A 70,520-nucleotide genomic window follows, 5' to 3' on the forward strand; every position below is an offset into this window, starting at 1 on the left:
TGCTCCCGGAGAACTCTCTGCTGAAAGCCAAGCCGAGACGGGTCTCCAAAGGTGAGCTCGGTTTCGCTTCGGCCCGCAGGGCACCCTACGGAAGTCCTGGAGCGGAGCAGTGGAAAGTTCCAGTCCCACCCTGGAGCCCTGGGGGGAGCCACTCACACCTCCCCACCCCCCACCCCCCCAAAGCCAGGTGGCGGGGCTGGAGCCCAAAGGTGGCCAAAGGCAAATAGGCCCCCTCCCGAGACTTGGTGACAAGTTCCAGCCAACACAGTGACCACACCCCTCCCCTCCCCCACTCCTGTTAGTGATGTGTAAGACAGTTCATTCCCCGCCCTGGGGGGCTTCTTCATTAATTTGTAGTTATTTCTCCATTAGCTGACTGGCCTGAGAGGGAAATGACAAACAGTTCCTCTAACCGCTTAGAAGAGCCACATTATAGTGAGCTGACCAACCTGAGGTGTGCATTGAATTAACAGGGCTCCATCCCAGAAAGCAGCGCCGCTTGCTGCACCTTAGAGAACGGCAGAAGCAGCAGGTGTCGGCAGCAGAGAGCAAACCTGGCCGGCAGGGCAGGAAGGAAGTGACCCAGGCGGTCCAGCCTGCGGTCACCCCCCAGGGCAATAGCATCTCCGAAGAGAAACCTGGCAGGAAAAGGGCAGAGGCCCAAAGCAACAGAAGCTGGTTGGAGGAGTCCCTTAAATGCAGTGACAATGAACAAGGTACGCACGGGGCGGGGGGCGATCCTGGAGGGTGGATCACCCGCCCTCTGTGGGAAACGGCCCTGGAGGGGACCTGAGGGCCATCCAAGTTGACAAGAGTAGCGTGTGGCGAGCGGGGAGTTTTCTTCCTGAGGTCCTTTCAGCCTGCACACTTCTTATGGAATGGACAGTGAGGTGGGAGCTCGACTTCCTGGGCTGCTCCTCATCACCCAGCCCGCGGCTGGGCAGGAAGGGAAGTCTTGGGTGACCCCGGGCGCTTGTCAGTGCCCTCATTCCAGCCTCAGGCTGTCTGTCCCCAGTCGCCCTGTCCCGAGCACCCAGGCCCCCCATGGGTGGGGACGGGAGCGCAAAAAGGGCTGGCTTCTGCCCTCTCTTGCGGCCCTTTGAAGCGACTTGCCATTTGGCGTTTCGTGGGTTAGCCCATTTGCCGGTTGAATGTGGGATAATTAAAATATTAGTGCTGGGCTTCCCTGGTGGCGCAGTGGTTGAGAGTCCGCCTGCCGATGCAGGGGACACGGGTTCGTGCCCCGGTCTGGGAAGATCCCACATGCCGCAGAGCGGCTAGGCCCGTGAGCCATGGCTGCTGAGCCTGTGCGTCCGGAGCCTGTGTTCTGCAAGGGGAGAGGCCACAACAGTGAGAGGCCCGCCTACCGCAAAAAAAAAAAAAAAAAAAAAAAAAAAAATATTAGTGCTTTGAAAACATAATTGGTATATCTTTAAAAACTGAAGCTGCTCCAACGATCAGTGCTAACAATGGGCTTTTCTTTCCTCACCGGCTACAACTGTGTAACGCCCGCTGCTTCTCCCCCTGACAGATGTGCTGTGCATGGACGAAGAAATGGATCGGCAGCCTTCGCCCCTGCCGCAGAAATACACCGACAACAGCGAGAAACCATCCGCGAAGCGACCGTGCAAAACCAAGCATTTGATCCCTCAGGAGCCCAGGCGGGGCTTGCCGCTGCCAGGGGACTCCTACGTGGACAATGCGGATGGCAAGGTACCTCTTGCCCCTGGCTCTCCCCCGCCCCCCGGGCCTCTGCAGGCACATCCCGCCTGCCTACTTCTCTGCTTCTGGGGACAAAGCTTTCCTTTTCCTGAACCCCTCCCCCCAAAACGTCCCTGCCCCTTCCTAGGGGACGTGTCTCCTGGGTGGCGGTGAAGTTCCCAGCGAGTAAAAATGCAGCCCCTTCCTCGCGCCCCGCCTCCCTCAGACAGAGAGGAGGAAAAGTGCTTTCCTCCACTCAGGAGCGGCCTGAGCCCAGTTCCGACTATGATCTTTCGCCGGCCAAGCAGGACCAGAAGCCCTTGGACCGTTTGCAGCAATTGTTACCATCTTCCCAGGCCTCACAGCTGACATGCTCAAGCTCCCCTCCAGAGACCACCCAGTCCCGCCCGATGCCACCAGAAGCGCGGAGACTTATTGTCAATAAGAACGCAGGCGACACCCTCCTACAGCAGGCCTCCCGGCTTGGCTACGAGGTGAGCATCCTTGTGGGTGCCCCGGATCAGGATCCACCGGCTGCTGCTCCTTGGGTGGGGGACACACTGGCTGGGGATGGGGGGCGTGTCTCAGAGCCCAGCCCCCTCCACGTGGCGGGCTGGGCTGGGTGTTCCAGCAGGGTGTTTGCGTTGGCTCCCGCTCACACTGCGGGCTCTTTGGTGGCTTGTTCAGTCGTGGTGTGAAAAGAAAGGCAGGCCTCTCTGATGTTCCGTTCCCGTTCAGGCAGGTAGGCTGCTTCGGCCAGTCCGGCTCACTTATCTCTGATATAAAATCTGACCTAACCCAGGGCTTGGCGACCAGGGGAATTTTAATGAGCCCTTTTGGATTCTGAATAGCAAGAAGGAGAGTAGTTATTAGCTCTACTAAGTTGTGCTGTTTGGGGCAGAGTGATGCCCCTGTGGGGTAGCGGGTGGGAAGTGTCTGTGCAGAGTAGGGGTGGGAGTGGGGCAGACCTGAGCAGTCTCTTTCTGAGAGGGCACGGGAGCCGAGGGCTGATGGGCGGGGAGCAGGGGTTGAGCCTTGCACAAAACTCCCTGTCCACACTGCTGTATCCCAACCCAGCACGGCTGATGACAGTGATGGCCTCTATTGCTAGAGCAACATAGAAAGATAACTGATATCTGCCTAAGCCCGTGTGATCTGTAGTAACTCCTTTCACCCTTTTAACATCTTCACTTGGGAGTAACGAGTACTAGCCCACTCTCGGATGAGGAAACTGAGCCTCAGAGGGGTTAGCTGATACCCGTACAGGTAGCAATCCAGCAGTGCTCCACAGCCCACCACGCTCCTCAGCAAGACTGGCTCACACTGGAATTGCCCTTTTGACAGTTCAAAACCTCTGTGAGACAGATGACTCTCCATGCCCTGTGCAGTTCCCCCACCATACTTGTCAGTAGCAATTGTGATGTAATAGCCCACAGGGCAAAGGCATTTTTCTGTGCTGGCATCAGCCCTCTGGGAGTTGAATGGTGACAGTAAAACGCGGTGCAGCAGGCTGAGCGTGGAGGTGTGGCTGAGCACTGGGGTGGCAGGACCCAGGCTGGCCCGGAGCCCTGGCGCCCACACCCTCAGCCAGCTCTGTGCCCCTGTCCCCCGTCTCCCGTCGTGTCCCCCCACCCCGGTCCATAGTGCCGTGAGCCCTTGGAAGTGTGCCTGCCTTGGCCCTAAGGCATGACTGTGGGTGGGAAGTTGGAAGCACTAGGGCTATGCTTAGTTTGGGATGTTTTTTTGTTGTTGTTGTGGGTTGAATGTGCTGTTGTTTATATCTACACGTCTCTTGGAGACCTCTCCATTAGCTAGAGAGCACTTTGTGGTAGTTAGCGCAGTTACTTGCAGGTGAAGTCCAAGGAGCACCCAGTTGGTTTCCCAAGAGCTGAGAGCGGGCGCCTAGGAGGACAGAGCAGATGTTGCACATAGTGTTGAGCTAGACCCCCCCGTGGTTGAGAAGATAGTCTCCTTGCTTCCAGCAAACGCTGGAGGTCGGGGGGAGACCCCTAACCCCAACTTTTGGGTTAGGGTTGAGAAAGTAGACTCCCGCTTCCAGCAAATGGTGGAGATGGGGGGGCGGGGTGCTGCTGCACCCGCCGTGGAGGGCGGGGCTCCGAGCCCCACCTGTGAACTTGGCATCATTTCCAGCAGCCTCCCTTTGGGACCAGAGACGTCAAAAGACCCTCGTTGGTCCTCTAAGACAGTTTCCATTTTGGTTTGGTGGCTCTGAGGCCTGGACCAAGGGGCACTTGATCCATCCTTTTTTAGGCTACCTGGCCTTTGATTGCACAGGAAGCCTTGGGAATGTTTAGGGTCGGATTTGTTTTTTTCTTCAAATGTAAATTTCAATATGTAGATTCCACAGATCACCAGTGTTGATGCTGAACATTGTGACAAGTAGATGAACGCTTTCAACTTTGAATCCAACTTTCTGGGATTTCTCTGGGCAGAATTTTAAATGTTGGGATGAAGGCCCAGTTGGGAGATGTGGCAGCTTCAACCTTTTCAAATTGAAGGACAGTTTGCTTAAGCAGATAAGGGTGTGGTTTGGGAGGGTTTTCCTGAAGTTTTGTCTTCAGCATTCTTGGTTATTTTCTTCTGCTTAGCCAAAGATACCATGTGCAGTATAAAGGCTGTCTGAGCTTTATGTCATGATAATGTGGTTCTGGAAGTTTAGAAACACACTCTGGCTTCAGATCCGCGTTAAATAGATCACTTGCGTGGCCAAAGACCTCAAACCTTTCCCTCCTGGGAAAAAGGCTTCTATTTCTTAGGCTGAAACGCCCGTGTGCAACCACATGCTTGTGCCTTTAGCGGTGATGGTAAAATTTTCTATGAACTGATTAAGTCATGTTTTTCAAAAAGTTAATGAGGCATTTAATTAACAACGTCGGGCTTATGGCCTTTATGGTTACATTTTGCGGGTAATGGCATTCGGCTTATAGCCGCTGAACAGAGAGCTGTCCGACAAAAGCAGTTTGACTTTGCTTGGGAATGGCTGGGCTGCCCTTCAGACACTCCCGTTTATTTCTAGCGGAGAAAATAAACCAAGGAATGTGTTGCGTCGACAGACTCGCCCCGCCTCTTCACCTTTCAGTTAGAGAAAGTGTTGGTGGCGATGGTTGCCATCCATTTAGAGGCCATCACCCTCCTAGTTAGGATAGTGTAGTTAGCCCACTTGACCCCCAACAGAGAAGGCCTGTGGGATGCTCGTCACAGCTGGATTGCATCCCTCTAACTGGGGCCCTCTTGGGCCCTTTGAATCTTCCCAGCTGACCAGGTACCAAAGACCTGAGTTATAGGTCTAGTACTTGATGTTAATTGAACTTGGGGTTTAATATCTCTGGGCCTCAGTTTCCAAGTGTTGAATGAGGATGGTACTACCTTCCTTTCCTGGTAGCTCCTGGGTTCCTGTGGGTGACAGAAGACGTCCTCATCTGGGGAAATGAGAAGCACTGTGTAAATAGTGGGATCAACGTGGTTGAGTTAGGACAGCCCGTGGCAAAAAGTCTGACCTGGCCGTGGGGCTACTGCTGCCTCTGCTGCCATCTTCCGGGAGAAGAGAGTTGACTTACCCATCAGCTTGGACGGCCTTTCATTTCTAGGTACCCTTGAATCTGCCCTAGTAGTGATGAAGGTTTCCAGGTGAAGGCCATGATTGTCACAGCAAATAAACCCTGGGTTGAGTAAATTGATGTGTGCACAGCAGTTGGTGGCGTTCAGACCTGATCCCAGAGCCACGTGACAGGGCCTCTCCCTGGCTGGGGCACACAACTCATTAGCTTGCAGCCGTCCACTCAAGTCTGGCTAGTGAGGGCCTGCTAAAAGAGCAGCAGCTTCATGCGGTATCCTGGATACCAGGGCTCGGGGCAGGTGGCCTGGGAGCCCAGAGGATTGTGGGCTTTCTGGCAGGTTGGGATGTAAACGGAGAAACGCATTCGTGGGCGTGCCTTTTCTCTTCCTCCTCTTGTTTTGGAAGGGAGCTGCTGCAGTGACCTGAAGTAACAGGGCCCCGATGGCCAGGTTTACCAGCATGCCCCATTGGGTTCACGTGGTAAGCAAATGGAACATTCTAGTTTGCTCCCAAGTGAGTGGTCACCTTTGATTGGCGTGTCCTCCAAAGGGCATAAAAGGTTTTACAGAACCCATCTCGCACTTATGAGCAGCTAGAATGACCCCCGTTTTAGGTTTAACAGATAAGTTACCTGAGAGATGTCACAAGGAGGCCTGTTCTGACCCCATCCCATCCCCCCTTACCCAGCAGACCATGTGTTGGGCCACATGCACGTTCTGCCTACTCCCAGCTCTCAGAACCTGACGGCTCTCTGCTGGGCACGACTTACCCAGTATTAACAGTATAACGTGTTTTCTGGTGGCAAATGCTTTCGATGTGTCTGAAAACTTTCTTAAGGTAATAAAACATTGAATAAGTTCCTGCTCTGCTTACTGGGAGTGGTTCATATTAATATTTTAACAAGCCAAAGAAATAAGGTTAATAACAGTGATTCTAATGCACAGTGTTGACACAGAACATCTCCGGGGGCGGGGGTGAACGTTTTATTTGATTCTTGAAATGTGGAGGTTGCAGCCTGTGGTGTATCAGGTTCCTGTCATTAACTTGGGGCAGAATCAGTCTAAAATTTTCATATTTACTTGAGAGGGTGGAGTGAGGCAAAATAGAGGGTGGGGTTATTGGAGGCATTTTGTGTCATTCCTCGAGGATGGAGGGAGAGAGCTTCTCTTTAACTCTACTTAACGTACAGACAAGAGCATCTGAGGCCCAGGTTCTGATTTGGGTTCTTAACAAGGGTTGCGAGGATGTAGGTGACCTGGGTGTCCCTGCTTCTCTAAGCTGGGGAATGTTCTCTGGCTGATTTAAGCTCTCTTTAAGTGTTGGTCATCCATACTTTGATCTAAACTTGTGTTATCGTCCACTGCCACTGACTGAACAGACCCATCAAGTGAGAATGGTCTGTGCTTGGCAATGTGTCATCTAAGATGTTAGCAGCCGTGACACCTCTGTACTGGTCACGTCGGCCCCTGGGCTGAGGGCTTCCATCGCTATCCGAATGCGTCCTCTCAGCAGCCCTGTGGAAGCTTGGAGAAGTTCAAGGGTAACTTGCCCATGGCCAGGCCACTGGTGCAGCAGAGCCTTAGACAACACTGTCTGCATCTCCAAGCCCTTCTCACGCACTCTCACCCCCCACCAGGATGCCTGCCGCCTGCCCGCGCCATGGTGGGCTTTTGGCCCCAAGGATGTATGCCTTTGAAAGTGGGCACCGGCAAGCTATGGGGAGGTCACCCTTACAAGGTTCACTGTATGGTTGTCTGATGGTATCTCCTCTCCTCTCCTCTCCTCTCCCCGTAGGAAGTTGTCTTGTACTGCCTGGAGAACAAGATTTGTGATGTGAACCACCGCGACAACGCGGGTTACTGTGCCCTGCACGAGGCTTGTGCAAGAGGTTGGCTCAACATCGTACGACACCTCCTTGAATATGGCGCCGATGTCAACTGCAGTGCCCAGGATGGAACCGGGTCAGTGGCGGTCTTGCTCTTGGCCTGGCCCTGCTGGGGCATAGGCAGTGGTTCTCAGGGTGTGCGGGGAACCCCAGAAGGAAAGATGGAGAGTGAGTGCCATGTAAGCACACTGGTGGCGGAGTCCTCTAGAATGGAATCGGACAGATCTTTCTGGCAAATTTACATAGAACTTTAAAACTCTGTGACACTCTTATGGACAGAAGTCCCTGAAAATGTTGAGCCTGCATGAATAATCAGGGTTGTTCTCTTTTAAGACCCTGGACTCTCCACCAGCGTCTGTTGAATCTCACTCTTGAACATATATGTGAGTTGAAAGTTGCAGGAGTACAGACAGGTCCAGTGGCAACTGGCTTGATAGGACCTGCCGTGTCCACCCACATCCCCGGGCCTGGCCCCCACTCTGTCCTTGACCTCGGTTTATTGGCCAGAGGCCCAGGTGTGAGTCAGCCCAAGCATCTTCCTGGTTGGACCTGGGATGCCACCACGAGGCAGGGCACTGGGGCTTTCCTGACGGTCATAACATTAGCAAAACCGTAAGGTATTTGGTGGCTCATGGTTTCCAAATAGCATCCTTTCTGGATGGGACTGCGGACAGTGTTCCTGACCCCAGCGGACACGGGCAGGAGGACTCTGTATCCTCCTGAGAACTCGCCCTGCCTGTCGACTGCTTCTGGGCGAGAGGGTTGATCACTCATCTCCAAATTGGTTTCCGGAGAGGTTCCACTTTGCCCCTAGTTTCTTTTACCAACTGCACTTTTTGGGTTTTGTTTGTAATGGTGTAACAATGGCTTCTCGTATCTGCTTCCGTGGTGCTGGGGTTCTTCCCCCCACCCCGCCGTATGTTACCTTCTTACAGTCTGTCACTATTTAAGTTCATTGGAAACATTTTCATCGTGGCCTGAGTTCCTCCTTGGGCCATGCATTAAGAGAGATTTGCATTGAAGAATTAGGCCTGAGATGGTCCCTTCACCTGTCCCGTAAAGGGTTATGTGTTGAAATAACAGAGTAATTTGTCGCAGCGACCGTACACTCACCTCCTCGGTGAAATAGCGCGCCTACGAGGCTTGGCCGCACACGCTCGATTTTGCCCCGTGTCCTTAGAAGCAAGCGTCGCGTGCACAGGTGTAATCCCCCGCACCTCTCCTAGGCCTCTCCACGATGCTGTCAAGAATGATCATCTCGAAATTGTCCGCTTGCTCCTCTCCTACGGTGCTGATGCTACCCTGGCTACGTACTCAGGTAGAACCATCAAGAAAGTGAACCACAGCGAACTTCTGGAGAAGTTCTTAACAGGTACGGCAGAGGTCAAGACACGGTCTTGTTCAAGCATCTAGACGGTGACTTCACAGCCTTTCACCTGGGTTCCCCCTACCCCCACCCCCCGTTTACTCTAAGTGACCCTTTACTGGGAAAAGCGGCCCAACGTTAGTCTGTCAAAGAAGAGATACGTACTTTGAGTTTTGCGAGGTGGGGGGCTGGAAAACTCTTGGCTAGCCAGGCTAGCTTTTGTTTGGCAGGCTGGGGCGGTGAGGCGGGCAGTCCCTCAGGAAGGCGGGTGGACGCGTGGGGAGGTTTCAGTCAGATACCTGGAGGCGTGTGCAGTGGGACTTGTCAGGAGGTGACACCAGCCCCAGCGTGAGATGTTCCCGAACTCCAGCAGCATTTGCCTCTTACCAGCAGGCGTTATCTTGTTTCTCTCTCTCTCTCTTCCCCCCCCCCACCTCTGCAGACTGTTTAAATAACCTGCAGGCTCCTGACGACGGTAGCCCCGGTTGCTCTTCGGAGTTCTCTGGCAGCTCTGTGTGTGCTGAACAGCCTTGTTCGTTTCAGTTGGGCTTCTGGGGGTGGTGGTGGTGGTGCTGTGAGCAGGACTTGCTTGGGAAAGAATTTTTCCAGAGTCCTTTTTGGCGAACAGCTGGAATCTTGCTCCAGCTTACTGACCTCTCTCTTGTTTGCCCCCCGGTTAGAACCAGATGATGAAAGTGGTTATGATGTTTTAGCAAATCCCCCAGGACCGGAGGACCAGGATGACAGCAACGAGGCCTATGGTGACCTATTGGAATCTGAATTTTCCGAAGACCCCCTTTTGCCGTGTTATAACGTCCAGGTGTCCGTCGCTCAGGGGTGAGCGTGGCCAGCATGTGGTCAAGAGCCAGCCCAGCTGCTCTGTGGGGTGGCAGGAGTTAGAAATCCCCTTCAGTAGATGAGGTTGGCTGGGTTGGGGGGTGAGTGAATTCCTCACCAAGTGTCCACCGACCTCACATAATGCAGTGGAACTTTTCCAGAAAAGTTTGGGGGTGGGAGGGCTCCCCAGCCAACTGCCCTCATTGGAACACACCCCTAGAGCCCAAAGGACACGGGAGTCAGCGACTGCAATTGCACAGTTTCAGTCAGTAAACTCTTGGGGAAGGGATCCTCCCCAAACGGCTACCATAGGGGCCTTCCAAGGCGCGTGAGGTCCACGGGACGATACTTATGTGTACCCGCTTCTCGTATAAGATTAGAGAAAGCCGTATGTGGCACCTGGGATCTTATGTGTCTTCAGATTTGCATAGATCGAGTCTTGTCCCCACGGTCGGGCCACTGTGCCCCATGACCAACCCTTTGGAGTGAACACATCAGGAGACCTTGCTCTGCTGTGTGTTGACCCCGGTGCTTAAGGAGTAGCATCCTCCTTGGACTCTGAGGCTGGGAACGTGTCTGCCCTTGTGGTGACATTCTATTCGGGATAGAGATGATAAAGCGTGGCAGGGTATCAGGAAGGATTGTACCACCTCCCTTCTCGAAAAAGCCTCACTCCCGGCAGCATTGAGAGGCAGGTTGGAGGTGTGGGAAAGGCAAGGAAAGCCAGGTGACCTCGAGTGTTTCTCATGCTCTCTCCGTGAGGGCCGGAGGAGAGGAGAGGTCAAAGAGGTGTTTGCCATCTCCCTTGGGTTGGCATACAGACTGGTTTTCCCCAGTGACTAGAACGGGGTGCACTTACTTGGAGAGGGATGACCTGAGTTGTGACCAGAGCCAAGGCAGCACTGGGGTGGCCTGCAACGAGGCTCGTTCAGGGGCGCTGCTCCTGCTTTTGTCTAAGTTGGCTGGTCTGCCCTAGGTGGTCTCTTAACACATGCACATGAGTCCAGAGTTCCCCCGCTAGAAGTAGATCTTCCGGGCTTCCCTGGTGGCACAGTGGTTAAGAATCTGCCTGTCAGTTCAGGGGACACAGGTTCGAGCCCTGGTCTTGGAAGATCCCACATGCCACGGAGCAACTAAGCCTGTGCGCCACAGCTACTGAGCCTGCACTCTAGAGCCCGCGAGCCACAACTAGAGAAAGCCCGTGCGCAGCAACAGGCCCAATGCAGCCAAAAATAAATAAATAAATAAAATTAAAAAAGAAAAAGAAGAAGTAGACTTTCTAAGGACAGTGAGAAGTGGGGTGGGGGTGGGGTAATCAAAGTGGAAGTAGCAGGCCCTTTCACCGCCAGGAGACGGGTAGTTCATAGTTGGGAGCGCCTCTAATTTTGCCGGAAACTCAAACCACTGTCCTTTCTCTGGTGTAGGCGTCGTAACTGGCTGTTGCTCTCAGACCTGCTCAAGAAACTGCAAATGTCCTCCTGCATATTCCGCTGCAATTTCCCAAATGTGGAAATCGTCACCATCGCGGAGGCCGAGTTCTGCCGGCAAGTGTCAGCAAGTCTCTTATTCTCTTGCCCCAAAGACCTGGAGTCCTGTAATCCAGAAAGTAAGGAGCTCTTAGATCTGGTGGAGTTCACGAACGAGCTTCAGACTCTGCTGGGCTCATCCGTGGAGTGGATCCTCCCCAGAGACCTGGACTCAGACGACAACTGGTGAGCTCGCCGGGGCCCGCCGTGTACAGTGTGTCATGGTGTTAATCCTTGTGCATATGTGTCATAATACGACTATTTCTGTAAAGAAAGGACACTATGAGACACAACTCCAGTCGGAAGGACTTCATGTTTTTTTCTTTTTAAAATTTTAAGTCAGTTTTTATGAAGTTGTTAATAAAGTTTCTTTACTTTTCAATGTACACATGCTTTGGAATGTGTTTGTTTTTACTCGGAACAATTGTTTCTTTTCTTTTTTAAGGAGAAAAAAAAAAAGGCAAAGGAGCTCCACACTTTGACTTAATTTCATACAAAGCTCCGACGACAGAGGCCATAACTGTTGAGAGTTGCTTTGGGGGCAAATTAAACCAGTAAAATTTTAAACTCTTCCTCCATATTAAAGGGATTGAATAAATTGGCCACTTTGGTGCACCTGTGTCCTGCGAATTGTCCAGTTGGAGATGGAGGTTTAGAAAGTGAGTTTCAGTCTTGTTTAAGTCTCTTCCCATCAGACTGGTGTCGTGATTTCCTACACACCATGTTACTTCCTGTCTACCTTTCCTTGGTGTTGTTCATGCCTGGATTATCTCCTGTACCTGCTCAAACCTTGGTCCATTCTCATTTGTACCATGGAAGTTTGTCATGCCGGATACTGTCAGAACTAATTTTACTTAAGTTTGTGTTAAGGTGCAAAGCACACGTTTTGTATATTTTCTGTTTTTTCTGTTTGTGTATATTTTATGGTTTCGCTTCAAGAAATTTTATGGGAAGGGAAATAGCAAGATGTAAAGAGCAAAAAAGTCATCATTCTCTTTCAATTGTTAGAACATCTATCTGCAATCATAATTATGATGCACTGTGGTATGTGTTAAAATAGTAAATACATGTAACGTCCCGTAGGAGCAGCAAACTCAGTGGTGTTGGTGAGGGTGTGTCATGGAAGTAATTACAACGCAGGTGACTGTTGGTTGGGGTCCTGCAACATTAGTGTGCCTTCCCTGTGTCCAGTAGTGGTCTGGAGGGGTCAGGAAGCCTGCCTTTGAATTTGAGGGAACAGAGGGTTTGAGGTCCTCTCTCTTCTATTGCTCTAGTACACTGCACAGCAGCAGTATACTGGGTTTATAGTTGACGTTTAAATCGCTGATTGATCATTAAGATTGGGATGTATCTTTGGAAATGAAAATAGGAAGAATCGTATGCTTTTTCTTTTTTTTCCTATATCTGAAAAGGTATGTAGTACTTTGCTGAGTGGTTGGGAATCAAGTTTGCAGTATTCAGTGTATTCAGTTTTAGTATCTAAGTAGAATTAAACTGTTGCTGTAAACTGGAATAGCACTTTGTTACTGACAAGTTTTAGAATGCATCTGTTCGTCAATTACCTGTTTGGGAAGATTGTAGTTAATGATTTTGAGAATGTGGCTATAAACTTCCAACTGACTCAAGAAAAGCAAATAAGTCAAGATTGACAAATGTATAGGCTCTTCATCTTATTGTGTGTGGGGGTTTTTTTTTTTCCTTTTAGTTATTTGTCAAGGTATAAAGAATTCTATCACACTTAAGACAAGTTAAGTAAACGTCACGGGGTGTATTCTGTCATGGCATGGAGCCGATCCCATGGCCTAGATCTTAAAGGTGATTTTATGTTTAAACTTTCATGAAAACATATGTGATTGAAACACATTAATATATTGATACAGAGGGCAGTTAATTTTTGTCTTTTTTTTGTGTGTGTGTGGTACTGTTGTGGCCTCTCCCATTGCGGAGCACAGGCTCTGGACGCACAGGCTCAGCGGCCATGGCTCACGGGCCTAGCCACTCCGCGGCATGTGGGATCTTCCCGGACCGGGGCACGAACCCATGTCCCCTGCATTGGCAGGCGGACTCTCAACCACTGCGCCACCAGGGAAGCCCTAATTTTTGTCTTTTGATACATGTGAGCGCAGCTTTCATTTTGCTGAAAGAATGTGACCAGTTTTCAGTTTGGGATTCTACCATTTAGTAAAGATAGTCCACTTAATTTTAGAAATAGATTTAATATATAATACCTAATAATACTTTTATGAATTTTTTTACTGAAAACTTTTATTGTAATACTCTGAAGAAACTATGCCATTCTAGTCTTCAAGACTTAAATGAATCAAGTGTTTATTAGCTGTTGTAGTTTTTAAACTAATAAAAGTCACTACATCAGCAATTTGTAAATACAGTTTTTAAAATAATGCCTTAACAACTTTACAGTGGTTATAATGACTGTATTTAGGCCTAAAGTTAGTTAATAATTTGACATGAAGGCTTTTTAATAGTTTGATGGTGCAGATCAGGGATAGGTAAACTCTGGCTGGTGGGCCAGATGCAGCCCGTCGCCTGGCTTTGTAAAGGAAGTTTTTCTGGAACATAGTCGCACCCGTTGTTTACATGGTAGTTATGGCTCCTTTCACCCTACACCAGTGGGGCAGAGTAGTTGCAACAGTAACTGTACAGCCCACAAATCTGGAAATGTTTAAATTTAGATTTTAAAAATTGAAAAATTCTTTGAGCCTATACAGGGCAAGTCCATTGACCCCTGAGGTAGAAAACAGTCAGGAACTTGGGTGCGGAAGCCAAATGGCCTAGGTTCAAATCCCCTTTCTCCCATTTCATAGCTAGTGACCATGGGCAAATCACTTAACCTGTATGCCTCCTTATGAGGTTTAAATGCACTTATTTGTATAAATAGTGCCTGGCACATACTAAGCGCTGTGTAAGTGATTGCTGTTGTTTCTGCTTGGAGTTTTAATAAGTTATTGTTAATAGAAAAATGACACTAATGATTTTCCTTTTAGAGTAACAAAGGCACTTTGAGTCTTTTACTTTTTCAGAAATGTAATAAGACTTTTTTCATTGACAGTCAGTGTTCCCTGTTACCAAAATTTACTTTATGAATATAAAGAATTGAATGTCTTCAGGACAGTACTTTTGCTTAAATGTCAAACCATTATTTTCCCAAGGCACATCAAACTGGCTCTGCATAGCCCAGGCCTCTAAAGCTTGTGTGCACACCCTAGGTAGCATGTGAGATACATTTTGTAAATATAGTTTTTAAAATAATGCTTGAGACTTCCCTGGCGGTCCAGCAGTTAACACTATGTGCTCCCAATGTAGGGGGCTTGGGTTCGATCCCTGCTCAAGGAACTAGATCCCAAGTGCCTGCCATAACTAAGAGCCCACATGCCACAACTAAAAGATCCGGCATGCTGCAACTAAAGACCGGCACAGCCAAACAAATAAATAAATAAATAAATCTTTATAAAAAATAAGTAAAATAAAATAATGCCTTAGGAGTTAGGAAAAGAAAATATTAGAACATTTTTACCTTTGTATTATTTTTAAAAATCTGTGTAGTTTATCATGTACATAAATTATAGGTATGGAACTTTGTGTATATAATTTGTTAATAAATAAGATGCATATTAAAAAGTTTTCTTATGGTTTGCCCAGTCAGGTGTTTGGAGGCCATTGGAGGACAGGATGATGAAATATAGGGCCTCAGCAAAGATAGAATTTAGAACCAATTCCCTGACTTAGAAGATAAGGAAAATAATTCATAGACTGTAATTGAGTTGTCCAACTTTGCATAAGTGTTCAGAAACAGGAAATGCAGTGGCTAGAATCTAATCACTGACCAAGCAGAATCTGGGTCACTGGACTCGTAAACCAGAAGTGACTGTTGAATTTCTCAGGTTGATGCTCCTGGCATATATGCTTGATCTGTGTGTGTGTGTAAATCTCTGACATAATAAGCCATACTCAGGCACACCCTGTTTCCTTATTCAAGCATCTTAATTTCATCCCATTAAATCTTTGAAGTATCCGACTACCAGAAGGCATGAAGAAACCTGGGCTGAGAGTCTTCATTCCAGGAGACGTGATCTTGACTGCATGGCTGGTTTGAGGCGCATCACTCTGAACTGCAACACGCTCATTGGTGACCTGGGTGCAAGTGCTTTGGCAGAATCTCTTAGTGAGGATTTATGGCTTAGAGGGGAATTCTAAAATTGAAAATATTGAATTTTTAATATGAAATATGCTTAGCTTTTGGCATGATACTATTGTGATAGGATTTTTTAAAGCCTCATTTTACTGATAGCTTTTATTTTGCTTTTCAACTTTCTCTCAGAGTTGCATATATCCTTTACAGAAAATACAGAGTAACAAGAGAACAATTACCTATAATTTTAATACCCAGATATAATCACTGTTCATTTTGGTGTATATACTTTCAGTCTTTTTTTTCTACAAATATATATGTACACTTAGGGATTACAAAAATAGAATTGTAGTATACTTGCTATTTCATATGCCTGCTTTTTTCACTTAATGATGTATCATGTAGTATTGCGTCGTATTGATGTCCCATAGTTTAATCAATTCTTTGCAATTCTATTTAGACAGTTTGCTTTTCCCTGTCAGATACAATGTGAATACGTTGTATATACATCTCTGTGTGCATCGGGATTACTTCTGTAGAATAAGGTACTACAAGTGGAATGACTAAGTGTGACCTATTTTTAAGACATTTGATACACATGGCCAAATTACCACCCAGAAAGGCTATGCCAATTTATAGTCCACCCCAACAGTAGATGGGAAGCCTGCCTCTCACAAACACTGGCCTGTAGCACTTGTAAAAAAATGTAAAACTACAAAAATGAGTACCTCTCCATTTTCTATGCAAGTGGGATTACTCCAAATTTTATAACTTTTTTCAATTAATTCAGTATGAGCATTTTAGCAAGTCAGTAAATTTGCATCTCCTACATCATTTTTTGTGATTGTTCAGTATTCCATTATATGAATATGCCACAGTGCACATAGCTTATCCATTCTTGTATATAAGCTTTGTCCAGTTTTTCACTTACAAATAGTACTCTGATATATATCCTTACCTATATCTCTGACTATTTCTTTTGGTTAAATTCTTAGAAAGAGAGTTGTTGGATCCAAAGTGTATAGATATTATTTAAAGGCTTTTCTTACAGAATCTTGGCTTCATCTGATAGGACAATAACCACATTTTGTTTTATTTTGTATTCATTTGATTGACTGGTGAGGTTTACTGGCTGTTTGCATTAATTTGGCTATTTGGTTAATTATACCCTGTGTCCATTCTTCTGTAGTGAGAGTTTGTAAGGGTTGTATCATATCCTGTTAGATCCGTATGTCTGACTTGCTATTTCTGTCTGTCATGGGGGTGTTGAAAGACTCCAGTTATTTTAATGTGATGGTCCACACAACACTTAAACAAAAGACTCATCATAGTTTCCTTTCATGTAATAGTTTTTAATCCCTGTGCTTTAGTGATGATCCCTTTGGTTTAAATGAGTAGGTTGTTCAGCCCCAGAACTACTAGAATTCATGATCAGTTTTTCTGGGTTTTGTCTGACCTTTTACTGCGAGGGTTCTTGACCATCATACTTTCATGATAGGTTTTTAGTATGTATTCTCTATTCACACATTGTTGAAAGTTTTTATTATTTGTATCCTCTTAGACTTGTCTTTTTTTCCTCTAAAACTAACAGTTATTACATTTCTTCTATTTTGTTTTCCCCTTTGAACTAGTTTCAAGTGTGATTTGGAGCTGAAGATCATGATCAAAAGAATGCAGTGCATTTCTGAGCTCCACCAGGTTTTGCTTGTGAGGTTTACATGCCCCTGCCGCCCTTGCTAATTATGAACTGAGATTCATTTTGTGATGCTTTTTGCTCATAGGTTATATACAGTTATTCTTCAGTTCTGTAATTGTAAAATATGTTGTCTGATTTATTGGTACTAAAGCCAGGGTTATCATTGCACATCCAAGAAGAGGTTTTTAAATTGGATTATGCATTATGTGTGTGCGTATATGTCTCTGTTTTTTTCCATACCCAAAATTACAAACCTGCCATGACTTGTCTTGTGCAGGACTCTTCCACACGTGAGAAAACGAGAGTTGTCTATATGTTAAATCTGTAGAGTTAGCAAGTGACCTTTTGTCTTTCATCGAAAGCACTTGACCTGCAGCAGTGCGGCCTCACCAGTGAAGGAGCAAAGGCTTTACTAAAGGCCCTTGAAACCAACAGAACTCTGCTCGTTCTGGATATAATAAAAAATCTGCTGGTTGGTATGTGGTCACTTTTTTAAAATTGATAAACACATAGCAAAACAAAAAGAATTTGTTCAGGTATTGACAGTTTTTTAAAACTTAATGTGTTTAACTTTCCTCATCATATCCAGTTGGCCCTTGAACAACGTGGGGTTAGGGGTGTCGACCCCTACGCAGTTGAAGATCTGGGTATAAGTTTATAGTCAGTGGTTCCACATCTGTGGATTCAACCAGCCTTGGATCATGTAGGACGATAGTACCTATGTACTGAAAACTATGCGTGTGTCAGTGGACCCACGAGGTTCAAACCCATGTTGTTCAAGCTTCAACTGTACTTTTCTAGTGTTGCACTTCCCTTATGTTTTTAGCAGCTACTGTACTAATTAAAGTGAATTATACTTGTCAATTTTTCTTATCTCTACTCTGAATAGAGGTGAACCTAGATACTAAGCCTGCTTCCACCAGGAGCATTCTTTCTTTCCTGTGCAGCCTCTGAATTCTTGCCAGGAGTACTTTATTCATTTGTCAGATTCACAAGTAAGTTTGTAATCATCTTCTGTATGCCAGAGATGGGTTTAGGGACCACGGATAAAGCAGTGAACCAGACAGACAAAAGTCTTGCCCTCATGGAGCTTACATTCTAGTGAAGGAGATCAGATAGAAATGAGTAAACAGATAAGTCATATAATTTTAGAGGGTAGGAAGTGCAAAAATATCTTAATGTAAGGAGAGTGAGGGAGAGCAGGTAGGACTCCATTGGATAGGTTTGTTAGGGGACAGCTTCACTGGAGAAGTGGCATTTGAACGGAGACCTGAATGAAGAGAGGAGCAAGCCATGGAAGATGTGGAGTAAGCACATTCCAGGACAAGGAGGCAATGAGTATGTAGGCATGTAGGTGGGTGGAGTATTTAAGGAAAAGCAAGGAGGCCAATCTGGGCAGAGTACTGAGTGAAGAAGAATGTGGTAGGACATGAGGTCAAGGAGCTAGCCAGGGGTCTGCTCTTGTAAAGTCTTGAAGGCCAGAGTAAAGATGTGGATTATTCTAAATGAGTAGAGGGGTTTGAACTGGAAAAAGGCATGATCCAAATCGTATCTGAATAAGGTGACCTGGTATAGAGAAGGGACTTGGGAGGATAAAGAAGAGGAACAGGGGTCTTCCCTGGTGGCGCACTGATTGAGAATCCACCTGCCAATGCAGCGGACGCGGGTTCGTGCCCCGGTCCGGGAAGATCCCACATGCCGCGGAGCGACTGGGCCCGTGAGCCATGGCCGCTGAGCCTGCACGTCTGGAGCCTGTGCTCTGCAACGGGAGAGGCCACAACTGTGAGAGGCCCGTGTACCGCAAAATAAATAAATAAATAAATAAAGAGGAATAGGGAGACCAGTTAGGAGACTATCACAGTGCTCCAAATAAGAGATGTTTATGGCCTAGGTTAGGTTGGAAGTTTGCAGCAAGTGAAAAGTGGTTGAATTCAGGTTGTGTTTTGAGGGTGTAGCTCTCAAGACCTGCAGATAGATGTGAGGTATGAAGGAAATAGTAACAAGGAGACAAGTCGTTGATAATTATGTGTGCAACTGGGTAGTATCACTTAGAAGAAGGGGGCTGATGGGAGGAGCAGCTTTTGAGGGAATATCAGGACTTGGTTTGTTATCTTGGATGCCCTGGTTTGATATCTTAGATGCTCTTTAGGTATCTAAGCGTCTGGACGGTGCTCAGACTGTACTTTGTATCCAAAGGTATCCAAAGCCACTTCAGATGCAAAATGTTTCAAGTTGACCTTTGCTGCTGCCAAAATAGTAGCCACTGTGGGCAGTCTGCAAGATGGCATCTTAGGTTTCTGAGGAAGAAATTAGAATACACAAAGGGGGAAATAAGTGTATAATTATATAATGTAGATTTCATATTTAAATGTATGGGAAAAGCAATAATTAGTTGCCTTTTGGTTTTAAATGGAAATAGCCACTCATTGGAAAATAATTACTCTAATTTCAATTCATTTTACTTTAGATCATTCTGTGATGAAAACAGTTACCAAACAAGTTCTCCAGATGGAAGGAGTGCCAAGTCAGAGGTATATAACATGTTTCAGTTCTCTCGGAAGAATTCCTCTTTAATGGCTTGGTTTTCTTTCTTTCTTAAAAGAAAATTATCAAGGTACTTTCTGCCATCTTAAAACTAAGATTTGAGTCAAATCAAATGGCTTTTCTGTTTTTGAAAATGTTGTGTGATGCTTTAATTTAGGTTCCCAGATATGCAGATTGAAAACCTTTTAACTTCTTATTTTCTGTAACATATTATCGTTAGTCACAATAGTCTTTTTTTTTTGGAGATAAGAATGAATAGCAGGAGCAGCATTTGTGAAACCAAATCTAATATGAAACTGACTCTTTCTTGTGAGTAAATTTGAATTTTGAAACAGCAAAACAATAAGGTTTAATGAAAAGCAAAATAAATTGTTTATGTTTATGATCTGCCAATTTCCTACAAAGAGTTTTGTGGTGACTTTAGTTATATACCAGATACATTAAAATCACCAGTGGACAACACATCTTTTATTCAGGTGCCCTCTGAAAGTTTTAAAACTTTGTTGACTTCATATCACTGAACGGTCCACTTTAAAATGGTTAAAATTATAAATTTTCTGTTTTGTGTCGTTTACCACAATTTTTAAAAAATGTGTTGTTTGAAGATTTTTGGGGTTTATAAAGGTATTGTATTAGCATAAAAAAGAAAAATTTAAGAGACCACCTCTAATCCCATTATCCTATCAAGCAATATTTACATTTTAATTTTCTCTTCCTGCTGTCTATAAACATAGTTCCACATAGCTTCATTATAATTTGCCATTCTTATCTTTTCATACTAAATTTCAATTCTGTAATTCATAGTTATACTTTTTAACATTGCATTCACAAGGTTTCATTGAGTTGGTCAAGTTTTTAAATTGGTGAAAAATTGGAAATAACCTAAAATAAACTATTGTAAACATCTTCATAAATACAGCTTTTTTTTTTCTACTTAAAGTTGTATGTTTTTGATTCTCTATTCATCAACTTGCTTGGACAACAGTGTATTAAATAAGTTGTTAAGAGTGTTTATGAAGTCAAAAAAAAGCTTATGATCGTCTGCCAATTGTTATTTCAAGAGAGTGATATTTTAATAATCAAATAGTACATTCAAAGAAGTTAAGATTTGTGATATCACACTAATTAGATATTATTATTAAAAATTTATATCATATGTAAAGCATTCTTAAAATAGCTACCTTGACTTTTGCTATGATATTAGAAATGGAAATCTATATAAATAAAACATGTATATGTAAAACATATTAGGAATTCTGTAAAACTAGTACAGAATAATAGGGCATCATGGAATGAGAACAGTTAAACATTTTTTTTTAGTTAGCATGATTAAACAAAGTGGAAATGTAACTGAAGTATACAAACTCATTGAGCTCTTTTAAGAGTAATTTTATTTCTTGGGCTTTTTTTTGTGTTTGCCTCAGTTATTTGGAGACATAGAAGTAAGCCAAATCAGTATCTGGGTATATACCTAGATCCAGGTGAGTATAGGGGTGAAATAATGGTGTGAATTGTGTCACATTTATATTGTACTTATGTATGCCTAATAAAAGATGGGAACTTTTATTAGAAATTTTTTAATCTCCTAACAAGAAAAGTGTAATTAAAAAAATTTTAATACAAATGTATTTGCATTAGTTTCTGAAAGTAAAGGAAGGGTATACACATACATACCATATGCATACAAACATTTTTTTTGATGGCAATTAAGTTAAAACACAATAAAATAGCACAAAATGAACTGAGCTCCTATATATTTTTAAGAGGCATGTAAATCACACAGGATCGTGTGTTGATTATCAATAAGCTACACTCTATGAAATATTTGTCCTGTATTACCGCATACACTCCATTTTACCCTGCATCCTAATGCTGCTAAAATATAGTAGAAAGCAGCAGCATAGGACAGGGAGATCAGCTTGGTGCTTTGCGATGACCTAGAGGGGTGGGATAGGGAGGGTGGGAGGGAGGCTCAAGAGGGTGGGATATGGGGAAATGGGTATGCATATGGCTGATTCGCTTTGTTGTGTAACAGAAACTAACACAGAATTGTGAAGCAATTATACTCCAATCAAGATCTATTAAAATAAATAAATAAAATACAGTAGCTTTGAAGGATAAATATAACCATTTTAACCTATGATGTTTGTTTTCAGTAAATTCAAATTAAATATTTAAATGTGAATTTTAATATATGGCTTGTTCTAAGTAAAATATTAACACGTAGGTCTAGTTTTTGCAACCAAATGCCTCTTTACTACTGAAATATAGGGTAAGTCTCCACATTTCACTCTTTCATCCAGTGGGTTTCATTTGTTTTTTTGTGTGTTTTCTATATGAAATCAAAGGAGCAGTGAAGGTTGACAGGCTTATAGGAGGGTAAAATTGACTCACCTACCCCCCAGCAACTTGCAGCCTTATAACTTGTATTGTTTTTACATAGAAAAATTCATCTTAAATTTAACTTTTGGTCTACTTCTGAAGATTCTGTTTGGCAGAAGTCATGGGTGTATCTGTGTTTCTGTGTCCTTGAGATTCAGAAATGCCAAAGGTGTTCTACGATTCAGGAAACTTGAGTGTTTCTACATGATACATAAAATGTATCATACTTTGGGATTTTTTAAAAACTTTTATTTTTGCATTTCTGCACATCTCAATACTTTTGTTTTAGTTAAAATAACTTGTTACTGTAGAGAACTTATATTTTTTTAAAATGCTGGCTTATGTAAAACCTTTGTACAAAACCGATCCTCTTTTTAATGGGCTTGGCATCATTGTCAAGTGCCTTTTTGATTCCTTTCGACGTGTGCACGTGTGACATTTGCTCTGTAGACCTTTGGTGCATCTTGATTCCTTGTTTTCATGCTTTGTCAAACGTAGTCTTGGCCACAAAGAAGCCTGTAAGTAATGGAAGGAAACACTCTGCTGGTCAAGAATGTTACCCTCCTGAAGCGCTACCACCTGGAGTGTCTGGTTTCCGGCCATTGTGTCCTGCAGAAAGTGCAAAAAGCAACAGGTAACCTGTTTGCATTCCCTGTCTTTTTCAGTCATTTAGAGTTCTTTATTTTGGAACTTGTATTATGTGGGTGGTCTCTGGTGCTTTGTGTAGGGAAAAAAGGTAACTCACACATGGCTTCTGCCTAATGAGCCTTCTAAGGAAGAAAAATTAAAAGTAATTGGGAGTTTCAAGTTGTTTCTCAAGTGTCACAACAGAGGTAACTCCGTGGGAGTCTTGAGGAGACTAAAATGATCACCAATTGTGCATGTGAGAAAAGTTTCATTAAAGGCAGATGTAGTTGAGCGAAGCCCTACAGCACAGAAGTAGGAATTTGGATACGTACGAATGGGAAAAAAGACATTTTAGGCATGGGAAATAGTTTAATGCAGAATGGATGAAAAATATGCATTAGACCTCTTCTAAATCAACTGGCTTATTAACTCAGTAAATCAGATTTAGTGAGTCAAACTAGCATTACCTGATTTCTTATCCAGGGGATAGCTGTTCATAGTAATATTTGTCACAGAACAGTAAATAAAATGGTTGAATTATAGCTTTAGGCTTGCTAAGTGAAATAGATGGCTCTAGATGATCTTCAGGTGACTTACTTGGTAGTAATCAGGAAATTGGGGATTAACAATTGCTTAAGAAAACAAAGAGAATTGATTTTAAATAGTACTTGAAGTAGTTACTGTGTAAAATATCTGTTCAGTTGCTCATGTTAAATGGATGTTTCTAATCCCCACTGGACAACCGACTACTTTTTTGCAAATGGTAATGTGAATTGCTGTTGCATAAACTATAGTGTTGAATCCCCAGTGTTTGCACTTGAGTTTCACAGCTCTGTGGTTTCCTGTCTTCTTCCTGAGACACTTAATTGCAGGTCCATCCTCGTCACACAGGGTGGTAAATTAGAGAACGATTAATATCACCATTTAAAGAAGAGAGGCTGAAATCTCAACGGTCCTGAACATAGGAGCTGAAGGGGCCTCTCAGCAGTTCAGAGAGTTATTAGCAAGCCAGTAGGCTGAATTCTGTTGTGTTTTCTCCGTAGCAGAGCCCTCCAGGTCCTTGTTTTGAGCTTATTTATTTTTATACACAATTCTGTATGGATACTGTTCATACTACTAAATAGTTGTATTAACTGGGTTTAACTGGTGATGTATTTACATGAAGATCTAACTTCGTTTTGTTGCTATCTTTTTAGGGGCTTTCCATTCATCAAAGCTCGTGATGTATGTAATCAGTTGGTGGTGTGTAGCTATCATATTTATGATATATAGGGCTTGAATTGGGAAAGGTGGATGGTCATTCTTCTTGCTTTTTAAACTGACAGAGCCTTCCAAGAAGCATTTCCCTCTCTGAAATAAATCCATGTAAAACATGTTTGGTCGCTCTCCCAATGCAACTGTGTAGTTGTGTGGATTTGGCACATAACGGGCAGCCTTGTGGTGATGTCTGTAAACAAGGAATCCTGTTTTCCAGTCCGCAAATCAGCTGTTACCCAGTGAAACGAACTTGACTGCCATTTCTGACCCCTCACATGGAGCTGTCATACTCAAGAATGTTCACATATTTTCAAGAAACGTTGTTTGCGGGCTATATGTACAAATTCCTGATCTGAAAGCCAATATAAAGCAACATCTCCCAAACCTCTGCTCTCTCACCAAGGCCACACACATTCCCTCGCTTATGGCCTCGTGGCAAGCGAATACTGTCAGTATCAGATTCTCCTTCCCAGTGGTCTTGGGAGACTGCATAGTGGCTCTGTGAAAGGGACCACTGCTGAGGTTGAGAGAAGAGCATCTTGGGTGTCAGTCCTGGCCTTGCATTCCCAGAGAGAGGGGTGTGCACCACGTTCTCTTGTTAGGGTTTTCCTATGCTGCAGGGTTTGCTGCTTGTTGTCAAAATGATGTCCTAGTGACTTGTCTTCTTCGTGGTTATATAATCCCAGCACACTTCTTTATGATCTGTAAACTTTTATGGGGTTGTGGCCAGGTCAGTTTTTAAATGTTTGGAAATGTCCTATTGAACAACATTGCAGTGGCAGTGAAGCTTGCTGGGAGAATTGTTGCCCTAGTTTTGGCTTAAGGGTGGTGAGAAGATGAAATTTTTGATGGGTCAGTTTTAGTTGTGTATGTGTATGTGATTTATTTTTTTTAATTCTAATGTCTATTATTCACAGCTTAGATATGTTGACTTCCTGATTATTCATCAGTCCCTTTACTGATGTATTTTCCTCTGAAAAACTACATTTTCTTCCAGACTGTTTTTGTCTGATGGTGAAGAATAAATTTTTCATTTGCAGTATAAAATTGATTTGAGAAAAAATGTTTACCTTGGATCTTCACTTGGCTTCTGTGAAAGAAACGTAATAAAATAATGTGGGCAATTCCCATTACTAATCCTAACCACGTACAACAGAGGTCTGTACAGTAACATAGCAAAAATAAGTTACTGTACTTTTACTTAGTCATTGCCTGTTTTACACTAAAGAGCAGTGAGAGACATTTATAAATAATGATACCTCAGATCACTTTTGTTAAATGTCCTCTAATATTTGGATATTTGGTATCTGGCTTGTGTTGTCTTTTATGCAATCTTGTCTTCTTTCTTTGCACTTTAGTTTAACAACTCTATGGTTTCCTATCTTCCTGTGACACTCAGGTCCATCAGAATTTCCTGTGACGGTGACAGTAGGGAGTCCTTCCTCCTCAGAAATCGAAGAGGTCGATGATTCCTCAGAACGTGTTCAGGAGGAGCCAGAGAAAATCCATTTGAAACAAGAAGTATTGCAGGTACAAAGTTATCACTTTAAAGCTATAGAGAAGATTATTTTTCAAACGGAAGGCTGATTGCAACACAGCACAGCTTGTGTGAGGGTTCTGTTTTCTCATGCCATCTGCATTGTATCCCCTTGAATGATTCCTTAAGCTTAGACCAAGGTGAATGGTGGACATTTGAACTCTAAGAAATTAAAATCAAAACATGTTGTTAGTAATATATTTTCCTTTCCTTAGAACCTTAGTATATTAGATTTAGGGAGAACCTTAGTGATCATAAGATAAGGAAATTGAGTTCTGAATGAATACAGTCAGCTGATTCAGTGCTCTTGTTTTACAGATGAGAAAATGGACAGTTCTAGTTGAACTCTCTTTTTATAAGAGGAAAATATGGCCTCATTTTAAATAAAAGTAAAGTTGAAAAAAGTTTTGATGTTGATAGTCTCCTTTCCTAAAATCAAAAATATCAAGAAGCTACATTCTATTACCAAATCATCCTGACCTCTAATGTCATTCCTTACTTTTGTTTGTATGGACAGAAAAGAAAAATTGATTTTTATAAGAAATTTTTACACCTCAAAATTAATATATTTATTTTATTTCAACTTTAATGCAGAGCTGAACATTTCTAGTAAATAAAGGAACACCATTTGTGGGGGACCTTGTTTTTGTGCTACAAAGTCCATGTTTAATTTTTTAAAATTATTTAGTATGATTTTCTCTTCATATGAAACATGACACTTGACAGGTTTCAGAACTATTTATCCCATTATTGTACGACTACGGGAATTACTCTTTGATTTTCAAAAGAGAAAGTTAGATTTTTATTTTTTAATTAAAATTAATGATAATATAGAGAAATTTTAAGAAAAGAACTTAGAAAATTATGAAATGTTAGAGTAGGAGAAATCTATAGTTCCTGTAGAGTTACTCCCTTTCGTTTTATAAATGAGCACCTACAATTTGTAGAACGTAAGTGGTTTATTAGTAAATGGCAGAGTATGACAAGACCCTAGAGCATCCAACCTGCATTCCTTGTTATTTTAGATGTGGTGTATTCATTTCCTTCACGAATAGACCACAAGATTGTATTTGTAAAAGCAGTAATAGACACTGGGGAAGTCCAAGAAGTTTAAACACTGGGACCACAGAATAGCAGATTCAGAATGCACTGAGATCTTTTAGCTCTTCTCTGTTTTGTTGTTTTTTTTTTTTTTTGCGGTATGTGGGCCTCTCACTGTTGTGGCCTCTCCCGTCGAGGAGCACAGGCTCCGGACGCGCAGGCTCAACGGCCATGGCTCATGGGCCCAGCCGCTCCGCGGCATGTGGGATCCTCCCAGACCGGGACACAAACCCGTGTCCCCTGCATCGGCAGGCGGACTCCCAACCACTGCGCCACCAGGGAAGTCCTCTTCTCTGTTTTGACAAGACACTACAGTGATGGTATCAAAGTGTTTAAGTATATATGCCCACAACAATCAAGAGATTTCAACATAGTTTTGAAAGACAGAAGACAGGTGGAAGAGTGTGAAACTGAAGCAGTAGAACAGAGGAAAAGCATCACCTAGAATATGCACAGGGACCACGTGCAACTGAGGAGGATTCTGACCCCACCTGAAAAAGTAGCCCCATGCTCAGGTGCGCATGTAGGAGAGAGGGTGGAGTTAGTTAAAAGTGTGACTGAGATAGGGGAGCTCATTGAAGGGTTGTGTTTGGAGGAGTGGACTCCCAGCCCCGCCCTCACCCTCCTGAAATGAGATGATTTCATTTTGAAAACAGTGAAACTGGCGAGAACTGGGGCAGCTAGTATGAGTTTTTACACCCTAGAAAACTGTGTTTGGGGGAGATCCTGTTACAGTTACTGCCCGCTTCTTCCTTCATAAGAAGCCAATCAATCGTTGACTTCAGGGAGCTTCCTGCGCTCATTCTTAAATAGAAAATAAGTGTCATTTGCCTGTTGAGTAAAGCTTACAACATGAGAGAGGGGGAAAGAGTGCAAACATATCCTAGTAGGACCAGGGACAATTTAGGGAACAGAATAATTTAAGAAAAAACCCTAATTAGTATCCTGAGAGAGGTTTAGAAAGAGCTAGCAACTATAAAATAAGACAAGGGTATTAATGAAAAGGAGAATGGTCAGAAAGCAAGAGAGTTCTCCTGGAAATGAAAATATGGGTGCTGAAATAAATTCAGTAGGAATTTAAAAAATTTCTCAGTATATAAGAAAGAAAGACACAATGGAAAATGTGATAGAAATATGTTAGAGAGGCTGCATCTGGGAGATCCCACATGTTACTATTAGAAACTCCAGACCCAGAAAAACAATGGAGGGAAGCTGTCAAAGGGCAACAAAATTCCCCACAGCTGAAAGTAGACATCAGGCCTCAGATTGAAAATAGTTACGCAAGATGAGCAAGAATAGACTCATACCTAGGCACCCTTCATTGTGAAACTTTCAAATACTGAAAAAATAAATTAAAATAGAATAAAATACTGAGAGGATACATCCATTCCAGAGAGAAAAATACTGGTCACCTAAAAAAAAAGGTTACAATCTGACTTTATCATACTTGTCATGAGCACCATGGATCCTGGAAGGCACTAGAAAGATACCTCCAAAGTTTTTCAGGCACATAATTTTCACCCTAGGGGTTTGTATCCAGCCAAACTATCAGTCATACGTGGAAGCTGAAGAAGATATTTTGTACCCAAAGAAATTTGAAAAATTGACCTCCTGTGCTACACCTTAAGCTATTTATAGACATAATCCAGCAAAATGAGGCAATAAACCAAGAAGGAAGGTAATAGGGGATTCAGTGCAGATTGCAGCTAGTCTAGAGTGGAGAGGCTTCTATTGATTGTGTGATTGAGAGCTTAGAAACACCTTGAGGCATATTGTACTTACTAGGTGTTAGGCACTGTTGGAAGGGAGGAGGGAGAGGAAGAGGAGAAGGAACTTGAACTCCAGAGGAGAAAAGGCTATACGGACATAAACCTGAAGCACACTGAACTATGGTTGATTTTTAACCTACTATTGGTGAGGAAGGGAAGAATCCACTTCAACTTGACACTATAGATGTCCCCCTTTTCAGTGACACACAGGGGTAATGACCACGTATCTAATTTGTTGTCCAAACCAGAACTTGTCCAAACTCCTTACACTTCAATAGTGTAAGGAGGCGCTCTAATGCTGTAACATCAGGACAACAGGTATAAACTGGAACAGCCCAAGGCGGCTTGGGGTATGTGGTCACCCTGCACAAGGGCAGTGACACTGGCACAGTATGGAACGAGGTGTAGTCTATACACAGAGACACAGTACATCTGCAGTGGGCAATATTAATTTCATTGTAATAATGGCAATACTGTCTTGGTTTGCAGCTTTTATTGTCAACGTGCATGTAATCACAAATAACTAAAGTAAACTATACTTAGTATGTATTAGTATTAACTTGGTATGTACTGAAATGTATTGTGTACTAGTATGTACTTAGTATATATTAGGCTCTAAGTGTTTTTGCATATATTAACTCATTTAATCCTCTGAATAGCCTTATGAGGTTGGTGCTAATATCATTCCCACTTTTGAGAACAGGAAGCTAAGACAGGGAAGGAACTTGCCCAGGCTGTACCTAATTTAAGGTTGGATCGAGGCTTTGAGTTTAGGCTCTCTGCCTGTTCTCTTAAACCTTACTCCGTACTGACTCTCAAATAACAGAAGACTTAACTGCACATAGAACAGAATATAAATTTCAACTTTGACAACATAACAGCTAGGTTTGGAAGGTAGACAGAAGGTAGAAAAAAGGGAAGATGCTATGAATGTCCTCATTTTACAAAGCGTGACGTTGAGAGAGTTTCTAGTTGATCAACAATGTAGGTTTTTAAGTATATCACTACAAGTGAAAGAGATCATGAGCAGTGGAATAACTCATGATGACATAACTTTACTGAGCAGTGTGGACGTAGGAAAGAGTGTAGAGGAACTAAACGCTTATTAGTAAGTTAGAAAGTGAACAGATAATGCCTCCAATTTAGTGAGAAAATAGTCATGGAAGAGTATTACTTGGAAATGGAGAAGAATTCAAAATAACAATAGTTGGACCTCCCTGATGGTGCAGTGGTTAAGAAACTGCCTGCCAAGGCAGGGGACACGGGTTCGAGCCCTGGTCCGGGAAGATCCCACATGCCACGGAGCAGCGAAGCCCGTGCACCAGAACTACGGAGCCTGTGCTCTAGAGCCCGTGAACCACAACTACTGAGCCCATGTGCCACAACTACTGAAGCCTGCGCGCCTAGATCCTGTGCTTCATAACAAGAGAAGCCACCGCAATGAAGAGTAGCCCCCGCTCGCCGCAACTAGAGAAAACCTGCACTGCACGCAGCAACGAAGACCCAATACAGCCAAAAGTAAATAATAATAATAAAATAATAAAAAATAACAATAGTTGACGTAAACCTCATAAAAAAGGAAATCCATACAGCCAGTAAACACAGAAAAGTGTACGACTTCATTAAGTAACAAGTGAAAAGTGAGTCAAAACCAAGGAAACTACATGTCAATCAGATTGACAAATACATAAATAAAAAGTCTGGTAGTATCAGGTATTGTAGACCTGAAGTACTATGGGAATCTTCTACCCTGTTTATACTGGAGTATAAATCGACACAACTACTTTGGAAAGCATTTAGCCCTCTCCATCACCTGAAGGTATATAAATAGCCTGTGAGCCAGCAGCCCTCACCCCCGCCCTGTGTAAATGCACCAGAATAACGGGTACAGCAGGATTCCTGTCCATGATTTGCATTAGCACAAACTGAAAGCAAACCAAATGTCCATTAAGAGTCAAAAATTAAATAAATGATGTGTATTTGTACAGTGGGAAAACTCTCCAGCAATAAAATTGAATGAACTAGAGCTACAGGCAGCAATGTGGATGAATTTTTTAAACCAATGTTGAGAGAAAGAAATAAGATAGAAAAGACTTCATATACTATGATCCTGTACATAAAGTTAGATGTTGACACAACTAAACTCTTTTGTTAGGGATGCATGCAGGTTAAAGGAAATGACTGTCAAGAAGTGAGGTTGGTGTTTAACCGGGAAGAAGGAAGGAGCTTGTGATGAGAAAAGGATATGGGGGGTTTTTGCGATGCTGACAGATTCTAGTAGTGCTTATGTAAGTATTCTCTTTTTATTTGTCACATTGACAGTTTTGTTCTGTGCACTTCTCAGTACACATATCGTATTTTACAATTAAAAACTGCGTAAAGAATCGGTCGATTCTTGAGTGCTGGATGTGGGAGTGGGATGAGACCGTTTCATTTTAAGTCCTTCACTACTGTTTGCATTCGCATGTTCATTCATTCAGCATTAATTGCACATATTCTATGTACCAAGCACTCTTCTAATTTTATATGTGTTTAACTCATGTAATTCTCACAAGAGCTCTGTAATATGGGAGCTTATCTCCATTTTATAGATGAGGAAGTTGAGGCCTAGAGTTATACAACTTGTCCAAGGTTATGTAACTAATGGGTAGTGCCAGGCCCATTTGCCTCAGAGAATCTGAATATTTACAATATAATCTAAAAGAGAAATTTAATGACTAATTATAAGCAAAAAAATTGCACATTAAAGAAGATGACAAGTTTTCATCTATCCAGTTAGAGAAAAACACACAGTCTGTCTTTCACACACGTACATCTTATATGTATGTGTGTGGCAGGGATTCTCCTTATTAAGCAATTATTTATTGACCGTCTACGTTGTGCTAGGCACAGGTGCTGGGGATAAACCTTAATAAAATACACCCCCTATCTTCAAATAACTTGCACTCTCAGTGAGGAAGTAAGCCAACAGTTATAGTAGAGGTTATATACCAAGTGATACATCGCTGATGGCAGTGTAAAATCTCAGAAATCGTTTGGAAAGAAGTCTGGAGATAGGTACCTCAGAGCCTTAAAAATGTTCATTTGCTTTGATCTCAAACTCATTTTTATGGATTTATTGTAAGAATGTTATTCTCAATATGGAAAAAAGCCTTCATGCATAAAAACGGTTATTTTGTCTGATAATATTGAAAAGTTGGAAAGAATTTAAATGTGTAAAATGGTTAACCAGTAAACCCACTCAGTGGAATATTTTGTAGCCCACACAAAAAAATCAAGGTTATGAATCCCCTGATTATAGGAGAAATGATTGATTTCAATGTTAAATGGAGAAAAGTTGAACATAAAATTTGATATCCAATATGATGGGAGCTTTGTCCCAGAAAAATCACCCTAGCCGGTGTACAGAAGGGTGGAATGGAGAGCAGATGGCAGGAAGGAAAATTATTCCAAAGCCTTATCATTAGTCTTATTTAAGTAATAGAATATCAAGCAATTTTACTTTCTAACTTTTTTGGTTCCATATTTCCATGTAAGGGACATGAATTCTGAATACTTTGTAGGAGGAGGGTACACTTTTTCACAAAAATTGAACACTGTGTTCTAATTCCCTCCATTAGAGGGAGAAACTGTTGCATGTAATTGCACTTTGATGTGCTATCTAGAACCAGTCAGGAATTTTAGTCTACCTTCCTCTGACCGTGCTGAGGGTTTTTTGTTTTTTTGTTTATTTGTTTAGAATTTCTTTGAAATCAGTTTTAGAAGATTGATTAAACCATTATATTAAAAGTAGAGGAATTTTGCAATTTTTTTCCCTTTTTCCCCATTGAAAACTTGACTGGCTTTGGTAATGAAACATTAAAGAATTTGAAGTTCTTAGACTCTCAATTTTTTAAACATGTTCTGAATATAAAAATATATGTTCATTGAGCAAATGTTTGAAAACAATGAACAACTTCTTGAAGGAAATAAAAGCCACCTCTGCATGTACACACACCTAATCTGCTCTTTTGTCTTAAAAAAGTATCCGAAATATTTTGCCATGTCACTAACTACTCTTCTACATCAGAGAATTTGATTAAGCTTATGCATCATCTCCCAGGAAAAACGCACAGATATATTTTGAATGTAGCACTCCTGAAGCCCATTCATGAACTCTGGTTGAGACCTCTTGTCATTCTTAGTGGCTTCATAGCGCATTCCTACAGACGATGAGCTGTTTTTATTTAAACCAGTCCCAATTCGGAGGCTCTTAGCTTTCTTCTAGGGTTTGGTTATAAACAATCTTATGACATCATGTTGGTAGATAAATCTTTGCCCACATCTTTGATTTCCTTAGGGTAAACTCCTGATGTAGGATTGTTGTTAGCTACCAAAAGCTACTGTCCAGACAGTGATACCAGCTCCTCTCCCAATGATGGCAGGTAATAGAGTTCCTCATTCTTTAAGTGATTGTTCAAAGCAGTTAACATGTATAAATATACCTTACTGTTTTCATAAGTATAGGTATTATGATTGTTTATCACTGCATAAGAAACCAGCCCAAAACAGTGGCCTAAAACAATGACAATCATTTATTTTGTTCACGAACCTGGAGGTTGAGTAGAATATTAATTCTTTTACTACACTCTTACTGACTGAAAACAATACCTGTTTGACTAGCTCAGAGTTCTGTAGATCAGAAGTCCAGGCACAGCGTGACTGGGCTTCCTGCTCAGATATACACGGGAACATGTGGGTTCCCTCCTGAGAGTGTTAAAGCACGTGAAATTTAAGTGTAAGATATTGAGCCCCAAACATTGGATGTTCACCATAGTTTGTGTGGGCCACAGAGCTGAAATCAAGATGTCAGTCTGGCTGTGTTAGCGTCCAGAGGCTCTGGGAAAGAATGCCTACAGGCTTCTTCCGGCTTGTTGGCATAATTCAGATTCTGCAGTTGCAGGACAGAGGTCCCCATTTCCTTGCTGGCTGTCAGTCGGGGGAGAGTTTCAGCTCCTAGAGGCCTCTCGCTTGCCTTCTCTGCCGCAGAATTGGACTTCTTCAGAGCCAGCAATGGAGAGTCTCCCTTTTGTCCCTTTTGTACTTCAATTCAGGAAGAGTTCAGGTCCTTTTCATGGGGTGCCTGAGTAGGCCACATCCACCTAAAATAATCTGCCTATCTTAAAAGATCAACTGATTTTGAACCTTAATTCCATGTGCAAAATCCCTTCACTACAGCACCTACATTTAGAGTTTGATTGGATAAGTGGAAGGTTTGTGTACTTCAGTAAGTGGTCATCTTGGAGGCTCTGTCAGAATTCTGCCTATTGCAAGCAGTGTCCCCACTTCAAGGACCGAAGTGTCTTAGTTCCTAAAACTCCTAAGATAGTTTATCAGTGTTCATTTTATTTCAGTGACCTTGGTGAAGGGAAGACTACCACTTCCGTGAGCAGGAATGGCAGCCAGCTTCCTGAGTCCACAGTGTGGCTCTGCTACTTAGTGGTGTGACCTTGGCTGTGCTGCTCTACTTACTCTACTTCTCTGCCTCTGTTTCCCTCATCTGTAAAATAACATGGAGTTAGTGATCGTTCTTTCCTCGTACGATTTTTTTAATAAATTTATTTTATTTATCTATTTTTGGCTGCGCTGGGTGTTTGATATTGCTCACGGGCTTTCTCTGCTTGCGTCGAGCGGCGGCTACACTTCGTAGTGGTGTGCGGGCTTCTCATTGCGGTGGTTTCTCTTTTTGCAGAGCACGGGCTCTAGGCGCGCAGGCTTCAGTAGTTGTGGCACGCGGGCTCAGTAGTTGTGGCACGTGGGTTCTAGAGCGTAGGCTCAGTAGTCGTGACGCACAGGCTTAGTTGTTCTGAGGCATGTGGGTTCTTCCTGGACTAGGGCTCGAACCCGTGTCCCCTGCACTGGCAAGCGGATTCTTAACCACTGTGCCAGTAGGGAAGCCCCCTCTTAGGGTTTTGATGATTCGATTATTTAATACCCAGGGAACTCCAGGAACAGTGCTTGACTGTAAATTTCTTTAAAAGTGATTACTTTTTTATTATTTTTTATTTTATTATTTTTTTAAAGTTTTTTTGGGGGGGGCAATTTATTTTTATTTATTTATTTATTTATTTATTTATTTATGGCTGTGTTGGGTCTTCGTTTCTGTACTAGGGCTTTCTCTAGTTGCAGCAAGCGGGGGCCACTCTTCATCACGGTGCGCGGGCCTCTCACTATCGCGGCCTCTCTTGTTGTGGAGCACAGGTTCCAGACACGCAGGCTCAGTAGTTGTGGCACACGGGCTTAGTTGCTCCGTGGCATGTGGGATCCTCCCAGACCAGGGCTCGAACCCGTGTCCCCTGCATTGGCAGGCAGATTCCGAACCACTGTGCCACCAGGAAAGCCCCAGTGATTACTTTTTTAAAACATGCTTTTGAATCTGCAATTATGCAATTCAGGTATGCTAAGCAGGTTCGTTAATAGGACTTCCTGCTATAAAGAGACCCACAAATAAAAATAGAATTTTTCTTTCTTGGTCGTAACTTCTTATTTCTGACTTACTATGTTATATGCATATGCCTTTTATGGTGGCCTGCCACAAATTTATGTTGGAAAGAGTGGAATTTAAATAAATCTTTGCAAATTTGATAGATTTTGATCATTCATTTCACTGGCATGGTATGATATGACCAGTAGCAGACTAAAATCTGAGTTCACTTCTGGCTCTGCCCATAAATCCTGATGAGACCAATAGCTGGAAAGGCTTTTGGTTATTATACTATGAATTAGTTATAATATTGACTCTGTTTGCTTAGGAAACCCTGGAGGAGTGCCTAAAGCAGTTAAAGGAGGAAAGAGTAATAAGACTGAAGGCTGATAGACGAGTCAGTGAGGTAAACACGTTTCATCTGCTTTTGAGAGTGTTTTGGTTTTATTTTGATTTGATTTTAAGCCATATACACATATTTTGTAAGCTTTAAAACTGTAATATGTTGCAAATTGGTGGTATCATATGGACTTTTGCGTTTACTGGTATTTAGTGATCATATGATCTATATTCCAGAAAGCATGTTTTTAAAGATGTGAAAATCTGGTTTTGTGTATGTGTGTGTGTGTGTGTGCTTTTATATGACATTAGCTTATTTCCTGTTCATGATTCTTTGATGCAAGAAGGCACTTTCTGTGCATGTATTGTATATACAGTAACATAAAAGACATGATGAGACTCTCCTGGCAATGAATTAGGAAAGTGAATCATTTAAATAAATTTAAGATATTGGAAAACTTCTAAGAATGCAATGAAAGATAAAAATATATACTATGAGAATTACATTAGGTAATGTGCATGAAAGCAGGGCATAATCTAAAAAGTTCTATCTAAATATAATTTATCACAGGGTGAGTGTAGGGAGGAATTTTTGAAAGTGCATCCATTGGATTGGCAGACACTCATTCAATAAATGTTGAGCACCTGCTCATGTAAGGCAAAAGGGGCATCATGAACATTAACGGCCTTTCTGAGAAATACGAGAGTTGAGCTTACAGGGGGTTTTAAGTGCGTAGATGCTGAGCGGAAGGGGAAGAGTGCACGGGGGTGAATATGTTGAAGAAGCCAAAGAAAATATTGGTGATCGTACATTTAATAAATTGGGTTGGGTATGATTTAGGACTTTTAAACGTAAGCATTAGATATTTTATTCACTAAAGTTAATTCTTAACATTCAGCAGAGTTGAAATATGTTTTGTTCAAATCAGATTCTATAATTCACTTTCTAATTTAAGGGAAACTTAAAGCAGGTCATTTTCTAATGTGGAATAAGGCTCCATTATGAATTGAACCAGTTAGAAATGTGATCTTTTGTGAAAGATCATTAATAAAACGGTAACTTTGGTTTATTTATATACCACCTAAGTGTTATATAGGAAACTTTGTTGGGTGCCTGTGGGTTTTGGTTATTATGTGATATGGTCTCTGTCTTTACTGGCGGAGGGTTACATTAATTATAAATTAATTCCATTTTGAGTGTTTTAGTTTTGTACCTTGAAACTAGGCAAGACTACTTTTTGTTTGTTTTTTGTTTTTTGGGGGGTTTTTTGCGGTATGTTAGCATCTCACTGTTGTGGCCTCTCCCGTTGCGGAGCGCAGGCTCCAGACACACAGGCTCAGCGGCCATGGCTCACGGGCCCAGCCACTACGCAGCATGTGGGATCTTCCCAGAGTGGGGCACGAACCCGTGTCCCCTGCATCGGCAGGCGGACTCGCAACCACTGCGCCACCAGGAAAGCCCAAGGCAAGACTACTTTTGATGACAATGAGAAAAAATCATGTCAGACGTTTTCAGTCTTCTTGTATAGCTGGAACATGAAAATGCCCAGTTAAGAAACACAACTTTCTCTTTGTCTGAAGCCCTTCATGCCCACTCATTGACAAGCATGATCCTGGATGATGAAGGTGTTTGGGGCAGCACTGAGAATTCTTTTCAGAAGTTCCATGCTTTCCTGGTTCTCCTTAAAGATGCTGGGTTAGTTCATTTCTCTTCATGGCATTCTTCTCTTTGCGACTCTAATGGTAGTTTGCTGAGGAACTGGAGCAATTTTCATCACTTACGTGGCTATATTTAGCCAAATTTAGTGTAATTATAGGTAATATAGTTGACATTTTAAAATGAGGAATTAAATTTTTTAAGAAATGCATATAGGGAAGCCTGCTTTGGTAGAGTGGGGAGCCCATTATAAAAGAGTAACCTGTAGACAGAGTAATTAGTAGGTATAGTTGTTTTGTAAAGACTAAATTAAAGGCAGTTTTCATTGAAAATAGTCGGGAATGCATAAGAATTTTCCTATCTTTCACTTCTTTTGCTTGTTTGATAAGTTTGAATTAAAGTTATCTTTGCCTTAGACATAAAAATGATTATTAATCTGCAGGGGAGATAAAGGTCAGTGGTTCTCAACCGGGAGCAATTTTGCTGAAAGAGGGAAGTGGAGATTGATAGTTGATGGAGTGGTGTTTTGTCAGTGAATGAATTGGTGTTGGTGTTGGGAAGGAAGGAACAAACACATTCTTGGAAACTGGAGGAAAGGTGGTAAAGAAGTGTAGGAATGGAGGTGTGACAGGCAGTGGACAGGGTGCATGGAACATATTGAAGCTTCTAGTGAGACAGTGGGATGTCTCCTAGAGGATGAATCTGGAAAGGGCTGAGGATTTGGGGGAGATAGAGGCTTGTAGTCTGGAGTAGGATGTTAGCTTTTAAGATTTTAGAAGTAGGGCTTCCCTGGTGGCGGGGTGGTTGAGAGTCCGCCTGCCGATGCAGGGGCTACGGGTTCGTGCCCAGGTCTGGGAGGATCCCGCATGGCGCGGAGCGGCTGTGCCCGTGAGCCATGGCCGCTGAGCCTGCGCGTCCGGAGCCTGTGCTCCGCAATGGGAGAGGCCACAGGAGTGAAAGGCCCGTGTACCGCAAAAAAAAAAAAAAAAGATTTTAGAACTATTTCATGATTGTAAGTCTGGGGAAATCTAAACTGCTCTTCTGTGATTATAATAACCTTTGTCTTTTCTCCTTTCCTCCTCTCGTCTAGGCTTGGGCAGTTGGCCACAATGGCTGGTATAGATCAGTCAGATTTTCATTTACTAGGTCGTCCCCCCATGAATTCTCCTGTTAGTAGTCCACCTAAAGAAGAAAAGAAGGCACTTGAAGAAGGAAAATCAGAATCAAAACAGGGTGCCCCATAACAAATGCAAAATAGCCAAGTAAATGGACAGAACAGCACTTAATGATTCTAAGAGTGATTAGCAAAAAGGAAATGACCAAGTCAGGGAGAAAACAATAATGATCAGTCTCTAATAATTCACATGCTCGGGAGCTAGAAGACTCTGGAGTCCTTTCCAAATCTGAGATTAGTAAATGTGGGCCCATTTCATGATACTGTACTTTTGTAAATAAGGAGACTGGAAGTTCTTGAGAAAATTTATGAGTTAAAGCAAACTGTCCTTAATGAAGAAAGAAGACATTAGAGAAAATATTCCAGATTTTAAATTGTATAAATGTCTATTCTGTTCATATTTTATCTAGGTTTCTATTTGTATGCAGTCAGCTTACAATGAAGGAACACTAATGAAGGTACACATACTGATATAATTTTTAAAATAAGTAGTCCAGACATAGCTAATAGGTAACATATTAGAGTGACTCACCTGGTTATGGGAATGGGAGGGGAAAACCTGTCAGCTTTTCCTCTAGCCTCACTTGGAGCCCCCATCAGCCCATCTCAGAGTGGTCTTGGGAACTGACAGCTTGAGAACACAGTCTGGTCACAAACTATATACGGTTTACATGTGCCTGGAGGATAGAAAAGACATTAATTATCCTACAGAATAGGGTTTTATTTTTAGTGAGGGAAAGGAAATGGGTAATAACTACCCCAATCACCAAAGTCTGAAAACGTAGCGGACATAGCCTTGGATATAGCTAGGTTAAGCTGAGAATCACTTGGCAAGATATAATTACAAAAAAAACTGGCTCTGAAATCTTCTGATTAATCAATTGACTGTGTTAGTAATAAGATTACAGAGTAACATTGAAGTTTTGAACTCTACTTTTTAATGGTTGGCTTTGTTCATCACTGAATTTTTGTCTTGTCTTTTGTCTTCCCCTCCACTTCCCGAAAATTACAGGTGATGCTAGGATTCCTTTGCCTCTCGACTCCTTCCGTGTCCCAGCGTCTACTCAGGAGGCCTTAGAAACTTCCAAAGACAACCTGGGGGTCCCAGTCACAGAGCAGCGGCAGGAGTCTTTTGAAGATTTCATTGCTAGAACATACTCTCCTTCAGCAGACGTCATTTCTGGAACTGGAAGTCAAAGAAAAGAAGAGGAATTATCTAGAAATAGCAGGTCTTCTTCAGAGAAAATGAGCAAAGCAGGTGAATAGACCAAAAACTACTCTGCTAAGAAACAACCTGGGAAGGACCTGCATTCCTGCTCTGACTCACCTGTAAAGCAGAAAAGCAAAGGAATTGGGCAAAATAATTCTTTGGTTAATAAACCAATTAAAAGTGAGTCTTCGGGCTTCCCTGGTGGCGCAATGGTTGAGAGTCCACCTGCCGATGCAGGGAACATGGGTTCGTGCCCCGGTCCGGGAAGATCCCACATGCCGCGGAGCGGCTGGCCACTGAGCCTGTGCGTCCGGAGCTTGTGCTCCGCAACGGGAGAGGCCAGAACAGTGAGAGGCCTGCGTACCGCAAAAAAAAAAAAAAAAAAAAAAGTGAGTCTTCGAAAAAACACATTTCTGTTAAGAAAGAGAGTAGAATAGTGACTGTGTCATCAAAGACAACTAAAAGTAAACTCAGTCTACTAGAACAGTCTGAAAGTGATACTCTTGGATCTGATTGTGAATTTCAAGAAAGCATCCATACTCTATCACACCTAACGTAGGTCTAAATCTTTTAAAATTATGTTTTTGCCTTCAAATTTTAATAAATTACTTATGTTATTATTATAGCATATGGTGTTTTCAGTTACTTGACTGGAAGCCATTAGAGAAAGATTTTTTTATCTATACTTTTTTATTATAATGAAAGTTTTGGTGTACTTTTCCTTGTAACACTTTGCACCATTCATTCAGCTAGTGTTTACTGAGGGCTTCATATGTACAGTACTTTTCTGGGTGCTGTTGCTTTCAGCAGTGAACAAAATAAAGCCTTTACTCCCCTGGAACTAGCACTCTGTGGTGGCAGAAAACATAAACAACAAAGCAGGCTAAGGGTTAAAAAGAGATGGGAATAATAAATGGAATAGTTTTACCATTTGGTTAAACATCAAACTATTATATAAATCACACGGCCAGAAGCCATTGACATATTTTAATTCATAATAACCAGAGAGCCTCAAACATTTACCAAGGCACTTAACCATGTTTATGGATTACAGCAACGCTCTGAGGTAGGGAACTCTTACCAACCCCATTTTATAGATGAACAGTCTGAGGAGACATTATGTGAGTTGCCCAGAATTACACAGCTATAAGTAAGTGGGAAGTTGCAATGTGACCCGAACCCATACTCTTTTTTTTTTTTTTAATGTATGGACTTTATTATCTTTCATTTGTTTCTGATTTATGTGAATTTTTTCTTTAAAGATTTTTTATGCTGTCAACCATTTTTAAAGTGTTTATTGCATTTGTTACAGTATTGCTTCTGTTTTATATTTTGGTTTTTTGGCCTCAAGGCATGTGGGATCTTAGCTCCCCGACCAGGGATTGAACCCTCACCCCCTCCTTTGGAAGGCAGAGTCTTAACCACTGGACCACCAGGGAAGTTCCCCTTATGTGACTATTTTTCTAGCAATTTTTTTAAATTTTATTTTTTATTGACATACACTTGAATTACAGTTTTGTGTTAATTACTGCTGTACAGGAAAGTGACTCAGTTACACATTTATGTACATTCTTTTTCATATTCTTTTCCATTACGGTTTATCACAGGATATAGAATATAGTTCCCTGTGCTCTACAGTAGGAACTTTTTGGGTTTTTTTTAAATACATGCACTTTTTAAAAATAAATGCATGTATGTATTTATTTTTGGCTGTGTTTGGCCTTTGTTGCTGCACGTGGGCTTCCTCTAGTTGAGGTGCACATGCTTCTCATTGTGGTGGCTTCTCTTGTTGCAGAGCACGGTCTCTAGGTGCCTGGACTTCAGTAGTTGTGACATCCGGCTTAGTTGCTCTCTGGCATGTGGGATCTTCCCGGACCAGGGCTTGAACCCATGTCCCCTGCATTGGCAGGCGTATTCTTAACCACTGCGCCACCAGGGAAGTCCCATGTAGGACTTTTTTGTTTATCCATCCTGTATATACACCAGTTTGCATCTGCTAATCCCAAACTCCCAATCCAACCCTCTCCCACCCCCTCCTCCTTGGCAACCGCCAGTCTATTCTCTATGTCCCTGTTTATGTTTCTGTTCACACATAGGCTGTAACCAGGCTCTTAATTACTTTGTTATCCTGTTCCCTTGTTAAGAAGGGTTTAAGGAAGGCACTGAGAGAGAAGCCAGTGACCACTAGAAGTGCAAAAACAGTGGGGCTGTCAGAAAGCACACCTGTCTCCTTCCCCCATCGTGAGCAGAATTTTTAAATGGCAGAGTATGTAAGAGTATGTGATGACATCTCTGGATTAAATTATGTCTCCCTGGTAAAACATGTACAGATAAGTCTTTAGTTCAATCAGAGTGAAAGGTGAGATCAGAGAAAAGCTGGAGTGTCAGATTTCTTGTAGAAGGTCCTGCCTGATTGTTACTAAGAGGGCTACTACAGTACTAGTTAGTTCATTAGTCATGGGTTGAGTGTTAGAGGAGTGAAACAATGAGCAAGATGTAGTGTTGGCCCTCTAGCAGTGGAGTGAGAGGGGAAGACGCACAGCAGATGTCTCATCCTGCACGTGACCTGCTGTGACGGGCATATTCAGGGCGTTTAGTCAGTGTTTGTGGAAGAAGAGGGGGAGCCGTGAGGCAAAGAAAAGTCATCAAAAGGGGCAGTCCCTAAGCTAAGTCTTAAAGGACTCGTGAGAAACTGGTGAGTTAGCCGGTGAAAGGCAAGGATACTCAAGGCAGAGTGGACAGCGGAAGTCCAGAGCCGTGAGTGTGCGAGGGGTGTGTTACAGAGCCACAGGCACAGGCTCTGGAGGATCAGTGCAGTGTCCCCAGGCAGCGGCAAGTGCCCCTAAAGGAGGCAGCGAGGAGGAGGAGAGCAGGTCTTCACCAACCATGTGCGTGGAGCTGGTTTCCTCAGAAAATAGCTAAGAATGGAAAGGACAAGTTCGGGTGGCATTTTAGACCACTGACGTCAGTATGGATGAGGAATCTGAAGAAGCCTGGAGATAATTATGCCCCACTCTTCTGAGGAGCAGTGCTTTATATTTTCAAGTGGGATTTTCACGCTGCCACCTCCTCTCCTGTCCCTACTGAAAGGTTTATAGGCCGGCAGAAGGGAGAACCTGGCTTAAGTAGAGTTAATCAGGTTCCTTTACTGTACAGCTTCTCGGGGCTGCTGTAGGCTAATGTTCGTTCTGGATCGTCACAGCAGGCGTATGGTACACAGCCATCCTCAAAGCTATTTGACCCTAGAGTCCTTTTCGGATAGAATGTCTAACAACTGGTTCCACCAAACAGCAATTTCGTAACTTCTAGACCAGGTAATAGCAAGAAGAAAGGGGTCTGAAATAAGGTATAGATGAAGGGAGAAAATAAGTTCTAATTGTATTTAGGAAATTACCAGCAAGACTTGACCTTGGGAAGTAAGGAAGAAGTAGGAGGCGGAGGCTGAACCCCCATCTGTGTGACTAAGGTTGGGTGGTGGTATCATTGAGTTTGGAAATAGGGGATAAAGAACTGAAGTGGGGAAAAGACTTTAGTTCTGGACATGTAGAATTTTGAAGCACCTGTAGAATTCAGAAGACAAACTGGTAGATAACTGGACATGCACGTGAAGACATGGAAAGATAAAAATTTGAATGTCCTCAGCACATATCAGCAGTCATTAAAATCATGAAAATGGATGAGATTTCAGAGAATTGTGAGTCCTGACAACGTTTAAGTGATAAGCAGAGAAAGAATTCTGGGAAGGAGAGAGGTGACAGAGATTCAAGAAGGAGGAAGGAGATGCCAGCGTCGTCCTTCAGAGACTGTGAGTGTCCATTGGATTTGGGCAGTTAGGTCCCCAGTGACCTTAGAGCAGTGCAGTGAAGTGGTGGACAGAAAGCCAGATGGCAATAAACTGAGGGTGTAGGGCTGCCTGTCGGGGCCAGGCGGGGCTAGTGAGGACAGTGGGAAGAGGCTGCTCTCAAGGAGTTTGGATGAAAAGAGAAAATAATTAGCAAAAAAGAATTTTTTAGAATGAGAAGGACATATTTTATATGTTGAAATGAAGGAACCAATAAAGGAGATCCTGAAGATTTAGATAATAATTTAGAGAATTGGGGAAACATGGACATATGAATAAGAAAAAAACACCTTGCACAGTATATAAAAATCACTTGTATCCTTCGAGCTGGATGGATACTGGTAAGTTTGGGAGGAAATAAAGGTAAGAAGAGATAGAAGTTAAAGAAGTTTATACTGATAGCCTCAGTTTTCTTTGACAAAGATTTTTCAGAGACACATATATACACATACATAATTACCGTTCGAAAATTCTTTCATAGTTACATGTTTTATTAATCACGTCTGAGAAAAGTCACTGATTTTCATTTTGTACAGCATTATCCTGTAAGGACAAGATACAGTGACAACTTCCATGCTTTTTGCATATCGGAGCTGACACTGAAAGTATCTGCATAATTGAATTTTCACTTCTTATTTGTAATAAGTTTATCCTTAGGAGGATACTTTCATAGTGTTTGATCACAGATGAGTTTGGGCATTGCTATCACTCAATAATGTGAAGCATCTGTCAGGTTCTCTCCTACACTATATATTCATATTTTGTCCATTAAGCAAATATTTGTTGGCGGCCTGTGGGAATAAGATACACCTAGGTCCTCTTTCCTTGGTATATTCACAAAAGCCTCTGAAACTAAATTTCCAAGTCAGGCCATACTAAGGCCTGGCATAATAAGTTTTCATTGTTAACAGTTTTTTTGTGTTTGTGGGGGTTTTTTGTTTTTATTTTTTTGAAGCAAGGATAAGACACTGTCTTAACTCAGTAGTTGTCCATTCATTAATAAGTCAAAGAAGACATTGATGAAGCATGGTGTTTTGAATATCCTTTCCACAGAATAGGTAATGGGCCATCCTGAAACTCTGGTGAGATGCTTATCATTTTCAGATTTTGGAGTGGCTGAGAAAACCCTATTACACCTTGAATTATCACTAGAAACATGAATTCAGCCAAATAAAAACAGTGCCTCTGCCTACTGAGGTGGTCAATTTCCATCTCAACAAAAGTGACCATTTCCCCTTTAGATTAAAATCAAGAAAATCCCCTCTGTCCACGATGCAATAATGGGGTGCACGAAAGAGGAAAACTGAAGCTATTCCCTCTTTACACCTGAACAGTGAATTCATTCTGATATCAAATATTTGTTATGATTCTGTTATGACCAGGTGCTTTATTGTTTAGAGATCAAGTTACTGTTCATTCTTGGTAAGTAAGAAAAATCCACGTTTTAGGACTCTGAATAGTAACTTTATATATATTATATATATATATATAAAATAAATATGTATATTATATGTAATATATATTCCATCTATTCAACAAAATTGTAACTTCCATCATCTCTTACGAATGATGAACTGTATTCACTCTTTGGAAAGGGCTTATAGGGAATTAAAGTCTCCATATACTTTTTATATAAGACCGTGGAAACCAAATTCTCAACTGGGAGCAAACTTAGGTTTTGCTATGAAGGTTTATGCTTGCCTGGCCTTAGAGTGGTAGGCCAGGAACTTAAGTTTTTTTCCTCTAAGTTACTTTCATTGATGCCACCCTGAAAAAATTTGGAGGGAGTATTTTTGAAATAGCTTTATCTCAGTAACCCTTTAAAAATGCTTCAGGGTATGGGGAACATAACTGTCAAAATGTTCAAGCAACTCTTGTTGATTTAAGTGCAATTGATCAGGAGCAATACAGGAAGGAGCTGGGTACAAAAGACAAAAGGCGTGTGGCTATTTCATGTATTGTTTTTGGCTTATTGTACAAAACAGAGAAAGTCTCATACACTCGCGCAGCCAAGGTCCCCTACTGTTCTCTCCTTTTAGTAGAAATAAAAGAGAGCTCGTTTCTCAATAGCAGCATTCTATCCTTAAGTGGGTACACAGTGATATTCTGATGGTCTCTGGAGCAGAGAATAATTCCGTGGCAGCTCTGACCTCCAGTCACCGGGTTCTCTGTAACTTAGTCTTTCATGGCCAAGGACTATAATCATTATTTCGATTTATATTTAGCATCTCAAAATGGAAAGGATTCCATGGACAACAAAACAGGAAGTGATTTCATGAAGTGTTTTAGTATGGATAAAACAATAAACTATAAAAATACAAATCATCAGTAAAGCTTTTTCTTTCCGGAGAACTATATTCAGAAATTAATGTAAGCCTCTAAGGTGCGCATGTGTGTTTTTTCACCCATGATCATGTTTGTATGTGTGTGCATCCCACTGCTACAGGAGACATGCAAAATGATATCAGATTTGCTACTATATGCAGTACTGGTTTCTCCCAAGAACTTTGTGCTCGCAGGGTTCATTCAGGAAGGTGAGTGTCCTACCACCTCATCACAGTCGTATCTCATCACCTTCGGCAGGTTTAGTTGACACTTTAACCTCACATGCAGGCTTATTAAGTTAGTATTACTCATCAGAACTTGCTTACTAATGAAACAAGCTGAATTAGCCACTGCAGAATCATATTTGGAAATTCAATGAAAATTTTACATTTTTAATAAAGGCCCAGAAATATTATTTCAGAGCAGGTGGTACAGAAAACTGTGGTCAAATTTGACATTCATTAATCATTGAAGTGTGGAACGTGACAGGTGAAAATTGATATTGATTTCTTTCCTCTAATATTTGGAAGAGTTCTAACAGGTAAATCAAATGAGATAACAAGACATATCAAGTCTCACTCATTTCTATGATCACATCCTCCCCACATATCACTCCTTCGCCTGCCATGTTTTGAATAATTCAATGCCCATAGTCTTTCCTGTCCAGTGTATTATAAGACACACTCAAGCTGGATTTCAATCATATTAGACTGAAAGCTGAACATTTTAGGAAGGATTATTTAAAACCAAATGCGTCTTGAGCCCAACAGCCTTTGAAACCAAACAATCCTGGGAGTTCAGTTGGATTCAGAAAATTCAGTAATCCTATTTGATGTATGTTAACCGTATCAATATTAACAACCTTCTGCTGGATTTCAGCACTGATTTGAGAGCTGAGTTACTACTGGTCTTGTATTTTACCTAGTTGTGAAAGCACTGAGAGAGTTGTTCTTGGGTTGAACTTGACCTGCCTCTGGGAATGCTCTCTGTTCTATCCATCTTGAAAAGCTTTATTCAAGTGCATTTCTCTGCCTGCTTTCTCTTCACTTGCACCCCTTGGGAAAACGAAAGATGCTCAAATATAGATGTGAACACTGCAGGTGCTCTGCTTGGCAATGGTGTCTTTCAGCTTCCCAATAAAAAATTATATTGCTGACCACCCATTTGACTGAAAAGTGACTCATTTTACTGACAGATATCTGGATTGAGATGCCAAAAGAAATAGGTCATTTCAAATTTCCTTTTTAAGTCATAGCTTTGTGTTGCAACACTACTTGTTCAAAACTTAGATCATGAAGGTTCCTTCCTATGACCTCCAAATAATTAAAATGTTCTTCAATAGGCTATATAAAAAGCAAGCAGAGGGGCTTCCCTGGTGGCACAGTGGTTGGGAGTCCGCCTGCCGATGCAGGGGACACGGGTTCGTGCCCCGGTCCGGGAGGATCCCACATGCCGCGGAGCGGCTGGGCCCGTGGGCCATGGCCACTGGGCCTGCGCGTCCGGAGCCTGTGCTCCGCAACGGGAGAGGCCGCAGCAGTGAGAGGCCTGCGTACCGCAACAACAACAACAACAACAAAATAAATAAAATAAAGCAAGCAGAATATTCCTAATTATCAATCTTTCTCTTGAGTCATATAGTTCTTGTAATTTCAAGGAAGAGAAACTCAAATGTAAAGTGTTACAATAGCCAAGCATACCAGCACTATTATCTAACCATTCAGCAATTTTCTCTGCCAAGTCACTCTGAACCTTAGACTACTGAGGATGTCTTCTTAATTAATTTTTAAAGTTCTCCTCTTTTGAGTTAAAAATTGGTCACAATTTTATAAGTAAAATTAAAGAAAAATACCAAAGAGAACATCTGAGATATTTCCATTAGGCCTTATATATATATACATAAATTTAATAGATATACATATATACATGCACTGGGATACATCTCCATCTTCTGTGTCAGTCGGACATAGGTCCATTTTCTTAGGAATAGGGAACTCCTTTCACAATGGAAGTGAGGAAATTGGCAAATGTACACCATATAAGTACTTTTGGATGGTAGTGACCAAGTTCTCAAAACACACATACACACACACACACACACACACTGAAGAATATCAGAACACTTAATATTTCAAAGACACAGGAAGAGAAATGCAAGTTTCCCCTAGAAAGCCTTTTGTTTTTTTGAAGTCAGAATTCTGAAAAGATGTTTTTATCAAGCCAGCTTTTTCTAACTTAACTGCATATGCAATAAAAGAGTCCTATCTTAGTCATTTTTAGGGCAAGATTTTCTTTAAGTCCCAAGAAAGTAAGCACTTGTAAATGTAAATTTTGTATGTACATAAACCTGGCCAGGATATCCGTTGGAGGCTGGAAATCTGTTGTTGTTCCTTTTCCTTTTGTATTGAAAGCTAAGTTCCCCATTCTGAGTTCAATTTGTGAAGATCACTTTTATTTTGACAAACTCTATTAAAGTAGCCAATTCAAGGAAGACAGGTTAGTCTTCCACCTAATTACCCAGTCCAACTTTTACTCAGTGTCTTTCACCTGAGCAAAGTCTCCCCAGTCTTTCAACTGAGGATAAACCACGCAGTGTCTAAACTGAGCAAGATCTTCCCAGTGTCTTTTAAGTGAGGCTAACCCACTTGAGCAAAAGTCTTCCCAGTGTTTTTCTACCGAGGTTAAGCTCTCAGTGTTTAAACTGAGTAAAAATCTTCCCAGTGTCTTTCACTGAGGATGACCCAGGTACTTCTTCTTGAAACCAAGTTTCAAGGATAACCTACTACTCAAGAGAAGAGTTTAACACCACTGAATAAAACTTAGGATCATCAACCAAAACTGGAGATCCAAGAACCAGGAGATACTCACCCAAATTCGTCTGGACTCTCTGAGAAAGCGGACAGGCCCAAGAAGCCTCTGCTGGTGCCAGGACTCTGGATCCTCATAGAGTTCAGGCAAAGAAGAAAAGTCTGCTCTGGGCCCCTTCATTGGTTGCCAAGACTGCTGACTGAAAACTATGCACAGCCCAAAAGGAGAATTATGTTTTATTTGGCAGATTTTCTGAGGACTTAAGCCCGGAACACAGCCTGTCAGATCACTCTGAGGAACTGCTCAGAAGACCTAAGGGAGGAGTCAACCAAAACCAGGTAGTCAGAACATCAAAAGGTTACTATTAATTAAAGAAAACTAGACCTCTCAAGTTAAGGACTTTAGCACTTTTCTATGTATGAGAAGATGAAAGAATCTGGGCTCCGTGAAATCATTCCTTTGATATGCACCTTAACTCTAGAACCAGTACCCTGTTTTTCTCCATCCCGAATCCCCTCAAGGTGCACAGTTGAGGGTTCCTGCTTTGACGTCTGACTTGATGACTGCAACATCCTTTGTCTACTCATATGGCAGGGAACATTTTTCATCCACGGGTAAGAAATTGAGGAGAAAATTAACATAATTCAAGATATAAAACCATTACAATACTAAAAATTCCCAAATGTCAAACAAACATAAGTACCCTTGACCTGTAAAATGGAAGATGCCAAAGAAGGGAAAAAAAGAAACAATAAAGAAAATGTAGAAAATAAAGCATAATATAAGATGGCAGAAATCAATTACAGTAGAACAATAATTAAATAAATCAAGGTAAATGTTATCATAAGATTTTTAAATTTCAAAAAAAAAACCCATCAAACAAACCATATTGAAAATAAAGTCAGAGAGACAATTTAGGGAGCAAATATGAATGCAAAGAAGACCTGTTAGGTAGTTAGTGAGACGTTAGCAGCAAGGAGGTGACAGTGGCGGGAAAGACACGAAGAAGAAATTGAGTCACACGCAGCCACCTGGGGACCCTCCCTTGACTCCACCCAGAACGGGAGAAACTATGGTGGGTGGTGGGCAGCTTACCCTGATGAAGAGAGGCACAGCAACACCAGGGGACTTCTCCAGGCTGTGCACGCCCAGACCAGACAGGCGTATAACCTATAGTAAATCCAAACTCATTATACCGTAATTACAATAAATTACATGTGGTTTTGCCCCTCCCCCCACCATTTCTTGGGGATTCAAGGATGAGAGCATGCGCAGCAGAAAACTTGTTCCATAGCTCAGGACTGTCCATCAAATAATGATCCTTGTCACTCACCCCCACCTCTCTGCAAAATGCTCCTTAAAAGCGCTCGTAAGCCTTTATAGGAATGTGCTTTCAATTTGCAGAAACAGTAGACCCATCCCCCCCCCACCCCGAGAGTGTACCTTTGCTTCGATATACTTTGCTTTGGGCTTGCTTCACTTCGCTGAAAGAGCCTGTTCTCAGAAACAGCCTGCTCTTTCTCTCTCCTTCTCTCTCCCTCTCTGAGAGTGTACCTATGCTTAAATAAACTTTGCTTTCTGCTTAAGCTTAACGTGGGAGTTTGCGATCCTTTGCTTACTATCATGGAACCAAGATAGCTGGTCCAGGCCTTCCACTGACCTCCTCGGTTGAAGCTATTTTGTTACAAAGCATGTCCACATGGTGACAGACCTAAGTCTAAATTTTGATAAAAGGTTGAATTAACGTGAGAATATCATATGGGAGGAAAAGACCGTAGGAAAAATAGTAGATGTAGGAGATATGTTTGTGAAAGTGCACATTCATGGCAATATAGCCAAACAAACTCACATGCCCACGTTCCCACTAAAACTGTATAAAATTATGACCAACAAGCAGAGAATACACATTATTTTCAAGCCCTCATGGGGCATTAAGACATATTTACCATGTGAATCCTTCAGTGAATCTTGTGTTACTGCTAAGGGATAGGAAGTGGGTCATAAGGGAATTTTGTGTAAGACTCAAAGCTCCCTTTCTATATGGTTCAGGCTGGACTTGAAGCTTCAGGGGCCTGGGAGGATGGGGCAGGAAAGGCAAGGCACACTCAGAAAAGAGAATACATACATAACACACTAGGGATATCTGAAGAGGCTGCTCAAGACCTGGCTCAGCCCCAAGGGTTTGACCCCTCGTCCTACTCTTCACCCTACAGCCCTTTAGGGTCAGGACCTTGGCTCACCCTAACCCATTCCTAGCTTCCGGGTATAGAATGAGTGCACATGTCTGAATGTTAATGTTCTCTCAAAATTTACATGTTGAAATCCTACCTCTTAAAGATAGGAGGCGGGGCCATGCAAAAGTGCTTATGAGCTTTCATGAATGGGATTAGTGCCTTATAAAAGAGACTCCAGAGATATCTCTAGCCTCCTCCCATCATATGAGGATACAGAGAGAAGGCTCCAGCTGTGAACCAAGAAGAGAGCTCTCACTACGAGGTGGCCATACTGGTGACTCGATCTTGGGCTTCCCAGCCTCCAGAACTGTGATAATAAATGTCTGTTGTCTTTAATCTACCCAGTCTATGGTATATTGTTATAGCAGCCCTAATGGATTAAGACCACATATTTCAAAATTTATCTGGAGAGTGGGGACTGTCTTATCATTGCAAACTAAGAAGTTGGGTTGAGACAACATATGAAAGATTTTTTTTAAGTAGAAAATTATGGATTATTGGATTTGAAAGTACTAGATTGGTTAAGGAAAATGAGTACGTGTGTGTGTGCGTGTTTGCAGTGTGTCCCAAAAGTTTTTGTGCAGTTTAAAGATTTACTAACTCCAGAATTATAAACACTACAAACTTACAAAAATATCATTTGAAGGTTTAACTGTTACCAGATGCAAGTCTGTGTGCCTGATGCACAGTGAGGCTAAATACTGAAACATCAGAGTTTGGAGCAGAGAAAGGTTTACACAGTGCCATGCAAGAAGACACGTGGCTCATGCCCAGGAAAAACCCCAAACTCCCTGAAGGCTTTCAGCAAAGCCTTTTTAAAGGCAAGGTGAGGGAGGGGCATGGCTAATTGTTGCAAATATCTTGGTGTTGGATCCTTTGTTCTAGCAGCTGGCCAGATGGGTCAGATCCTGGTCAGGTCACGTGTTCCTGTAAACCGCCAACAAAACAATTCTTCTTCTCTGTTCTGCAACTTTTTATCTCCATGAATGGGCTCTTAAAAGTCAGAGCCTTAGAAATAGGCTATCCTGTACATTTCAGGCTCTAGGCAACATTGTTTTACAAAAAGTGCAGAGCCAGCCTGGGTCACAGGGATGGACAGAGTTAGCTCAGGCAACAAAGCATAAAGATTAAAGTAAAAAAGATCTGATGTGGAGTCAGATTTGTTCTTCCCTATTACATAACTATTTATCATTCTTTCATACTTATGAATTTTGAAAAATAAATTATTTTAATTTTTGTGTGTAGTTCCCTCTGATAGAAAATGAGGCAAAACATACACTATTCAAAATTCACAAAACTAAATAAGTGTAAAAGAAATTCAAGTTCTATCCCTGGGTTTACACAAGACACAAACATGATGTGGGAAAGTTGGAGCTGAGGACAAAGGAAATCCTGAGTAAAAATGTCTGTGAAACAGCCAGTCTTCCAGGGTCAGCTTAAGATGTTCAAGAGTTATCACGTTGGTGGGCCTCAAGTAAAGGTCTCTAATGGATGAAGGAACCAGGTTCCAGATGGAATGAACAGAAAATTGGCTAAGGTCTCTCTGACAGGATGAGAGTGGTTGGAAGGAGGGATCTGGAAGCCCCAGGAGGGTGCAGGTGTCTGTGGGTCTGGATGGGAAGGAGGGGCAGTGATTCAGCCTCTTTTTCTTATTGCCCCTCCCCCACACTCAGGAGCCCTTTGTGACAAGGCCACAGCTCTGTGATGAAGGCCTGGGGTTCTGCCATCAAGCGAACTCCCAGTGCTCTGTTGCCTGAGGGCAGCAATGCAGTTCAGAAGATGGAGAATCTCTTTTCTTTGAAAAACACTGTTGCTATCTGGCTGAGATCCAGCCCAACTTCCTGGGTGATTGATATCATCCTTGGGTTCCTGTGTGGACTGGGGCTCTTCCTAATGTTACTCCCCTGCTTCCAGAGTAATCCATTCTTAGCACCACCTAGAAAACATAGAAACATCAGGAAGGTAAGAAACCTTTGGCTTAATCCCAGCAGAGATTATCTCTTATTTTCTTATTCTTATTTCCACTTTTCTAAACCACCTAGAGAGACTCCTGAGATGGGAACTCTCAGAAAAGTAGAGAACATCATCCTTCTAGGGAAAAGCCAGGCCAGAGAGGGGTTAGAGCGGGCATGAGGATTTCTAGCCTAGGATCGTAGACCAGGAGTTCAGGTATGGTAGAGGGCTCCAGGGCAAGTCCCCAATGCAGGGACTAATGGTTAAGGACTGGATTACTAAGAGTTCAATCTCTGCAGGAAGGCTGACCCCTGAGCCCTGGTTCACCAGCCACCTTCCCACAGCGGGTGTCTCAAGTGAGACCTTCCTCTGTGTTGGGGCTGATCTAAGGGCAATGCTGAGCCCCTGAGAGCCTGAGAGGAGGCTGGAGTGGAGGTCTGGCCTTGGGAAGCAGAATCCTATCTGACAAAGCTCACATGGGCATTTAGGTCTGAGAATGTGTGTGTTTCTTGATCAGAGGAACAGTGACAGAAGCAATCTATGGTGATTAAAACTTAAAAAATCCTTCTTGGGCTTCCCTGGTGGTGCAGTGGTTGAGAGTCCGCCTGCCAATGCAGGGGACGCGGGTTCGTGCCCCGGTCCGGGAAGATCCCACATGCCGCGGCGCGGCTGGGCCCATGAGCCATGGCCGCTGGGCCTGTGCGTCCAGAGCCTGTGCTCCGCAACGGGAGAGGCCACAACAGTGAGAGGCCCGCGTACCGCAAAAAAAAAAAAAAAAAAATCCTTCTTTGCACTCTTCAAAGAAGAAAAACTGAAAATATTTTTATCCACTTTAAAAATAAGTAAAAGGGGAAAACCCCCCACAGAGTTTTAGTTAAATGTAGAAAGTCATGTTGTTCATGAACACAGCTTGCCTAGATAGAGGACAGTGAGAGTTGGGTGTTAGCCCCCCATTTTTTCTTCTCTCTCAGCATCAAGTAGAGCTGAAGGGGAGGAGCAGGAGTAGGAAGAAAAGTGGATCTTTGAAAGGTGAGCCTTTGCCGTTCAGCCCTGCGTGCCCCCGAGAGTTAGCTTCCATCTCTCCTAATCCTGAGGGCCCAGCTTCACGGTCTCTGAGGATGCCAGTGGCAGAGCTTATTCTTCAGGAAACAGAGCCTTGGGAAGGCTCGTTGGAAGGAGATCAGAGCCCAGATACTTCCCAGAAATTTGTGCTTAGAATGAAGCCATGAGGACCTAGAAATGGGGTGTGTGGACTGTGGTGGACCATTGGTGCCTGGGTTGGGAAGTGGGACCTTCAAGTCCAACTGTGGACAAGTTGTTTAACTTTGCTCAGATTCCTCTCTGTGATGACCACTGACCTTTCTCCCCTACACGGCAGTTGTAAGGGCTACAGGGGTTAATTAACGTGAAGGCACTTTGCAAAGGACAAACCCTTTTCAAGTGAGGCTTACCGTCACTGTCAGGGACATGTGGCCTTGGACACTGATACTTGGGCTCCAGAGTCTAATCCTCCAAAGATTTCCCTTAAAGGGCCATTGCATTCAGCCTCCTGAAAGACTCTTAGGCCTCTGCCTTCACCACCATGACCCAGTCTCCTGATTTCCAGCTTGCAGAGATTGCCTGGAAGAACTGGAGGGGACTCACAACCTGGTTTCACTTCTGCAAAGGTAAAGAATCTTTCCCCTTCTCTCTTGGGTCGTCCTTCCTCCCAGAGCCTATAATGTGACTCCAGCCCTGGGAGGGGGAGCCATGGGAGGGTGTGGCTAAAGCCCTAGGATGAGGGACAGCAGGAGCATTATGAAGTCAGTGTGGGGGCAGTGGAGGGTTCTTGGGCTACAGGTGCCCACCCCTGCCTGTCCTGTCCAGCCATCCTGGCCCCATCTGCTCTCCTACAGCTGCCTGGGGAGGCTTCCTGGCAAGGGCAACTTTCATCAGCTCTCATGTCAAGACCCTCCTGGTGAGACGTGCAAAGCAGTGCCTGCTGGAGCCTGTGGAAGATACTGCTTGAAGGGTTGGGAACCCTGCATGAACACCTCCTGTAGGGTTTCCTTCCTTGATCCAGACACTCGAGAGGTGCTGGAAGCACATATTAGAAGGTTTTGGGTAAAGCACAGGTGGACCCTCCCCCTCAAGGTCCTCAAGCCCATAAATCTCTTGAAGCTGAAAAAGCTCCAACCCTCCACCGTTCTGCAGTTTGCCTCTTCCCCTTCAGCCACCTGTGTGTCTGGGTCCCACTCAACAGTCAAGTGTGCTGAGTTCCTGGAGAAACCTCCTCAGGCTCATTCAGGAGAGAAGGTGATAACAGAAGAGTCAGTTCCTACCCTGAAGAGGCCTCTCCTTGTCCCCTCAACTGTGTGTAAGGAAATCCAGAGTGCCCTGGGAGCGATTCCATCTGCTGACTACCATGGGCCCTCAAAGGCTTCTCTGACTGGACAGGAGGGCAGGCCACCTTCTCAGTCCCTCACACTCAGCCTTGTGGGCAGAACCTGGAAGAGTGAGACTGTGGAATGGGTCAAGAGGGACAGCCTAGAGCCAGGTCCAAGTTCAGCAATGGTCAGGAATGAGCCAACAGAGGAGAGTGGTGGTCAGGCCTCAGGAGACCCCTGCCATAGGGTAACAGTGATGGAGGTGAACTTAGGATCCCAATCTTTGAGAGGTGAAGAGGCCAGGGAGGCTGTGGAGGCCAAGGAGTCTCCTGCTCTTCAACCACAGTCTAGTGTTATCTTGGAAACCAAAGTGTTGACAAAATCCCAAACCACAAATGTACCTATGAGGAGTTTAGAGGTGCCAGCGGCCAGTAAAAGTTTCCTACTACCTAGAATGTCTGTCTTCCAACATCCAGGTGAGCCATGCCTTAACATGGGGGTTGCTAGTGAGTTTAACTCCAAAGTAAAGGTACAGTCAGACAACCAGATTCAGGACTTTCCCAAACACATGTTCCTTGCTGCAGACAACTTGGCTTCTCAGGTGCCTCAGTGCCATCCCCAGAGAGTCCCCACCAGAGACAGGTTAGCTTCCCAGGAGCCAAGTGGCCTTATGGAAGCCCAAAGGAGCAACCTAGGGCAGCAGGAGCCCAAAACTTCAAAACTCCAAGACTCATGGAAGAGCCAGAGCAAGATGATTGCCCCTACTTACAAAAGAGAGGACTGTAGGAGGCATAAACCAGGAGAGCATGAAGAAAGGTTTAAAGAATTAGGGACCTCTCAAGCTGGAAGTATGAGCCACCCTGCCCAGGTCAGGGGAATAACAGACTCTATTGGGAGCAGATGTCTCCAGCTCATGCCAGAGAAGAAACATAGCCCTCCAGAAAGCCTCTTCAGAAAAAGAATGAGGCTATTTTTAAAGTGGATTTTCCCCAATAAAAAAGTCAATGGTCGAGATGCTCTGCAAAAATTCAAGCCCATATCAGCCACTGCCCAGAGCCACGGATCAGTCAAAAGCAGATCAATCTTGAAGAGTGAGACTGCTGAGGGTCAGGCACTCATGACAGCTGTTGGACAGATCCCAGAAGAAAAAAGAGCAATTCACCATGGACTTCATGCCACAAAGTTAAATGAACACAAACGGGAATTCCAAGTCCCAGTATGTGGGTGTTTCTGCTGCCATAGGCTTACCTCCTACCCAGAGCAACGGAGAATGATGGGTTATACAGCCTGCAGTCATAAAGCCACCTCCAAGGGCCAGAGTTGTTCTATCAGGGAAAGGGAAGTCAGACACCAACATAGTTTGAAAAGTGTAAGGTTCGACGATGAGCAGCTGGGCCTAAGGTGCCTCCCATCCTTGCCCCCCAAGAAGAGTTTGTTTCCAGTTAGTACCTGCCAGTATGGGCCAAGGATTCCAGGTGCCCCAGCCCACCATCAACACTGTCCAAGGCATTGTCATCTTTGGGGAGGTGTCTTGCCTGGTCGACAGTAAAATCCTTCTTTAGTCTTTCCTTTAGTAGGAAGACATGTCTCCAAGTAAAAATTCAGTCCCTGTAGAGAAAATGATTTTCTCCTTAGCACATCCAAGATATTTAATGTTCCCCAATACATGTATATATATATATATATTTTTTTTTTTTTTTCTAATAAAAGCATAGTGTAATGGCTGCTGTCTGTGCTGTGCACTTTGTCTTCTAGAAGGGAGGGGCATGGAGGGAGGTGGACAGTAGCATCACAAGCTTGCTCCTTGTCTCGTGTCCCTTCATTGCACCTTGTAATACCGTCATTACACAAACCAAAATTACTCTAACAATGAGACGGGAAAAACCTATGAAACCCACACCCAAGGATCTGGTTCAACCAGTCTTTCTCCTCCTTCTATGCTACTTTGAACTTTATGCAACTGTAGTGGATAGGTTTACACGATAGGGCCGGACATTCCAATTCAGGCTCCAGGAAGTGTCAGAGCCAAGTGGATGGAAGTTTGGGGGGAATAGAGTATGGGCTCTGAGTTCAGAAACAGGAGAAATCTTGCCCCTGGATCTCTTGGTAGGGAATATACAGCATCTGCTCTTAAGAGTTCCTTCTCTCTCTGATGAAGGTTGGGATTGAGGTATGCCCTATGAACCCCTTTTAGCTTAGCCATAATAAAATGTACAGCATCACCCTCCCCCACCTCTGTTTTTCCTACACTTTAGAGCAGCAACAAGGATGGCATTTCCAGCTCTGTGTGTGTAGGTGGGGGGAGTATCAGGGAGGCTGCTGAGGGCTGTGTTGAGTCCAGTCCCATATAAATGAATGGCTGCGTTCATGGGTCACCTACCTTCCACTCTATGTTAACCCCAGAGAAGGAGTTTTGGATGAATGGAATAGGGGTGTGACTGTGGGTAGTAACTATCTGATGGTCAAACACTGTGAATTTAGGGTGGGATGTAGGTGTAGAAAAATCATTGGATCCAAGGAAGGAGGCAAAGTGGTACCAGATTCCCATAAATTGCAGTTCTGAAAGAACAGCCCCCTGACATACAACCACCATCTAAAGGCCTAAAGGGGAGGAAAAGTTAAGGGTCCAGTAGCTCACCATGGCCCCACGCCAGGGTCTCTACCCTATTCCAACTCTAAGATCACAGACCTAGAGAAACCACCTTTAGGTCAAAACAGAAGGTCAAACTTATAGAAGTAAAGCAAATCAGGGAAGGTGAATCTCTTAATACTATATTTAATAAGCTTACACATCATCACCTCTTGACTTTTAGAAAGGATAACTTAACAATAGGTGTAAAAGCCAGGACTAGGGAACTTGGGATGTGACTCCTAGTCTGGTGACCTTCACATAAACACATGGCCCAAGGACTGCTCCAGGGGAGAGGTGGGGACTGGCTTGTGATTGTGTAGTAAGCCTTGCCTGTCTCCCAGTCCTTGATCACCCCAGAGCCTGGCAGGTGAAGAAGCAATCAGACAGGATTCGTGGTGGTGTGGAGGTGACATGTGCAAAGTGGATGGGGCCGGGTGCAATCCAGGAGTGTTCCACTGATCTGCTTCTGGCACAGCTTTTCTTGTCTCCGGACCCCCATCCATATGGAAAAGCAGGGAGATGAGGAAAAATTTCTCTAGAGTGATTTGGTGTTTTCTGCCATGTGCAGGGCGCATGGTGGACACAGCTCCAGGTGGTGTCTTTCTCATTGTGGAGATTTCTGTTCCAGCTGATGCCCCTGATCCAGATGACAACAGAAATGGACCCCATCCCCCATCCCTGTCAGGCCCCTCAACACGTGGAAATGCTGTGACCTGGGGTGGAGGGGGCAGAGTGAGCACAGGACTGCTCACACCCCTGGTTTCTCCCTGGAGCCAGGCCCTACCTCTGGGCCCCGATTCCCAAGGCAGCCTCCAGAATGGGCAGAGCAGTGAGAGTGGAGCCAGGGCTTGTGGGAGGGGTCGGTACCCAGAGGAAAGAGTTGACAGGGCTGGGACCTGAGCCTGGCTGCTGCTGGGTCCTCTCAGGGGCACCCAGAAGTGAGTTCTGGGAATATGGGGAAGCTGGACTTAGACCCCCCTGGCTCCTGCTGGGAGAGTGCCACAGACAGGTGATGCTGATGGAACAGCAAGAAAACAGAAAGAAGCAAGTCCCTTTGCCCTTCTCTTGCTGCTCCGTCTTCCATAAGGTACAGTAAGACAAGAAATTGAGAGACCAAAAGAAAAAAAGAAATGGAGAGACCCAGAGACAATACACAAAGACTTCACGGACACACCTCTCGAGAGACTTCTCACACAAACACCTTTCTCAGAGATCACATACTGAGACCTCACACAGGGACCTCATGTTGCTTCACAGACCCTCAGAGAGAAACCTAGCACAGATTTAACAGATTTCCCAGAGATACCTTCCAAAGGGACCTCATACAGAGACTTCACACAGAAATCTCACCCAGAGACAACACACAGAGACCTCACAGAGACCTCACATCTATTCTTCAGTATCCATTGACAAGTCTTTCTTAGTGAATATGAAACCACTTAGCAAACTGGCAGCATGATAAATATATTATCAGTTGTGCCCCTCTGAGATCCACCAGACACTCACTGTCAGCATTACTCTAAATGGGGAAATGTTTGAGAAGTTTTGTTCTTTTGGAATGTCACTGCCTCTGAACAAAAGAATTATACATTCCAAATGTAGATTTTCAAATTTCATTCTTAGGTGTTCATTAGCTTGAAGATCACATATTACATTATTTTACTTTTATTTATTTTAGAATAATGAAGAAAATAATGTTTATTTCTTAGAAATGCATGTAGTACTCTATTTTTTTATTTTAAAAGATTTTTATTGGAGTATAGTTGAGTTACAAATTTGTGTTAGTTTCAGGTGTACAGCAAAGGGAGCCAGTTATACATATACATATGTCCACCTTTTTAAAAGATTCTTTTCCCATAGAGGCCATTACAGAGTACTGAGTAGAGTTCCCCGTGCTATACAGTAGGTTATTATTACCTATTTTGTATATAGTAGTGTGTATATGTCAATCCCAATCTCCCAGTTTATCCTTCCCCCCTTATCTCCTGGTAACCATAAGTTTTCATTTGTACTCTTTTTTTAGGAGAATCACAAATTTTAAGCACAAGTAAAACACTGTCAGTCTCCAGTGAGAGAAAATATTTGTCCAGTTTAGTTATCATCCAGTCAAATGGTATCTGGCACATTTTTTACTTTATTGAGGACAGAACTTAAACTTGAGATGGCTTACTTGTTTCCTTTGGAAACGTAAGAAAAACCTGCAACAAAGGTACTCTAGGAATGAAATAAACCAAGAAAGAAGCATCCGGACTCACATTCACTTCCCAGAGGGCTGTGTAGCTAGCACGTTATTTTGCACATAATAGCTTGCATCAGGTTTGTGGGGTTTGCTTTAGTTTTTAACAGGCCAATAATCATGTGAGGATTTTTCACAAGTCAAATTTCTGGTTTTAAATTTTACATTCTGGCAAAATTATGCTTCTGAATATTATTTTATTTCTTAAAATGTGGTAATGCCCTAAAATGATATTACACAATCATAACGTTCAGCTAACATACTTAAAAAGATGGGCTATTAAGGATTCATTCTTCAATAATTCTATGAAATGCACATTTTCTAAGACATGCAGTTAGGATCCATTTTATATTCATTATAGGGTTAACACATTGCTTTAAAAAGTTTTGAAAGATTATAAAATATATGACTTAGCCTATGCTTGACATTATACATGTTACCTCATAAAATTACTGGGGGAGGGATATCTTAATATCTGAATTGAAGGTAGTGTACATTTAATCTACATTTGGCTTATAACAATGAATAATGAAAGGCTTTCATTTATTACATAGCTCACACGTTCCAAAGGGCACACTTCTAAAAGACTACTGATTTCTCATTGCTAATAAGCAACCTATTGTCCTTGCCTTGGTAAAATCTATTTTAATGACAGCTGGTTGTCTCCCAGATTTCCCATTGGTATTACAGCGTCGCGGTCTTTTAAGAGGAGCAGGGCTGGCACGAGGACTCCTTGGGCTTATTTCTACAAGAAATTTAGTTTTTCTATTCTCCTAATTAAAAAATGTATCAGTATTAGTTTTTCCCTTTACTCCCTTACGTCGTTGAAGCAGAAACCAATGGACGGTGGTCACGTACGTCACCTAAGGCTCTATCAGATCACTTTGTTTAAATGGTGCAGCTTACTCAGGTAAGTTTACTGATCAGAACCAAATGGGATCAATTAGGAAAAAGTTCATACCGGAAAATATCCTTTTCAAAGGTGACTATTTTAACACAGTGAAATAAGCGATTATTTCTTAATCCTTTGAGTTAAAATTGTTCAGCGTGGCCAAGAAAGTCTGGAAACATGAAAAATGTCCATAAAAGCACTTTATTACTATAATACGTTGAATGTGTTGCTCCTCATTATTAATTCACAGTTCATTAAGCTGGGCAAAATTACAACGAACAATGTGCGTTAAAGCAAAATTCCCATCAATCATTTTCCATCTGTCATACATTCTGTCAGATGATTTGTGTGTCTAATTTTCATGGAAAAACTTGTACCTTTACTCCAGAATAAGAAATCAAGGGGGATCAATCTATTAAAAAGATATTAATATTCCCAGACTCTGTGGCCTTCAGTATTTTCTTTTTAAGAAGATTCACCTAGTGCAAATCTTATCAATATTTTTACCATTTAATATGCCCAGACAAAATGGATACAAAAATTAGATAAAAGAGAAAACAACAAAAACAGATCCCCTTTGTTTTCAAAACATTTGATGTTTACATCAAAATATTTTGTTGAAAATGAAGTGATTTTTAATCTATAGTTAAAAGACACTATAATGATATTTAGAACATATTACAGATCCGGATTTTTACAAATAGATTTTTATTTAAAACAGGTCTCACACTGATATCAATAAACCAGGCACTCTAGAACAAAATGTGGAGAGATGGCAATTATGCGATGACTTCTTAATACTCCAAGGGAAAAAGATTTTTTCCACAGTAGTCCATCTACAATATTAACCCTTAAGATCTACTCCCCTTGATAGGTTTCAATATTATTTTCTCTTTTATACACATTTACTTTATAATTAACTCCTACAGGAGGACATTTCTGGAAATGTTCCCAGATATCTACAGCCACACTTTCGGTCATGATCACACCATGGAAAAAGTAGGGAACATCCAGATCCTGATGATCCAGGGGTTTCATAATTACCCCTTTGAGGTCAGTCAGAATCATCATCATTCCCAGAACAGGGTCGGTCTTTACATTTGTGCCCCGAGACATGCAGATTGTAACACTACCCACCCAAAGGCAAGTTGTCTTTCTTACTCAGGTTTGCAGGGGCACCACTCACTGTGGTAGCTAGAAGAGTCCGTTGCCCCCAGCCCGGACCTGCATTCTGTACTCTCTACACACACATCGTACTACAGATATACCAGTGGTGCTGATGAAACTTCCAGAAAGCTATAAAATAATGCATGCCAGGCACGGTAGATGAGGATTTAGAAAATGCTAACATCTTCTCTAGGAAATAAAGGTGACATACCTATGTGGCTTTAAGCATTTTTGTGCATTAGCTGGCCCCCTGGATCTGGGAAAAAGCATCTGATTTTAAAGTTTCTCAGCCTCATTCTCTGCAATGAAATCTGAAGCTCTTTCTTCCTTCTCTGAGTCCAGAAGCTGGAATTGATACAGTCTGCTCTCTGTGATTTGTCTCTACCATTTGTTTCCAGTGACCACTTCAACTCAGATAGCTCTCAATTCAGGGATCACTCCTAAACTTCAGGAGGAAGGTCACTGCCCTTTTTATTCCCACCACAATTTTATGCTAGTAACCCTTTACAGTGTCAATAAATTTATTTTGTAGAATGTGCCCCCTGGACTCCACCTGCTAAATCTGTTTTTTGGGCAAATCATTTGTTACTTAGCTAAACAAATTTTATAAAATCATATTTCATAAAATTGTATTTTATAAAATGTTACTTTCTTATTTTATAAAATTGGTAAATCCAGGGATTTAGGCTTAATTATTTTTAAAAATGTTGGTACTCATTTTGCCAATTTTTCTCTTTTTACATATATCAGAAAATATGTTAAGAACTCAACTGTGAAGATACCACTATTTTTATCTTTTCTCACTTTTTGTACACAGGAAACAAGAAAGTTTGTTCCTTGGAAAACATCAGTCCTAAGAACGTACTAAGTTAAAGCTTAGCATGTTAGATCTGCGAGTAGCCTTGTCTTTTTTTTTTTTTTTTTTTTTCGGTACGCAGGCCTCTCACTGTTGTGGCCTCTCCCGTTGCAGAGCACAGGCTCCGGACACGCAGGCTCAGCGGTCATGGCTCACGGCTCCAGCCGCTCCGTGGCATGTGGGATCTTCCCGGACCGGGGCACGAACCCGTGTCCCCTGCATCGGCAGGCGGACTCTCAACCACTGCGCCACCAGGGAAGCCCAACCTTGTCTTTTTTTTAATGATGCTTTTTTCTGAATTGGTAAAAAAAAAAAAAAAAAAGCCTTAAGGCTTAGGAACAGAAGCAAATTGAGAATTAAAATCCAAATCATTCAAATGAAGTTTGTCAGAACAGTTTGTGTGTGGAGAGGACAGCTTCTAGGCACTTCAGAGAAACCAGCAGGACAGAATTGAGAATAGCCAGCACCTTACAGGGCTTCTCACAGAAATGCTTTAAGGCAAAGAGGTGACTGGATTTCACAGGGAGACCAGGGAGAGGATGCAGAGATAATTAAATCACATTCAAGCACCTGTTTACCTGGGAGGTAAGTTCCTTCATATTGTGGTCAGATGCTGTTTAGGGGGACACTGGTGCAGGGGAGTTGTTGGGAGGATGAACTCTTTTCTGAGTGATTTTGCAAGTGTGAAAATTCATCCAACAGAGATGCTAGAAAAATTTGCTCCTAGTAGCGAGCGTCCAACATGGTATTTTGGGACAAAAATGTGTATTTGGAAGAATTTTTCACAAAAGAGCAGTGATGGGAGGAAAAGATTCATATGGGCCTGGCTAGTAATATTCTTCCTTCACAATTTTCTTGTGGGTTCCTGAGGCCTGTTGTGACTGCTTGGAGACCTGGTCCCCAAGCAATGGCCCTCTTTGTCATACTCAGGGTAACCTAGGAAGTTGCTTGTCTGAAGCAGAAAAGGTTCTCCCTTCCACTCATGTCCTCTTGCTGATCAGATGAACACATGGCATCATCTACAGCTGAGAGGTGTTTGTTAACTACCTTTGTTTCATAGGACACAACTCATATATACTCTACAGTAATGTTTATCACTGTCTTTTATAATCTCAAGGTAAGAAGTAATCAGTGTTAAAATCATTCTACTGGAATAACAAAGCACATGATTTTTTTTTCCCTAATAGTGATTGTATTTGTTTGCTAGGGCTGCCATAACAAAAGACCACACTGGCTACTAGGTGGCTTAAACAACAAAAATATATTTTCTCATAGTTCTAGAGGCTAGAAGTCCAAGATCAAAGTATCAAGTTTAGTTTCTTTGAGGTCTCTCTCCTTTGATGGCTACCTTCTCGCTGTGTCCTCACATGGTTGCCCCTCAGTCTGTGCATGTCTGTGTTCTAATATTCCCCCCTTATAAAGATACAAGTCATATTGGATTAGAGTCCATCCATATGATCATTTTACCTTAATTTTCTCTTCCAAAGCAGTATTTCCAAGTAGAAGTTAAGCTTACTGTACAAGCAATCAGGTATTTAATAAGAGGCATTGCTATGGAGACAAAAAAACAATGGTTAATAATTGAGGCAAATTTCATATCAGTTTTTGAGTTCTGAGGGTAGACAGTTGAGAAGATCTCTAAATGTCAGGGTTAAAGCATCTTTTGTAGTTTGAATGTCCATCAGATGTTCAGGTAAACTTTCTGAGTGGTCCATATAGCAACAGGAACGAAGAAGACTGTCTAAACATGAGCTGCTGTGGAGATTTCTCTGAAGTTTATATTAAGATATCTACCTTCAGTATGCAGGACTTCAGAAAAAAAGGCAGTTTTAGTTTCAATTATTCCAAGTCAAAAGGGTGGGAGAAAATTTGGAAACACTAGTTTGGAGAGTTGTAGTCAGGTAGTGGAGGAAACTAGAAAAATTCAGGATACAGTCCAGTTTTCAGGTAATTAACAAAACTTCAAGGAAAATTAATAGCACTAGAATCTAATATCCACAATATGTATTTTGGTTTCTATCGAAAGATAATTTTTCTCTCTAAAATCACCCTCATTTCTATCAAAGATAGCCAAATTAAGACAAATTTGTTTGCAAAATAAGTCTAGATTCAATAAACTTGGTCTTATTTATATAAGTATAGCAAGGATTGTGACTGACCATATAGGCTTATTTTTTATTTTTATTTTTTGCTTTTATTAAGAGAATTTATTGCCTCTCTCTCCTCCCAATAGCTCAGACATGAAGAAGCAACATCAGAGGAAGACAGACAGACAAATGGCTCTTTGAGTTTGTCCTTCTTGGCATTGGTGAAGGAAGAGGCAGCTTTCTCAAAGTTTTTATCTGCTTAATTGGATGTAGTAGAGAAAGGGAACAAGGAAAGTCAGAGGATAAGTGAACAGGCTCTGCACCTACCAAGGATGTGTTATCCTCCTAATCGTCCCAGTAGGAATATTCCATTCATGTTCTTTGATCTGATCCTTGCATTGGAAGACACTTCTTATTTTAATCTCTTTTTTTAAATTTAATTTTAATTTTATATTGAAGTATAGTTGATTTACAATGTTGAATTAGTTTCAGGTGTACAGCAAAATGATTCAGTTATACATATACACATATCCATTCTTTTTCAGATTCTTTTGCCATATAGGTTATTACAGAATATTGAGTAGAGTTCCCTTTGCTATACAGTAGGGTCTTGTTGATTATCTATTTTATATATAGTAGTGTGTATATGTGAATCCAAACTCCTAATTTATCCCTCCCCATACCTTTTCCCTTTAGTAACCATAAGTTTGTTTTTTAAGTCTGTTAGTCTGTTTCTCTTTTGTAATTAAGTTCATTTGTATCATTTTTTCAGATTCCACAGATAAGTGATATCATATGATATTTGTCTTTCTCTGAATGACTTCACTTAGTATGATCATCTCTATGTCAATTCATGTTACTGCAAATGGCATTATTTCATTCATTTTTATGGCTGAGTAATATTCCATTGTATATATGTACCACATCTTCTTTATCCATTCATCTGTCAATGGACATTTAAATTGCTTTCATATCCTGGTTATTGTGAATAGTGCTGCACTGAACACTGGGGTGCATGTATCTTTTGGAAGTATAATTTTCTCCAGATACATGCCTAAGAGTAGGATTGCTGGATCATATGGTAGTTCTATTTTTAGTTTTTTAAGGAATCCCATAATATTCTCCATAGTGGTTGAACCAATTTACATTCCCACCAACAGTGTAGGAGGACTCCTTTTCTCCACACCCTCTCCAACATTTTTGTAGTCTACAGTTTGTAGACGTTTTGATGATGGTTACTCTGACTGGTGTGAGGTGATACCTCATTGTAGTTTTGATTTGCATTTCTCTAATAATTAGCGATGTGTGGCAGATTTTCATGTGCTTTTTGCCCATCAGTATGTCTTCTTTGGAGAAATGTCTGTTTAGATCTTCTGTCCATTTTTTGATTGGGTTGTTTGCTTTTTTGATATTGAGCTGCATGAGCTATTTGTATACTTTGGAGATTATTCCATTGTCAGTCTCATCATTTGCAAATATTTTCTCCTATTCTGTAGGTTGTCTTTTTGTTTTGTTTATGGTTTCCTTTGCTGTGCAAAAGCTTTTAAGTTTTATTAGGTCCCATTTGTTTATTTTAGTTTTTGTTTTCTTTCCTCTAGGAGGTGGATCCAAAAAGATATTGCTGCTGTGAAAGAGTGTTCTGCCTGGATTTTCCTCTAAGAGTTTTATAATATCCAGTCTTACATTTAGGTCTTTAATGCATTTTGAGTTTATTTTTGTCTGTGGTGTTAGAAAATTGTTCTAATTTCATTTTTTTACACGTAGCTGTCCAGTTTTCCCAGTACCACTTATTGAAGAGACTGTCTTTTCTCCATTGTATAGTCCTGCCTCCTTTGTCATAGATTAATTGACCATAGTTGTGTGGGTTTATTTCTGGGCTTTCTATTCTGTTCCATTGATCTATATTTCTGTTTTTGTGCAAGTACCATACTGATTACTGTAGCTTTGTAATATAGTCTGAAGACAGTGAGCCTGATTCCTCCAACTCCATTTTTGCTTTCATAGTATGCTTTGGCTATTTGGGGGTTTGTGTTTCTATACAAATTTTAAAATTTTCTGTTCTAGTTCTGTGAAAAATGCCATTGGTGGGGGCTTCCCTGGCGGTCCGGTGGTTGGGACTTCACCTTCCAATGAGGAGGATGCAGGTTCGATCCGTGGTCAGGGAGTTGGGATCCCACATGCAATGCAACCAAAAAAAAAAAAAAACCCAAAAAAAACCAAAAACAACAACATAAAACAGAAGCAATATTGTAACAAATTCAATAAAGACTTTAAAAATGGTCCACATGAAAAAAATCTTAAAAAAAAAATTCCACTGGTAATTTAATAGGGATTGCATTGAATCTGTAGATTGCCTTAAGTAGTATAGTCATTTTGACAGTATTGATTCTTCCAATCCAAGCACATGGTCTATCTCTCCATCTGTTTGTGTCACTTTCGATTTCTTTCATCAGCATCTTAGAGTTTTCAGAGTACAGGTCTTTTGTCTCCTTAGGTAGATTTATTCATAGGTATTTTTTCTTTTTGATGTGATGGTAAATGGGATTCCTTCCATAATTTCTCTTTCTGATCTTTTGTTTTTAGTGTATAGGAATGAAAGAGATTTCTGTGTATTAATTTTGTATTCTGTGACTTTACTGAATTCATTGATGTGGTGTATCACACTGATTGATATGAGCCTGTGAGCCATGGCCGCTGAGCCTGCGCGTCCGGAGCCTGTGCTCCGCAGCGGGAGAGGCCACAACAGTGAGAGGCCCGCGTACCACGAAAAAAAAATCATAAAATGGGGCTTTCCTGGTGGCACAGTGTTTAAGAATCTGCCTGCCAGTGCAGGGGACATGGGTTCAAGCCCTGGTCCAGGAAGATCCCACATGCTGCAGAGCAACTAAGCCCACGCGCCACAACTACTGAGCCTGCGTTCTAGAGCCATTGAGCCACAACTACTAAAGCCCACGAGCCACAACTACTGAAGCCCATGCACCTAGAGCCCATGCTCTACAACAAGAGAAGCCACTGCAATGAGAAGCCCACGCACCACAACGAAGAGTAGCTGCCATTCGCTGCAACTAGAGAAAGCCCACACACAGCAACAAAGACCCAATGCAGCCAAAAATAAATAAAATAAATAAATTTATTTTTAAAATCATAAAATATTATAACCATCTTCTTCAGTTTACTTAGTCCCATGTAATTAATTCTTGTTTTGTTTGATCTTTTGTTAGAAGTTTTATGAAACCATCAATTTCTCCATTAGGGTTTTGTAAATTCTTACTCAGTTCAGTGTAATGATTTGAAATTCATCAGAAACTTGTGTTCTAGAATACTTGTTAGATCCTTTTCCATGAATTTCTCTGAACATGAAACACATTTTCAGGAAGCTTTTGTAAAAGCATCTGAGTAAAACCATTGTCTAAGTAATAAAAGACAAATATCCATTACTAAAAATTTGATTCATTCTAATGGAATTGACAAGAAAATTTATCTCTGTGACACAAAACATTTAAGATAATAACTAGAATTATGACTGATAACATTATACTAGGACATATCCAATTTTAGGAATTTCATATACTTTCGAGAACATTTATATTAATAACATTCACCCTTATGATATAACCTAGGGTTTATGATCATCTATTTAGCAATGCTTCCCATGTAAGTAACATACCAAATAAGCCTAATGAGTTTCATAGCTCTCTTTTCTAATAAGATAAAACAAATCTTTTAAGGTGTTCCAAGGGGCCTCTGGAAAACCTGAACGTTATTTCCAGGTCAATAAGACTTCATTTAGAATTTGACTTGGGGGAAAATCTACTTTTTCAAAAATAAAAATGTTTTAAAACACTTTGTCAAATATGATCATATGTCACTGTGAATTAATATTTAGTTATCAATTTAATCAAAGTGACAAAGATTCACATGTAAATACAGATAGTTAAATAGTGTAAAAAGACTTAGCTCTTTTAATATTGAAAGCACTCAGTTTTTCTTCAAAATTATCAAAGACTCATAAAGACAAAATGTACAATATTTGTTTTGCCAGACAGATTACATTAAATGTAAAAAAAAGTCTTTGTTTACAATTTCTCATTAAGAGCAGACCAATAATTAAGAAAATTTTGCAAAAAGAGAGAAAAAACAAATTTTAATTTTCTACCAGCTCACTTTGGATATTAAAACTCAATCACTTTATTAAATTCATTCCAATCTTAGACCTGAGTACACATAAAATTCCTTTCTAAAGATTCCTCTTTAACAAACTTCTTACAACTTTCTCTGTCCATTTTGATTTGTCCCTTGTTCTCTTTCCCATTTAGAAGTTACCAGCTTTAGGACAAAACTCATTTAACAAAGTTTTTACATTAACAAAAACATCTCCATACCGTACACTTTTTCTTACTCCCAAATATATTCTAATTTCCTTATAATTCCTAGTAGCTTTAACCACATCTATTATTTACAATTCTTAATCCTTTGAAGCTTTAATTTTTTTGTAAAGATAAAGTTAAAAATTATTAACTGTGTAAGTATTTTGTGGCTTGGCAAACTTATAAATACATTTCATAATTTCTAGAAACATATTCTACTTCATAGTACAAGCTTTTAATGAAGCACAAGACATGTCTACTAATAGAACCAAACATATTTAGTGTGTAATAAGAGGTCAAAAGTAGGTAAACTTAGACTCGTTCAGCAATTAATATTTCAGTATTTTGTCTTAGTTGGAAATGATCTAGACATTCAATTCATTTAATTTAACTTAGCAAAACTCTAAGGGTACAATTTATCAAAGACATTTAGAAAACTATTTAAGTTGACATAGCAAAAACAATTATTGCTAAAAAAAGTTTACCTAAAAGAATTCTTATCTTATGTCTATTTAATTAATTTGTTCTTAACAATCACTCAGATTACTCATGACAATTTCATAAGATGTTAAAGTAGTGTTAGCCATCATCTTAAATTATTATTATTATTACTTTTTTCTGAGAAATTTTGTAAAAGAGATAACATGAGCTTATTTGACTTTTAGTAAAACTACATAGCATAAAGCTATTATACTTAATGCTGATAACTCTTAAGATATGTCTGTATTAATTAAACCATTAAACCTGAACTAGATTTTACTTACCAAAAATTATCCTAGATCATGTGAATTTGAAAAATATTTGTATTCGTTTTTGTTATATTTTTGAGAATTTTTATATTGCTTGTTGGAATAAATTAAGTTTACTCACTCAGATAGCTGCAGTCTTTTATTATTTATGGAGAAGACTTTTAAGTCTTCTTGCCCTTTAAGTGTACTTGCCCTTGATCAACAATTTTAAGGAGACTGTGATTTAGAGTTTGAGCAAGAGAGGGTTTTTCTGGTGGTTTTTGTTTAAAAAAAAAACCTCTTTCCTTTTTTTTCTTTAAATTTTAGTTTCAGGTTCTAACAATTGAGATAATCTGGGCTCAGTCTCAGGCAATGTGGCTGTGTTTACATTTCAAAGACATGGTAAGATTTATAACTTTAAGGGACAGAGAAAAAAGTGTAAATTTTCTTCTGTGAGTTTTGGAGTGTATTTTTCTATTATCATAAGTTTCAGGGTAATTATTATTTTAAAAACTTTTTCTTCTTAAGTACAGGGCAATTTTGCTCCAATTATCCTCAACTTTTATAATATCTACAAGAATTTGAGAGGAATAGGTTTCAGGGTTGGTGAAGATAAATGGGCCTTGACTTGTTCCTAAGTTGCATTTCTGGTTTTGTAGAGATTTGGAAGACAAAGATAATTGTTTCTATTAGCTCTTGAATATTGGCTTCCAACTGATCTTTTCCTAATTATTTGTAGGAGGGCCTAAGGAATTGCTGAGGAGATGGGGCAATTTTTAAAATTTTTCTTAAAAAGGGGAATTCATGTTGGATCTTTAATTTCTGTTATTTCATCTTCATAACGATTCCCTAAGGCTAGCTGTTATACATGATTTTTCCTTTCAATTTGATCCTTCCATAAATACCAATATGACAGCTGTTTATGATGAGAGCTCTCAAAAAGGTAATCTTTTAAATACAGCAAATTTAAAGGATCCATCATCTGGCCATTGAGGAGTAAGACCTTTCATTAATTTCAAATAGTGACTCAAATCAGTAAGCCTTTTTATGGAACGACCCAGAGGTAACTTTTCAGGCTTAGAATAAATCCTTACCATGGATGAAATAAGCATACTTTCAGATGGAGAGGGCACGGATGATATAGCCCCTATAATGTGAAAATTCATTTCCAAGGATAATCTAAGAAAGCAAAGGCCTTCATTGCACAGGCAGTAAGGGTGGTATAATGCAAAC

General features: G+C 41.6%; 3 protein-coding genes and 1 long non-coding RNA gene across 16 annotated transcripts in view; 3 read left to right on the forward strand and 1 right to left on the reverse strand.

Moving 5' to 3' along the window:
* The first annotated feature begins 6 nt into the window (after positions 1–6).
* Positions 7–11,767, forward strand: LOC308611497 (BCL-6 corepressor-like). The gene is made up of 9 exons (XM_081260244.1): positions 7–51; positions 474–716; positions 1,532–1,713; positions 1,962–2,195; positions 7,073–7,239; positions 8,390–8,535; positions 9,210–9,366; positions 10,791–11,078; positions 11,338–11,767. The coding sequence occupies exons 3-9, from the start codon at positions 1,543–1,545 to the stop codon at positions 11,372–11,374; spliced, it is 1,200 nt and encodes a 399-aa protein (XP_081116370.1). The 5' UTR covers positions 7–51; positions 474–716; positions 1,532–1,542; the 3' UTR covers positions 11,375–11,767.
* Positions 11,768–19,205: 7,438 nt separating this feature from the next.
* On the forward strand, positions 19,206–34,824 carry LOC308611500 (uncharacterized protein). Of its 3 annotated transcripts, XM_081260248.1 has the most exons (6): positions 19,247–19,269; positions 20,707–20,763; positions 22,163–22,298; positions 24,948–25,078; positions 30,111–30,243; positions 34,747–34,824. In XM_081260248.1, exons 3-5 carry the CDS (start codon positions 22,190–22,192, stop codon positions 30,186–30,188), a joined length of 318 nt encoding a protein of 105 aa, XP_081116374.1. In that variant the 5' UTR covers positions 19,247–19,269; positions 20,707–20,763; positions 22,163–22,189; the 3' UTR covers positions 30,189–30,243; positions 34,747–34,824. The 3 variants fall into 3 exon arrangements, with proteins under 3 accessions (XP_081116376.1, XP_081116374.1, XP_081116375.1); XM_081260250.1 differs by lacking the exon at positions 20,707–20,763 and having other exon boundaries at positions 19,206–19,269; XM_081260249.1 differs by lacking the exon at positions 19,247–19,269 and having other exon boundaries at positions 20,458–20,763.
* A 3,690-nt stretch (positions 34,825–38,514) lies between these two features.
* Positions 38,515–70,520, reverse strand: part of LOC308611501 — a 272,052-nt gene continuing 240,046 nt past the window's right edge. For 8 of the 11 annotated variants that reach the window (XR_014014923.1, XR_014014924.1, XR_014014925.1 and 5 more), the window contains 2 exons: positions 63,573–63,656; positions 61,339–62,399 (listed from right to left, as the gene is read on the reverse strand). This is a non-coding gene — a long non-coding RNA (uncharacterized lncRNA). Of the gene's footprint in view, positions 38,775–46,988; positions 47,969–50,632; positions 51,940–61,338; positions 62,400–63,572; positions 63,657–70,520 lie in introns of those variants that run through there. The other 3 variants (XR_014014920.1, XR_014014921.1, XR_014014922.1) reach the window with 3 other exon arrangements.
* LOC308611496 (spermatogenesis-associated protein 31A6-like) lies at positions 48,052–55,927 on the forward strand. Its single transcript, XM_081260243.1, has 4 exons — positions 48,052–48,383; positions 52,928–52,985; positions 53,563–53,623; positions 53,852–55,927. The coding sequence occupies exons 1-4, from the start codon at positions 48,357–48,359 to the stop codon at positions 55,869–55,871; spliced, it is 2,166 nt and encodes a 721-aa protein (XP_081116369.1). The 5' UTR covers positions 48,052–48,356; the 3' UTR covers positions 55,872–55,927.

This window comes from Mesoplodon bidens, assembly GCF_964165515.1.
Source record: "Mesoplodon bidens genome assembly, contig: HAP1_SCAFFOLD_120, whole genome shotgun sequence".
NCBI lineage: Eukaryota > Metazoa > Chordata > Mammalia > Artiodactyla > Ziphiidae > Mesoplodon > Mesoplodon bidens.

Excerpts from the sequence above, each read along its gene's own strand:
- LOC308611500 (XM_081260250.1), top strand. The coding sequence starts at position 22,190 with ATGGAAGGAAACACTCTGCTGGTCAAGAATGTTACCCTCCTGAAGCGC. Across the intron at positions 22,299-24,947 it reads GAAAGTGCAAAAAGCAACAG|GTCCATCAGAATTTCCTGTG; the intron begins GTAACCTGTTTG and ends TGTGACACTCAG. Across the intron at positions 25,079-30,110 it reads TGAAACAAGAAGTATTGCAG|GGATGCATGCAGGTTAAAGG; the intron begins GTACAAAGTTAT and ends CTCTTTTGTTAG.
- LOC308611497 (XM_081260244.1), top strand. The coding sequence starts at position 1,543 with ATGGACGAAGAAATGGATCGGCAGCCTTCGCCCCTGCCGCAGAAATAC. Across the intron at positions 1,714-1,961 it reads TGGACAATGCGGATGGCAAG|GAGCGGCCTGAGCCCAGTTC; the intron begins GTACCTCTTGCC and ends TCCTCCACTCAG. Across the intron at positions 7,240-8,389 it reads AGTGCCCAGGATGGAACCGG|GCCTCTCCACGATGCTGTCA; the intron begins GTCAGTGGCGGT and ends CACCTCTCCTAG.
- LOC308611496 (XM_081260243.1), top strand. The coding sequence starts at position 48,357 with ATGGCAGGGAACATTTTTCATCCACGG. Across the intron at positions 48,384-52,927 it reads GGAACATTTTTCATCCACGG|CATCAAGTAGAGCTGAAGGG; the intron begins GTAAGAAATTGA and ends CTTCTCTCTCAG. Across the intron at positions 53,624-53,851 it reads CTGGTTTCACTTCTGCAAAG|CTGCCTGGGGAGGCTTCCTG; the intron begins GTAAAGAATCTT and ends GCTCTCCTACAG.